Raw genomic sequence first — 60,948 nt, 5'->3', positions numbered from 1 at the left:
GTTTTTCATGAACCTGGTTAATCTATCAGCCTGTAGTTCTTTTTTAAAAAGGGAGTAAATACTAAAAGGTAGCATTAATAGCCCAGTCTTTTCTTTTCCTCCCTGAGTTTCTTCAGTCTCCTCTTCTACCCGGCAAAGCTGTCCCTTTTACAAACTTACGAAATGCAATTTTTTGAGGAACCTGCAATACTAGCTCCCCTACTATGACACCACACCACGTGTAGAAAGCTGAGAGCTGAAGTTAACCCTCAAAACACGGATGACTGCTTGTAGGCATGATCTGCGCATTTCTTTATGCAAGCCTCGTACAAAAGGTCACAGTTCAGCTGCTGCAGGACCACGAGGTACCTCCTGGGTTGGAAAGATCCGTTTTCGTGAGCCCTGGGGTGTGCAGACCCTGCTGTGAACCCACCAGGCTGTTCTGAGCAGTTTCCTCACTAGTGGTCACCAACTGTCTAAGGGCAAGTTGGAGGAGGGTCACTTCCACATGCCATTTCCACGTGGAATCAAGTGCAAGATTGCTTTTTATTTCCAAGAGAAACATTAACTACAGTACTAGGCTGAATGGTGAACTGATGGAGTACAGCTAGCAGGTACTGTTCGACATGTCTAGCCTTTACAGACCAACGTTTAAAACATTAATGGCAAACTTGAAGCTTTGACAGTGACAAAACACTTACACTGTGGCTGCGTGGCTGTGCAGTTTTTCCTGCTTTTTTTTTTTTTTTTAAACTTACTCTGATCGTAACTCGCCCTACGGGGAAGTACGAAGCGATGGCTGTTGATCTGGTGTGTTCCAGCGCCACCTTCTGTCTTGTCCTGGTATTGCTGCCCTAGGGCTCAAGAAAGGACGGCTCTTACACCGTGCTTGGGTTTCCTGGTTTGCCTCTGTGCAGAGCAGGTTTGGGGAAGAAACAACAGCGAGTGGGGAGAGCTGGGTCTCCCTCTGCTGCCAAACACTTCATGCTTTGAACCAGGGTATAGACACCTTAACACGCAGGCCACCTCATCCTCTTGCTTCAGGTGGCTGGGACTTTCTGTCATTTGACCTGTGAGAAATGGGCAGCCAGGCCCTCAGCTGTGCTGAGCTCAGCTTAGCCTGCAGCCTGGAGGGGACAAAAAGGTACTGTGAGGAGCTCCATGGATGGTGTCCAAGTTCTTGATGAAAATGTTTGCTTCCTCCCTGAGAAAGGTTATTATTGCACTTGGTGCACTCTTCAGGAGGTCCTGTGGGGAGGAGGGGAAGCAGAGCTCAAAGCATTCTCCTCTTTCAGCAGTTAAACAAAACAAGTTGGGGCTTATGTAGGTAGCCAACCCCCCCGCTCCTCCCCTTTGAGCAAGCTTGCCATTCTTCCAGGAAAACAGATGAATGGGAAAGCTTTTACTTTAGTTATTTGGTCTAGAAATACAGGGCTTTGGGATTGTTGTTCCTCTTGCAAACTTGTGGTTTAACCCAGCAGGCAGCTGAACACCACACAGCTGTTTGCTCACTCCCCCTCAGTTGGGGTGGGAGTGAGAAAAAATGGTAAAACTGGTGGGCTGAGATAAATGCAGTTTAATAGGACAGAAAAGGAAGGGGAAGTAATCAGAGAATATACAAAACAAGTGATGCACAATGCAGTTGCTCAGCAGGCTGCCACCCCCCTGGCAAACTCTCTTCAATTTTTTTTGTTCAGCATGACATCATATGGTATGCAACATCTCTTCAGCCAGTTGGGGTCAGCTGTCCCAGTTGTGTCCCCTCCCAGCTTCTTGTGCTCCCCAGCCTACTCGCTGGCAGGCAGTATGAGAAGCTGAAAAGTCCTTGACTTAGTGTAAGCACTGCTCAGCAACAACTGTGTGTTATCAACATTATTCGCATCCTAAATCCAAAACACAGCACTGTATCACTGCTACTAGGAAGAAAATTAACTCCACCCCAGCTGAAACCAGGACACAAACTCACAATAGTTGCTCGGTGGTTTTGTTCATTTAATACTAGCAGGGTGGGTGCAGCATGGCCCTGAAGACCTGGGTCCCGGCGAGGTGCTGTGCTTTGCTTTTGAGACATGGCAAGCTGAATAAGATGTAAAATGAAGGCTAAACCAGCAATTCCAGAAAAGCAGATTTGATTTGGCCTCCTACTGATACTGCTTGGAGGGCAAATTCTGGGTCTGAGGACATTAACAGTAGTAGTAATTTGAATTTTATATGCTTTAGCATACAAGCATAGGTAGCATTCTTCTACTTTATTCCCCCTGAATTTGTGATTTTTCTGCTCATGGTCAGCCTGTACAGAAGTCAATTTAACCCCTGCAGAGCACACTTGCCTTATGTTAGGAATCTGGGAAGACAATATTGATGTTCAGCTCAGCACCTCGTTTTGGTTTGGTTTGGATCTGGAACATTTCTGTCCACTGTTAGATGCTTCAGGAGAAAATACACCTTTTCTGCCCTGGGAAGGAGTGAATGGCGCTTGCTTAAAGCAGTTTCCTCAAGTGTTCCATGGATAATACCAATCTTGCTGTGGAATTCAGCATTCTGAAAATGGCCCCTATCTGTGTACTTATGCATTTCTGCTCCGTATCTGTCAGCAAATTCCTTCTGTCCTTTCCAAGGGAAGGGAAGAAGAACGGAACTCCCAACAGATCCAAACTCTACAATAGCCCAATGGCACTTTCATTGGAACTTCTTCCACTGCCAGACTCTGTTAAAGAATCTCGAGGGGCACAGAGAAGGGAGTTGAAAGCCTTGTCCTTCTCAATGGTTTGTTTAACTTCTTGCTATTTCTAGTGTAAATAAACTCTTAGCACAGACTGCAAACTGGGAGCAGTCACAGATTTTTCCAGGTGCTTGAAGGGTGAAGAAGGGATTGCCTTTTTTTTTATACCCAAGCATTCCATTGTAGACTGTGCAGTGATGTTTAAAACATATTTATATTCCTAATTGCTTATTATATGTCAAAGCTGGCCACATTTCCTATGCATGGCTTTACCAAAACCTTTTATAGCTAAGAAAAGTGTAAGATGTGTCCCACATAGCTCATATACTAGAAAGAAGGAACATCACCCCATGGTTGGTCACAACACAGAGCCTCTACAGGCAATCTAAGCTCCACTGTTTGGCCAGCCTTTGTTTCTTGTGCCAGTTAACTGGTAGGAGGCAATACCACCTGGATGAGTAGATGTTCATACTACTGGCTTTCTTTGGGTTTTTAATCTGCCATACCTGAGGTGTAGGTAGACACCAACATAACTACATATGTGAGTTTTGACATACCCCAGAAAAATGGGAGCCTGGGGATCAAACCTCCATGGAGGACCATGCTGCTGCACAGCATTAGAAACAATGTTGCTCTTGTTTTAAGCTGAGTGTCACCAAGCAACTTGAGAACGAACTTTAAACTTTTGTCTAATCAATGACTTGAAGAAAAATAAAAAATACTCAAAACATAGATTTACGTTGCATTTAAAAGAAGGAAAACAGAAAAAAAACCCAAAGGCAGTGCATGGGTGAGTGAACTTGATCACAGGGCATTAATTTCCTTTAAGCAAAGATGGAGTGATGCTCATGCAGAAGCCTGGGGAACGTTTAGGCTGACCACTGCATGAGTTCAGTGCAAGTGCCCAAACTATTAAAAGCAGGTCAAGATGTTTCAGAACAATGCCTTTGCCCGTAGAAGTATGTATGAAACTTTGCAGTGTTCAGAGATGGATTTGTGTGCAAACATTAAGATAGGACAAATCCCACTTACTTGAAGCCACAGTGGAGGATTCATGTCATCAGCCTCGCTAGGAACAGGCTTTGGCTTCAGAAGAGACTGTGGGAAGCAACTAGAGAAGCAAGCAGTGACAGAGGGAACTTGTGTATCTTGTTTCAAGGCACAGACAAATTTCTGGGGCAAGTCAGACCTGGTCAAACAGATACCGGAGGAATTTTACCAGTGTGCTTAACTGTAAATGTTGCAACTATGTATTCATGACATAGCTGAGCTGTACAACGCTGTATTATGTAGTTTAGCTACTAGTAGAATGCTGCATTATATAGTTTAGCTACTAAGTAGATAAGAACTGGTCTGAAACCAAGACATGAACCGAGAGTACTGAAACACGGCCAGAAGAAGAGATGGTCATGAAAAGGATAAGAAGAAGAAGAGGAAGATGCCAAAGAAGAGGATGATGAAAGAATGAAGATGTCCCAATGCCCACCAGAGGACCCCTGACCCATCAGGCCACACATGTGCAGTAAAAGTATAGATATGATAGTTCTTAGAACTGTAATGAATATGCTAATAGTTTCTCAGACATGTCATTAATATGTATAGATCAGCTATATAAAGATGCACAGTGATCAAAGTCAGGGTACATGCTGGGCAGAACTTATCCCCCATGCACCCAGCACTGAAAATAAAGCATGCCTGCTTTCTAACACTCCAAGCTGAGCATTAGAGAGCTTTGTCTCTGATTTTTCCGTATCAAACCCTCTACCACACAGCCACAGGCAGCATGTTGTATTTCTGGGTATTGTGGCCACCCCTGGACCCATCCTCGCCAGGGGTCTGGGCACCGGGGCTATCCTGGCAGGCTGGGGCACAGCTTTCCTCACGGAGTGACGGACCACTGTGGCCCCAAGCCAGCCTCCCGCGTCTTGTCTGGGCACAGCGAGGAACGTCCGATTTACCGTGGTCAGGCATGTTGGAAAGCAGGCTGCAGCACTCAGGGCGTGAGGTGTGCGGGAAGGCTGTGTGTCCTCGGAGTGTTATAGTTTACCTGTTCCATTAAATGACAGAGACTGGCCAATTAGAAAATGTGATTTATTAAAGCAAGCGACAAGTAAGCAAAACAGCGCTGGGCGGCCGGGGAGTCTCCTGCTCCACCAACGGTGCGCAAATTCAAGCAAGCTGAGCAGCTCTTTTTATCTTCCCCGAGGTCGCTTCTGACACCTTCAGTAGCCCCTCTGCTGCTTCTGTTATTGTGGTTTCTTGTCAGACAGGACGTTCCCATGTTTGGTGTAGCAAGATAACATTGTGGACATGTCTCTTCTTGTTAAACAGGAAGTTCTTAAGACCACCACAATGGGTTCCTTCCTCTTGCTTAACTTGGTTGATCAGCAAATTACCTTTAGTTACTTATTACAGGAGCAAACCACACCTGGCTGGTGGTGGTGTACTGTTCGCTTCACGGCCCTGCTGGCTCCTGGCTTGGCTGTGTTATAAATTGAGACCACAATGGATCATAATCCAATTAAAATTTTATTAATTATAGCAAGTAGAATATGAGCAAAGACAGTGCTGGACGGCAGGGGAGTCTGCGCTCCGCCAACTGCTGTGCTGAGCAGCTCAAACAGTCCCTTTTTATACATCTTTACTCCCGTGTTCATGAGGTAGTGGAGGTACTCTGCGCATGCTTCAGTTGTTGTTAGGGGGTCGTTTTCTGCCTCCTGGTGGTCGTTGAGGCCGAAGTAAGAAGTCTTCCTCCTTCGTCCCATAGTTGACCCCTCACTCATATGTCCTTATATGGGGTTGTTTGTCCTGTTTCTGTCGGTTCCTGGACATCTGGTGGTTATCTTATCTTGCACAAGCGGTATCTGGTGGCTGTTTTAGTTTGCATAAGCGATTTCATATCTTTTGCTGTCTGACCTTTACATTGGGCTTAACATAAATCTTAATAAACAATACCCTAGTCTATAGTTTCTCACAGCTGCACCACTGGCCCTGTGGCTCAGCCTGGCGCACATCGCTGAGCCACCCTGCCTGGGAAGCGCCTCCAGCCTGTGAGGGAAGCTGAGGCAAAGATGAGGCTGCTTGGGCCTTGCAGTTTTGTTTTTTTTTAAAGTGTCTATGTTATGAATAAACTGGTTTTTATAACCTCTTCCTAGGAGCTTCTCCCTCTGCTGCCACAGCAGCACCCCGCAAAGCTACCGAGGGCCCTGAGGGATGCCGCGTTCCCCGCCCCGCAGCTGCCCGCCCTGTACCAGCGCGGAAGGCGACGCCGCCCCGCCATATTTAGTAGGGGCACCGCGCTGGTCTCCGTCCCAACGCTGCACCTGGCACCCTTAGTCAAGATGGCCCCCATGACGCCGCCGCCCCGCCATGCTTGGTAGGGTCACGCCGCTTCCTCGCCTTCAGCACGGAGCGTGGGCGTGCCCTGAGCTAAGGTGCCGGCGGAGCCGCGCCGGGAGCGGGTGGGGCGTGCTGGCGCCGCCATCTTGCCTGCGGGCACGCCGTACGGCTGAGCTGGCCGTGCTGCCCGCGCGGGGGCTGCCGGGAGAGCGGCGGCGGGGAGCGGCGCGGCGCGGGCAGGTGGGAGCGGCGGGGGGGCCCGGGGGTTCCCGTCCCCTGTGGCTGTCCTGGGGACTGCGGTGGTGGTGTCCCCGCAGAGGGGAGGCTGGGGGGTGGTTAGTGATGTCTCCCGTGGTCGCGGGTGGGTGACGGTGGTGTCCCCTGTAGTGGAAGTCAGTGGTGTCCCTTGTGAGGGGGGCCTCGGGGGGCTGTGGTGTCCCCTACGGGAGGGGCTGGGGGGCGCAGTGGTGTCCTTTACAGGGAGTGAGTGTCAGTGGTGTCACCTACAGGAGGGGCCGGGGGGACAGTGGTGTTCTCCATGGGAGGGGCTGGGGGGGCAGTGGTGTCCCCTGAGGGGTGCTGGGGAGGGTTTCGGTGACCCCTGCGGCTGTGCCTGCGTGGCGGTAACGCAGCACGGGGCTTCCGCCGTGTCCCCTGTGGGGCCAGGCGTCGGCAGTGTCCCCGGGGCTGTGCGGAGGGGGCCCTCGGGGCAGGGCTGGGCTCAGCCGCGTCCCCTGCGCGCCGAGGGTCCGCGCTCCGCCTGCGGCAGTGCGGGGCGTTGTGCTGTACCCCGTGGCCGGGCTGGGGGTCAGCAGCGTTGGGGTCTGGGGTGGCCCCTATGGCTTTGCTGGGGATCTGCGGCGTCCTCTGTGCGCTGCCTGGCGAAGGGCTGGGGACCTGCCGTGTCCCCTGGGAGCTGTGCCCAGGACGGTGGCTGGGTGGTCTGTGGCGTTCCCCGCAGCACTGCTGGGAAGCAGCAGCAGTGTCGCTTTGCTGGAAGGAGTGGGGCTCAGCACTGTGCCCTACAGCAGATCCCATACAGAGACGGGAACACTGCCGCCCCTCCTGTGTGAGGCTTTGGAAGGTCCCTGCTCTCCTGGATGGGGGATTTGGGCCTCCCCACTGCTGGGACAGGCCCTGGACGTAGGTCGCTGCGGAACTGGGGGTGGAGAGCCCTGTGCTGGTGGCTGGCGGATGGCGCAGGCACCTAAACTGGCCCTGCGCAGCCCTCGCTGAGGGGGGCATGCCTCCCCTCCTGCCATCCTGACCCCAGAGCAGGGCCACAGCCCGTGCCAAACCCAGCCAGGCAATGGGGGCTCGGCCCAGGGCCTGGGAGTGGTGCTGAGCTGCAGCTGGAGGGACACGGAGTAAATTACACTGCGGTGGGTTGTGCTGCATACCTGAGATGTCAGGTGTTTGTCTGGCTGTTCTGATGGGTGGGATCTTTTACAGGGAGGCTCAGCTCTGACTTCTACCGTGACAGAGCCATGTGTGGTGGTGGGGGTGTGTTGCTAAATCCTCCTGCTTGGCCATCCAGAGGTGGGGGTGGAAATACACAGCAGTTCCCTGTGAGCTTGATTTACATCCTTAATAGCAAGGATGAAGAAAACATCAGTGAGTTTGGAGGTCTGTAGGAAAGTGTTACCTCACAACTTCTCTTCCTCTGGGGGAGGTGATGCTTCTGATTTCTCATAGCTATGGCCCTCCTGAATCTCCTGCTGCAGTGAGCACCAGAAGTAAGGTAAACCTGGAGCATCTCCAGCTGCAGGTGAACCTCTGTTTCCTTGGCTTGAGCAGCTCGTGGTGCTGCTGCTCTTGGCTCTGTGAGTTGCTGCCAGTGCTGTGTGGGTTTTGTGGGCTGAATTCGACAAGAGATTTCAGTAGGCTTGTCCTTTCTTTTGTCAAAGAGATCAAAGGTAATGACAATCGTGGTGCTCTTCTTCACATCTGACTCTGAAGAGTTCAGTAAGGCCATGCAGAGTGACCTCTCTGGTGTGTTGGGGATGTCGCTCCTTGAATAGTGTGTCTTCTCTGAAGTCTGCTGGACTTTCAATTCCTCCCTTACTGGGAGTGGGATATGGTGCCCTGCACAGACCTTTTTTTGACCTTTTTGTCATGTGCTTCTTCTCATCTGTGAGCAGGTCAGACTGGCAGCTGGGTGACATTCGTGACGAGTCTTTTGGTTTGAGACTTGGCCTCCTTTTCTCCCCCCAAGGTTTTAGCCGAGGGCTTCAGGATATGTTGCAAATTTGACCTGTTTTCCTTTACAGACCTGAGTCAGGCAGGATTGCCTTGAGACCAGCATGAGGCTGAGTGGGTATTGGATGTTAAATGTGGATTGCAAGGGAAAAAAAGCTTGCATTCTGGTTTTGAGTGTCGGATTTCCTTGTTTCTTCATTGGATTTAGTGGTGTTTTAATTGTCTGGAATGCTGATGGGAGCCCTGGACAGAAGAGATTAATGTAGTCACATGGTTCATTTGATAATTGGATTAACTCATTGTAACATGTTAACTTTGTCCTGCAATGTCTTGTGCCTACATGTAGTTGATCTACTGACCTCCTTTGCAGGACTGCTGTCCAAACAGGTGACCGTTGCCTGAAACGTGTTGCTTGCATCCTTTCAGAGCTTCTGCGATCCCATGGCGACGTATCTGGAGTTCATCCAGCAAAATGAGGAGCGTGATGGAGTGCGTTTCAGCTGGAATGTGTGGCCCTCCAGCAGGCTGGAGGCCACAAGGATGGTTGTCCCCCTGGCCTGTCTTCTGACCCCACTGAAGGAGCGTCTGGACTTGCCGCCCGTGCAGTATGAACCGGTGCTTTGTAGCAGGCCGACTTGTAAAGCAGTGCTCAACCCACTCTGGTAAGAATTTCTTGGCTGGGCATATTAAGAGAGGCTGGATAGTACCTAGTTTTTATTTTAACTTCACTGCTCCCTTATTCCCCTTTTTCTCTGCCCAGTGCCTGGCAGCCTCTTTAATTTAGATGTAGCGGGTTTGTTAAAATCCTTGGGTGCCTAATGCGATATGTTGAATGCCAGTCTGTTACTAGAGCTGCTGGAACCAGAGGAGAGAGGAGTGCCTTTGGGAGGCTATTAATGCAGAGACGGTATGGAAATGGCCACCAATCCTGTTACCATTCCAGAGAATTTTGTGGTGAATGATGAAAAAAAAATAAACAAAGGTGCCATTCATAACTGTCCTGTGGGCTGTGATGTTCACTGGGTTTTCTGCTTCCTACACGTCCTGCTGCTTCTAGGGCAGTTCCAGTATGAGTTCAAGGTTTTCTTTGAAGTTTTGCTGAGAATTTAAGAGGAATAATCTCAGTCCCAAAATTATGTAGTGATCATACATATTTGGAGTGTAGCACTGGGCTGAGAAAAAGCAGGGAAGGACAGTAAAGAAGTAAAATGAGATCGAGCCCATGAAATAAGAATATGGCCAGGCTTTACTGCACCAGCAGTTACAGGATGTTGTAATGGGCTGAGGAGGGTAAACCCTCTGGGGCAGGGAACAGCCTGTTTGTTCAGTGTTTGTGCAGGATCTGGGTGAGTGGCTCCTGCTGCTCTGTAACTGGAGTACTTGTGTGCTACAGCTGTACAAACAATAAAATGACCAAGATAAGCCCAAGTGTACTGAAAAACTTATTAGACCCAAGTCTTTGTCTGCCAAAGGCTAAGCTCCAGAGAGCTGTCAGTGGTCTGTCATGCTGACAAGCCTGGAAGTGGCAGGGCTGAATGAGCTAATGGACTTTCTGGCAATAGAACAAGAGTCTGAATCCCTAAAACTCTTGTCGTTCTACTTGGAGTGTCTGTTACTCTTGTTTCTTCCTCAGTGCTGTGAACCAGCCATGGATAATTATGAACCTGTGCTGTAAAACTGTTCCTGTAGTTAATACTAATGCCTCATCTTTCCCTCGCAGCCAAGTTGACTATCGGGCCAAGCTCTGGGCTTGTAACTTCTGTTTTCAGAGAAATCAGGTAAGTTGGAAAAAGCATCAGCCCTTCTATCTTTTCAGTGAACATTTTATTGATGGCCTCTGCTGACAAAGGATGTCAAGCATGAATTCCACTTTTTGAGATTCCTTCCCTTGGTCTTTTTCTCTTGCTGAACCCAGGCCAGAGCACTTGTTAATGTGTCTGTTTTACCTGACATCTCATCTATGTTCTGTTCAGTTTTGCCGGTGATTTTACCAGCATGCAGGGCATGGGAAGGCGATAAAAATGCTATTTTGTCCTGTGTGTTTCCAGTGTGGTTTTTGCACTGGATGTTTACTGTTCTTGCCAAATATGAAATTAATTAGATTTGAGTAGCCTTTTGCTATCGGAAACAGTCATGTGGCTAAATGAATTTCAGCTAATGCATAGTTGCTGCTTTAGTCCTACCTTTTATTTAAACTGAATTGAGCAGCTGTCCATACTGCTGACCACTTGTCTGTGCTTGGGAAAATAGAGTATGAGTCTCTCATCATGAATTAATCAGGTTGGTGCAGTGGCAGTAAATGAAGAGTTGAATAACCACATCACGAGCAGGGTGGCATCTGTACTGCAGAGGAGGGCCCTATATTTCTGTCCTGCGACTTCCTTGTCGTAATTTTTTGTTCTCTTTTTCAGTTCCCTCCCGCATATGCAGGCATATCTGAGGTCAATCAACCAGCAGAGCTTATGCCTCACTTTTCAACAATTGAATATATAGTGCAGGTAAATGAATCATAGGCAAGTTTGAAGCCTCCAGAATTGTCTTGTTTGTGGCAGATTATGTATGTATTAGATTTACTTAAGATAATGCAAATAAGTAACATCTCTGCAAGGTGCTTGAGGTAGGGGTCATTTTATTCCTTGGCTGGAGTTATAAAGTGTCACCCGGCATATGCACACACCTAGTAAATGAATCTCTTTCCACATCAGCGAGGTCCGCAGACACCATTGATCTTCCTCTATGTTGTTGACATGTGTCTGGAAGAGGAGGACTTGCAGGCGCTGAAGGAGTCCCTCCAGATGTCCCTAAGTCTGCTGCCTGCCGATGCTCTGGTGGGGCTCGTCACTTTTGGCAGAATGGTCCAGGTTCACGAGCTGAGCTGTGAAGGGATTTCCAAGAGCTATGTGTTCAGGGGCACAAAGGACCTGACGGCTAAGCAAATACAGGTATGTTCTGCCATCTCTTAGGCCAGTGGCTTGTTTCTCTTAGCTCTGTTGACACCACTACGGGTCTTTTGAGCGCTGGGCTCTTGGGGAGGAAGAAGGGTTCAGTGCTCTTAACCGTTAGTCTGCTTCCCTCCCAGTGTCTGCTCTGTCTTTTTTTCCCTTGTAAATTCCTTGGAACATTATCCAGGATAGAGTTTGTGTATCTTACGTAATGGACCCATAGATCCATTTCTAATGGGACTGCAAAGATTAGTAATTTCACAGATTTTAATATATTTAATGCTACAGTATTGCAGGCCTCAGGGTATACTGCTTGACAGCAAATAACATTTAGTGTTTGAATAGCACATCTCCTCTGCCTTCTCTTTACTGTTCTCTAGGATATGCTTGGGCTTTCAAGGCCGGCTGTCCCCATTCAACAGGGAAGACCTCTTCAAACTCCAGAGCAACCTGTTACTTCAAGCAGGTAAGCTGCCCCAGTACAGCCAGAGAGCAGGACAGGGGTTTTATGCCCCTTTGGGGTCACGCTTCTCAACCTCCGTTTCTATTCTAGTGGTAAATTATAACAGGATGAGAAAACCCCCTAACTTAAGTTCCCTGCTTGAGCAAGAGGTTGGGCCGGATGATCTCGAGAGGTCCTTTCCAACCTCAGCCATTCTGCGACTCTGTATGGACAGGATTTACTAGTGCTGCAGGCAATGTATTAGGCTTCTATAGTGTCTTGGTTTTGCAGCTGCAAGAACATGATTGCCATTCAGGCTGGATTTCTACGTGAAAAACATAGAGTAGCTGTCTTTGGGAAGCCTGTTGCTCAGGAGTCATTTGGAGCAAGGGCCTGTTTTTTTTGATTGACCAGCCAACAGGGTCCTGGTCTATGCATAACAATCCTACATACCACCTACTACCCCTGTCCCAGCAAGTCCAAAACCCAATTGACAGGCCAGCAGTTACCCCCGCACAGTAAAGTGGTATTTACCTCTGTAGAATACAGTTTTCTCTTTTTTCAGTGGCAGCTCTTGTGTGTGTGTTGTGGTTTAACCCCAGCCAGTAACTAAGCACCACGCAGCTGCTTGCTCACTCCCCCCTGCCTGGGGGATGGGGAGGAGAATGGGAAAGAATGTTAAACTCGAGGGTTGAGATAAGAACAACTTAATAATTGAAATAAGATAAAATAAATCCAGTAATAATAACAACAGTTATAATGAAAAGGAAAGAAAAGGAGAGAGGAATGAAATTCAAAGGGAAAAGAGAAAGGAAACAAAGTGGTGTGCAATGCAGTTGCTCAGCATCTGCTGACCAATGCCCAGCCAGTCCCCCAGCAGCGATTTGCAGGCCTCAGCAACCCCCTAGTTTAGAGTGACGTCCCGTGGTATGGAATATCGCTCTGGATAGTTTGGGTCAGCTGTCCTGGCTGTGTCCCCTCCCAGTTTCTTGTGCCCCTCCAGCCCTCTCACTGGCAAGGCCTGAGAAACTGAAAAGTCCTTGGCTTAGTATAAATGCTACGCAGCTACAACTGAAAACACCAGTGCGCTGTCGACGTTGTTCTCACACCAAATCCGAAACACAGTGCTGCACCAGCTGCTAAGAAGAAAATTAACTTTCAGCTGAAACCAGGACAATGTGTTGGTAGACTAAATCAACATTGAAGTTCTTTTCTCTGTTTTATGTGACTTTATCTTCTTGTCAGTTCCTGACATCTTGCTTTAATCAACTTTTTTGTTTTGCACAGGCCTGTTATCTTGGACAGTTTGGATGTAAGAAGGAAACGCGCCATGTGACTTTTTGTTCCTGATAACTGTCTCAGTGCAATTTATGCGTGCCAGGAACCAAGAGGCACTTTCTTCTTTAAACTTATAAGCAGGAAAACATCTTATTTGAATTTTTGCAGGTTTCTGCAGCCAGTACATAAGATTGACATGAATTTAACAGATCTGCTTGGAGAACTGCAAAGGGACCCGTGGCCAGTGACCCAGGGAAAGAGACCTTTACGTTCCACTGGAGTAGCTCTTTCGATTGCTGTTGGCTTATTGGAGGTACGGTTAGTGCTGCTGGTTGAAATGGGCTGGTCAAAGTAAGCACCTGGTGGTCTTTGCTGAAACATGCAGGTGTCAGTCCAGCTTGGTCTGTGGCCCAGGTACATTGGGCTGCTGAGGTGCAGTTTGCATTTGACACGTGTTAGCACCAGCTGGTGTAGAGTGGGATGGGCGTTTACATCTCATGTGAAATACACAGGTGTTTAAAGGTCTCTGATTCTGTGTCGCCACATGGAGGTGATGCAATGCACAGGATTTATCTGAGGGTCATCCAAGTTGTAAGTAAAAAGAACAGAAACAGCCTGCTTCTTGTTACGAAGACGTGAAGCTTGATGTTGTTGAGTCTAAACTTGAGAGTGCTGTGACTGTCAGGAAACGCGTTGCTGTTTATCAGGGTGGTCTCTAGCAGAGACAGGTCCCTAAGGACATTGCAGAAACACGTGCAGGTGCTTCTCTCAAGGAAGCATTGTTGCCATTTAATCAGTTTCTCTCCCTTTTTTCTCTCCTTATCTGCCACCTCTGCCCTCTCTGATATGTGTCTTTTATTTTTATTTTAGGGCACATTTCCAAACACAGGGGCCAGAATAATGCTGTTCACAGGTGGGCCACCAACACAAGGACCAGGCATGGTGGTAGGAGATGAACTGAAAACACCCATACGTTCTTGGCATGACATAGAGAAGGACAACGCAAGGTTCATGAAGAAGGCCACCAAAGTAAGTGCTAGTGCCTACCGGGTGTGTTTAAACCCAAAAACTGAATAGTGTCAGAACACTAAATGCGGGGAAAGGACGTAACACAAATGTACATACACTGCTGTGTTGACAGCTGTCCAAGGTCCTTCCCCAGGGAACAAACGTACTAAACGTACTCGTGTTCTCTTGATGTGGGAACAGTATGTCCAGTTATTTGCATGGTTTTCCTTGAAGTGCCTGAGCCTTTTGTGTATGCTAAATTGTAAGAATGGTCAAGGGAAGAGTAAAAAAGACTTCCTCCTAGTTACTTCTCCGGCATGGCTTTGTGCCTTCTCAGGAAAAGGAGTATTTCACTGTTGTTTCTTAGCTGACAGTGGATGCAGTTTGTTCATCAACATCATTGTATCTGCTTCTGGTGAGGAGAAAAACCTGTCTTCTAAGAATTGGTCGCTTTCAGAAAGCCTCTGTTGTCTTCTTGATATATGAAGCAACAGTTAAAATAGTAAAAATTTCAGATGTGAAATGCTTCTGTCAGCTAGGCGAAAGCGATATGACACCTGTTCTCTTAACTGCCACCAGGAAACCTTTGGGTTTCTGCTGAGTTGTCCCAGGCAAAGATCCCATGCAGTTCGTGCTCTCTGTGTTTGTGACATGCAGCTCAAACTCATCCAAGTGCAAACATCCTAGCGGGGAGAAGCATGCTCTAGCAGAGCAGTAAGAGCAAACAGCTCTTTAGTTACCACAGCACTAGTAGTTGCTTGATTTGTACCTTGTGTTTCATGTGTTGGCCTCAGCTGGAGAGCAGGAGAAAAATTGCCCATTGTGACATCCTGAACAGCGTGTATGTTTGTTTTCTCCAGCACTACGAGACTCTGGCTAATCGTGCTGCAGCCAACGGGCATTGCATCGACATCTATGCCTGCGCCCTGGATCAGACTGGACTGCTAGAGATGAAGTGTTGTACAAACCTCACAGGGTATGTTCACAGCAAGAGAGCACAAAGTTGGTACACGTTTGTTTGTTTGGGGGTGTTTTTGATGGGGACGATAGTTCAGAAAGCAGGTAAGTTTGGTGTCAGGGCAAAAGGGTGAGATAGTTATCGTTCTGTTCTAAACTGTGGTTTGAATTTGCCAGGAATTACATGGCAAACTTCACCTGATCCCAGTCCACATTTCTGAAGTCTCAAACCGGCATGTGAATTAGCACTGCTGGTAGAAAACTCACAGTCCTGCTTTGAGAAAGGTATTCTAAAGCACGGTACTACATGTCTTTTGCAAATGCCTTCTGCCTCCTTGGGAGATAGGAAGTATTCCCGGAGTTTACAGGATAGAGATGCTGTGCTTTGTGGTGTGTGCATGGCTGAAGTGCCATCAGAAGAGCAGGCTGTCAGGCATGGTGGGTAGAAGCTTTCCTTGTGTGGGCCAGATTTTCTCTGCTTAACAGCTCACTTGTGCTTTCTCCAGGGTTTCTTGACTTCCGAGGGTCTAGTTTTAAGTGACATCTCTGAGGGTTAAATGCCTGTGTTCCGTATTGCTGAAAACATTATGGTCTTGGTGAGGAACGCTGTCTGCTAAGCCCAGCCTTTTGGGGACTTGGCTTGTCTTGTTGGCCATTTGATGTCTGCTGTGTCTAGGGAGTGAAAGGAAGGTTTGAGCAAAGATGAGGTATTTGTAAATAATCACGTAATGCTCAGTAAGCAGAAGAGAGATAGTTTAACCCCTTTAGTTGCGTTACTGAGCTCCATCTGACCAGGCCTGGGTTTACCAAGGCACTTAGGGGAGGCACAGTACAAACCCTTGCACCCATAGCCTGCAGCATGGCAGGTTCCAGCCCTGTGCAGAGAAGGCAGGCTGAGCAAAGCTCTTTCCTGAGTTGAGATATTTCTAACTGGTGCAACATGAGCATTTTTAAGGCAGCTAAAGGGATGGCAAAAAATACAGTTGAGAAAGCAAGCTGGCAAAGATGGAGCATTAACATGCCTGGCTTTGGAGGAGGCATCCGTATATCTGCATTCCCTGATGTGAATTCTGCCTATGCAAAGACATGCTTTAAAACAGTTCCTGCATGTGTTTGCATGCATGAGTGTTGGAGGGATGTATCCTTTGTGCTTTACTTCTAGTTCCCAGTTACTTCAGTTCCCTTGTGTATCGTTTTCTCTTTCCCAGAGGACACATGGTGATGGGAGACTCCTTCAACACTTCTCTCTTCAAGCAGACCTTCCAGCGGGTGTTTAACAAAGGGTTCAATGGGGAATTTCGGATGGCTTTTGGTGCAAATTTGGATGTGAAGGTGAGAGATTAGTTTCACTGGATGACATTAACTGGGAAATACAAATGCTCTTCATTCAGAGGTCAATTTAAGTAGAAAATTCTACATGTTTGAGGTCAGCCATAGTGCCTGTTTTGGAAGAAGTACCATACTGGAGTGAGTGGAGGTGTTTTTGTTTGGAAGCTTATTAAGTTTGTGGGTTTTGTGGTTTTCCTTTTTCCTTTTAATTTTTGTAAAAAAAAATAAATATAGGCAGCTGAGCTCAGCCTCTCCTCACTCAGCAAGGAGCGTTTCATACTCTCTCCTGGTCACTGTAAGTATGTCTTCATTATTAAGATGTGGCTGTGTAGATTCTCTTACGTTCACTAATTGTAGCAGTAGGTGATCTGGAAAAGTGCTCAGAGTTGCTTTCCCACAGCCACATGTACGCATTATCTGATCAAAGCTGAGGAAAACTGATTTAGTCTGTGTGTATTCTATTTGAGCTGATTAAAAACCAAAAACCCAAACTTACTTTTTTCCACCTTGTTCTAGACCTCCAGGGAGCTGAAAATTGCAGGAGCTATTGGACCATGCATATCCCTGAATGCTAAAGGGCCATGTGTCTCTGAAAATGTAAGTTTCTGGCATAGAAAAGTCTTTAATGAAGAATTAAATAAACAGTGCAAAGTTTCTGCCTAGACCTACAGCTCAGCTGGAATGTCAGTTTTTAAGGAGAAGTACAATTTGGAAACATCCTTAGGAAAAGACAATCTTTACATTCTTACCCCATCAGGTTTTCTTTTAACAGTATGGCCTTCAGTAACTTCATCCATACCCAAAAGACAAGCAGTCTAGAAGGTCTGCTATTACTTGTACCTCTGATCAGAATTTAACATAAGCTTGCCATACCTGCTGCTGGGGATAAAAATGTTGCTTTCTTTTTGATTCTGTGCAGGAGCTTGGAATTGGAGGAACATCTCAATGGAAAATTTGTAGTCTGGATCCCAGCACAACTCTGGCCATTTACTTTGAAGTGGTAAATCAGGTCAGTCCTGGCTTCTCTTTTTGGTCATCTTTATTACGCACCAAACTATTTATTACAGGGCCAGAAAATGTAGTGACATCCCCTGTGTTGCAAATGGATGGTTGCAAAGCAGCCAAGTGTTTTGTGCCAAAGAAATAGTGTCGGGGGTTTTTTTTTTGTATACATAAATTGCCCAATATTTCTGTACAGAACCTGCATTCTTTCCTTGTCATCTTCCTATAGTATTTATTTAACAAAGAAGAAATTGTCTTTTTGCCAGTATGTGCTGTGGTGAATGAAAATATAAATACCTTCACATTCTTGGAGAAATGGTCCCCCAAACTGTAACAGCTTGATGGCTCACAAGCAATTTTTGGCTGGGGAAGTTTCTAAGCATGTGGCAGCTAGACGCTGGGAAAGCTACCCCAAAGGAATTCTATTCCACTTGTGACCCTCTGTCTTCTCTGCTGTGTGGGCTTGTTACTGTTGGGAATAGGATGGTGGACTCGTGGGACCTTTGCTCAGATCTTGTACTGCCATTCTTACATTAGTTGCTGTGGAGATAAGTTGCTGCCACCCTTTAAGGGACAAGCTGAGGAAATGTCACGCCCAATATTAAATGGGCCCATCATCACTTGACTCTGAAGGCTGCTGGGAAGCACAACACTAACAGATGTGTCTTTTTTCTCTGGCCCTTCTCTCACTTGTATTTGTACTGTTCGATGATTGCTGAAATGATGCCCTGGAGTTCTCTGTAGTGGACAGAGCTACGGAAAAGCCAGCCTGTTTGAAGTCTCACCTTGTTTCATTTGCAGCACAATGCACCAATACCGCAGGGAGGCAGAGGGGCAGTGCAGTTTGTCACTCAGTATCAAAGCTCCAGTACGCAGAAACGCATTCGTGTCACCACCATAGCCAGAAAGTGAGTATCTGTTGCCAGTTCTTTTGCAGAAACTTAAGCCACAGCCTGTGCTGGAATTTTACTCGCTTTTTGGTGCATGTGTTGGCTGCAGAGCATTTGGCACAGGGAGGATGAACCTTGTTTGGGTTTTGCTGAAGGTGAATGCATGTAGCACTAACCCTTTACTAACCCTATAGTTGGGCAGATGCACAGAGTCAGCTCCAGCATATAGAAGCTGCATTTGATCAGGAAGCAGCTGCTGTGCTGATGGCCCGACTGGGAGTGTACAGAGCCGAATCTGAGGAGGGACCTGATGTTCTACGATGGCTGGACAGACAGCTGATCAGACTGGTAAGGCCAGTAGAATGCAGTTGGCTGCATTCTTGACTTTAGTAAAAATGGTCTCTGGAAATGAAAACGGCATCTTTTTCCAGACTGACTTGCTTCATTTGTGCTCTGACCGTGGTCACATAGTTGTAGTACGTGATAGCTCAGAAAGCAGTGTGATCATTGAATTTGTGATGGGGTAGGTAGGCATCCCATCATGCTGAAAGTGTTAAACATGAGATTAAAAAAGTGATAGGGGAACACAGAATAATGCAGATGGGAAGGGACCTTTAGAGGTCTCTGGTTCAACCCCTCTGCTCCAAGTAGGGCCAGCTTTGAAGTTAGAGCAGGTTGCTCCAGGTCTTGATCGGCTGATTTTGAAGATCTCTAAAGATGGAGTTTGTCTTGCTTCTCTTGACAACCTGTTCCAATGTTTGATCATCTCCCCTCCCCTTCCCTCCCCTCATCAGAATTTTCAATTCTTCAGCTACCTGTGAGGTAGCTACAGACAGCAGTATGACTCCTTGATCCCGCTCTTCACCAAGCTGAATAAAAACAGCTTCTTCAGCCTCTCTACATGAGGTGTTGCAGCCTTGTTTTTGGTGGCCTCTGCTAAACTCACACCAGTATATCTGTGTCTGTCTTGTGCTGGGGAGCCCAAAACTGGACACAGCATTCAGATGCGGGCTCACCGGTGCCAAGTTCAGGGTAGTAATTGCTTCTGCAGCTTCATAATGTCTCTTGCTTTGAATTTCACAAGCCTGAATTGCCTAAATTGGTTCTGGTCTTGTCCAAACACCCATGTGCAGTTGATACCAACAGATATGGCACATCAGACCCTGAAAAAACAGGGCCAGTATCAAATAAAGATTTTGGCACAGACACACAGGCATGTTGCATGCTGAAGTGATTGTGCAGTCATGTATAGTTAAATTGCTAAAACCATTGATGCTTCGTATTTTCAGTGAGGCCGTTGGTGAAATGCCAGTCTGCTGCTGCTCTAGAAGGAAGTAGAGTTGCTGTAGAAGCGCTTCATAGCATACAACGCAGCTTAGGTATAATGTAGTATCCCTGATTTAAAAATTGAGTACTACTAGAAGCACTATTCTTTTCATTCTTAGATAATTTCAAATCTAGATTTAACATACACGAAAAAAAGGTAAGTAGATTGAATCCTCATTCTCATTCCAGTAAGATACAGAAACCACTGACTTAAAGGGAAATAGCCTGTGCATTTTATATTACTTGTTATTGTCATGCTTTTACCTTGGTTGCTGTTTGAAAACAACCAAAAGAACAACCTTCAAAAAAAAACCCCAAACAGGTGTTAATCTTAAAAAAAAAAAGAAAAAAAAAAAAGAGAGAGAGAGAGTTGAGAGGGGTAACCAAAGTAACCATTTTGCTTCCAACAGTGTCAGAAATTCGGACAATACAACAAAGATGATCCCAACTCCTTCAGATTGTCAGAATCATTTTCTTTGTATCCCCAGGTAAGAACTTCACTTCTCACAGCTATGGGAAGAGTGTGCAAGGGTGAGAGTGACGATAAAGTATCTTGTGCCATTTGTCAGATTCAAGGTGGGAGGATCAGGTGCTTTTTTAACGTGGGGGCCTGGTCCTGTAGTTCAGTGCTGCAAATGACTGCTAAGGAAAAAACCCTGAGGAGTTAATAAGAGGTAGACTTTTTTCCAAAGAATTTATTGTTCAGGAAGATTGGACTGGGGTGCAGAAGTTTTGGCAACTTGCTGACATTTCTGTTTTTGCTTCTTTCTGGTGCAGTTCATGTTCCATCTGAGGCGCTCCCCATTCCTGCAGGTCTTCAATAACAGTCCAGATGAATCTTCCTATTACCGTCACCATTTTGCTAGGCAAGATCTGACCCAGTCTCTCATTATGATCCAGCCCATCCTTTATGCCTATTCTTTCCATGGACCTCCTGAGGTGAGCCCCTGTTTTAACAGGAAGAAGTGGATCAATCCAAAATAATGAGTAGTCAGTCAAAGTAACAAACTTCTTTCAGTAAAAAGGCCTCTTTATGTATTTTTTTGAGTCAAGGTAATTATTAAAGGATGCGATGGGGCAGTGTAACATACGAATTGTGTTTTCAATAAGCTTACAGCTTTGATTAAAAAAACCCCAAACGACCAACACCCCCCCCAACAAAAACAACCTCCCCCCATCCAAGCCACAACCCCTGTCCTGCAACGCATGGTGGATCCTGCAGCTGTCAGTATCGCTTTTGCTTCTCTGCCAGAGGCTGCCATCTCTGCTGTGTAAGTCAGCAAGCCTCAGCCCTTCCAGATCATAATCTCCCACTAGCTGCCTGTTTTCAGTTGTTTCTGCAGCAGTGTTTAACTAGGTACAAGTATTCAGTGAACAGACAGGGATATCCTTATCCTGACAGCCTCCTTAAAAGGAGTGTGCGTCTGGCAGGAAAGAAACGCAGGAGCTGCTGGAGTAACACTGAAACCTTCTTGGCAGCATTTGCTGGAGTTCACATGTGATTCCTTGTTTTTCTTGAGGTACTTTTAAAGATAATATCAAATTAGACTTGGATAACCATAGAAATTGCTCTCTGGCATTCTGCGCTTCATACAATAGCTGATAACCTGCTGCTCCACTCAGGGGTGCTGCGGGAGGCTAAGCGTGCTCTGCAAGGCGTTCACGTGGGCTGAGCAGACATGTGAGCAGGGCTGGGCAAGCACTTCGGCCAGCCATGAAGGTTAATACAGTTCTGAGGGCTTAGAGGCACTTGACTTTCTTCTTTATTTTCCCCAGCCAGTGCTTTTGGACAGCAGCAGTATTCTGCCCGACAGAATCCTACTGATGGATACTTTCTTCCAGATAGTTATCTACCTTGGTGAGGTACAGTAAAATACTTTCTCTTTCTCCATTTGCACTCCCTCCCTCCTGCATGCAGGCAGACAGTGTCACTGTTGATATAAAATAAGCTGCTTGCAAAGCCCATGCTAGCATAATGACATTGTATATGTGCTGCTGGTTTTAAGACAATTTCCCCACTGTCTGAGTTAACAAAAAAATCTTACTGGAGTCACTGAGGATATTCTGCACTGAATAACAGCTGTCACGTTAGCTTGGTAATGAAGGTGGTCCCTTACCACACCTGGAAAAGGCCAGTGAAACTTGAAACTAAGCAGGGCAGAGAGATGCGGTTTGATTTTCAGGTATGTGATATACTTGGTTGCTGGGTTTTGATACTTAAATACTGCTGCTCTTAAATAAACCAGTTATGAATTTTTCCAGTTTTTGCTTTTAAATACTGGATGTTTTTGACAGCTGCTCCTATATTCTTTCCATTGTGACTGAGTTAAGTGCTTAGGTGCTGACCTTTTCTAAACATTCAATTTATACCAATATCCAAAGCCTTGGCTTTCCAGTGCCTCTTCAGTATGCAGAGCTGTAGAGCTGTGTTTCAGTCCTGTCAGGTTTTGTAAGGGCGGTATGCTACTGTAGCTGGATAATAGGGATGTCTCACATCCTAGACTAGTTATGGGGTAAGGGATGAAGAGGAAGCTTGCTTTCCGCTTCTTTGGAGATCTCCTTGTTCTTTGGTGCCATTTTTCCCCCTCACATCCTTTATAGTCCTGCTTGGGGAGTGGCCTTCATCCAGTTTCTTCTATATAAACATGGCATCAGATTGCAGTAGTTTAAATAAACCCATCTTGGCTTATGGCTAAACATTCCTATTGGTGAAAACTTTTTGGGAGGCATTTTAACTCTTCCTTTTTTTTTTGACTAAGCTACTTAGTCAAAAGATACTTAATGACTGTTATTAGAATGCTTGAAGTTTGGCATTATGGTTCAGGGCAGCTCCATTATTAGCCCCCAGCTTCACTCCGTATCGGATTTGATCCCTTTGAGAAGTGAGCAGGGACAGCCGATTGACACGAACAGGAGTTGGACACTTATATCAACAATGACAGTAAATCTTCTAAACAGTTTCTGCCTACTGTTGGAGGGCAAGACGCTGAGTAACTGGGTAAAATTCAGACAAAGGAAGAGCTAAGCGTGTGACCTGCACTGTATGGAACAGTTGCTAGGTACATATGGTTCAGTACCTTGAAAATACTGGAAGGCAATGGCTGCTTAATTTAAGTCCAAATCAGATTCAGAATGTCAGTGACTTATAAACGCTTTGTGTTTCTGTGTTGGCATGGGCTGAAAGATAAAGGCTTGAAGATCACTTTCAATGAATTGCTCTTGCACTGCACAAACTGCTGCCAGCTTTTGTGTTGAGTGGCCTGTTCTTAAAATCAGGGACAGAAAGTAAATAAAGTTATTGCCAGAGTAGTGAAAGCGTGTGTTTGCCCTGTGCTCTGTAAGCAGAAGTACGTGTAACGTTCTGCTGCCTAAAGACATGTAGGTTGAAAAGGGGCGGCTTGCAGACATTTTAATTATTTTTTCACTTCCTCCCTGTCCTGTCAACAGACTATTGCGCAGTGGCAGAAAGCTGGTTACCAAGACATGCCTGAATATGAAAACTTCAAGCACCTACTGCAAGCCCCACTGGATGATGCCCAGGAGATCTTGCAGACTAGATTCCCTATGCCGCGTTACATCCACACTGAACATGGTGGCAGTCAGGTAAGGGGCTGTTGCTGAACAGAGCAAATAGCTGTCTTTCTGCCTTGCTAAGGGATGGTTCTGTAAGTTAAATACAGTGGTAATTTAACTCTCCAAAGTACAGAGCTTGCATATCTTTCCATGACTGTTTACTACAACTTTTGTCTTTTAATAAGCCAATCACTTGCTGGATATGCTTTTGAAATCAGAAGATGGGGAAAAAACAGAAAAAGCCAACTTAAATATCTTATTTCCCAGAGAGGTGGGAAAGAAATGATTTGGCTTTGTATCTACACTTACCCAGGACAGGGAGTGCAATTAGCTTGCTAGGACAGTCGATTACACTGAATGATTGACCATCTGTTCCTTTATTCTGTAATGCTGAATGAGGATGTAAAATAGTTCCTATTTTTTGCTCTTCCTGTAATTGCAGTTGTGCTGTGCTTGTCTGTGCCTGGCCTTCTTTGTAGCAGTGAAGAGGCAGGAATTAATGCTCCAAAACAAATATTGGGTGTTAATTTTTTATGTGACCGTGTTATGCTGGTCGTCTGCTAGAGTGGGTGGGGGCATGGGAGGGACAGTGCTGGTGACGTGCCTGTGTCACATGGAACCAGAGCTGCCCTGCCAGGCGAGAGCCGCTTGCTGTAGCAGAGCGCTCTGTGCCTCTTGGAGACATGTTGTCTGTGCAGCAGGGCTGTTCCTGGACTTGAAACTTGTTTAAGTTAAATTGGTACCTTGCTTGCAAAAGCAGAGTAACATTGCTAGTCATGTATCTAAGGTGGTATGAGGTCCTGGGGGAGCCAACAGGTCTCTCATTTTACAAAACTGGTTCTCTGATGTTTTGTCTTAATAGGCCCGGTTCCTCTTGTCTAAAGTGAACCCTTCTCAGACCCACAACAACCTCTATGCATGGGGACAGGTAAGCAGTGGAAGAGCTGCTCATGTTTGGGAGTGCTGTAAAATGTACATTTACATATTTGTCTATGCAGCAGCCACATGGCCACAAACGGTGAGCAGGGTACGTTTGTCCTCTGTTTCTTACCTAAGAGCTTTTTGCAGACGTATGTGACAGGACTTGAAAACCTTACAGTGCTTTGCTGTGCAAAGAAGCAAGGTTATTTCTGTGTGCCAATGGATCTGATAATGGAATTACCAGCTGAGGCTACAGCATTATTGCAGCATTTTAAAAGACACGACTGATTAATAAATCTGATTTGTTTCTAAAGCTTAGGCAGGTTAGATTTTTATTCAACCTGCTTACCCAAGTCTGTGGTTGTTGATAAGATAAACAGTACTGGTGAGGAGTACTAGATGACAAGATGATCAGAATAGTTTGCAAGCATGGATGTCTAAACTCATATTCCTGTTCTTGTACTGAATCCTCTCAAGTTTTCAGCAACATCCAGTTGACTTTGGGGCTCTTTTTCAATGAATCCAAGGAATGGCTGTCCAGATAGGGGTGCTGCCACAATAGCTCAGTACCTCAGCAGTCTGGTGGCAGGAGATGAGTGGTCCTCACAAGGAGCATGTTTCCCCTTTGATCTCCCTTCGTGTACCCCAGCTACATGTGGCGTACAGGCAGACCAGGAGAATTTTTCTGTGGTGGCTGCTATTGAGGGAAGCAGTTAATTTGGTGTAGAATATGTTCTTACAAGTTTCAGATGAACTGATGTAGAAATAGTATCTTCACCCTTCCCTACAAATACGATTTAAAACTCTTAGGTGACAGTGTATTTAGTATTCTGGAAAAAGTAACTAGCATAGGGTTACATATAGATCTAATTTATCTGAGAATACTAGAGTTTTATATCCTCGTTCTTTACCTAATTTGTGTAGAGCTTTGGGAAGCAGAATTTCTAATGCTTTAGAAAGAAGAAACTTAGTTCAGATTGCACTAGAAGATAGCGTCAGTGCTGTTCCCAGAGTAGCATCTTTCTGCTAGGTATCCCTCCTTTGCAGGAAAAAACGTGGTTGATTTAGCAGGCAATTAGTTCAGAGTGCCGACATCTGATTTGCTTTCAGTTAGTCTCCAGTGTCAACAACACTATTTTAGGCTCATTTTTTTTTATTTTCCTGCAGGAATCAGGAGCTCCAATCTTGACAGATGATGTTAGTCTCCAGGTGTTCATGGACCATCTGAAAAAGCTGGCGGTTTCAAGTGCATCATGACTTTGATCAAACTGAGAAGCAAGTATGGAAGTTACATTGATCATGTTTGTGACAGAAGCAGAGCAATTATTTACATTTCCTTCTCTCTCTTTAAGACCAAGGCTTTTAAGTATTAAATGAAATAAATATTCAGGGAGAGATTTTTACTTGGCCCTTCTAGATATTAATTTATTTGTATTCCTTTTTGTCTGTATTCTGTATTTTTCATACATTGTAATTAGAGCCAATACGAGATTTTAACGGGTTTTAGCTTAATTTTTAATGTTGTGTGTTCTTAAAAGGTGTCTTTTAGCAACAGGAGATTGTGTAATGAATAAAACTGGGCAAGAGCACTACTATTTAGTGGTATGTGTGATGGACTTGGCCCACCTCCTTCCAATTTTTGAAAACTTAATGCTGGAGTATGCACATGCTTTTGAAAATAATTTTAAGGTGGTGCAGAACAAGTAAGGGAGATGGTCAAAACATTCTGCACAGATACAGGGAAGGGGTGACCGGTACCACCAGTGCTTTGAGAATGGCCGTGGCATGCTGAAGCGCTGCCTCTGGGTCACTGCAGGGCCTGAACATCAGCCCCTCGCAGCTCTCCTAGCACAGCACCAACAGGCCTGGGAACAGGCAGGCAGCGCGGCGATGCAGCTGCGGCCCGGTAAGCCGCTGTCGCGGTGAGCGCCCATGGCCCAGCTGGCTCGCCTCACACCGCCTCAGCCGCCAAGCGCCTGCCCAAGCTCGGTTCTCGGCCGCGGGCGGGCGCCTTGGTTTCCAGGAGCACAGCTTCCCGGCATCACCCGCCGCCATCTTCCCGGCGCTCCCGGCGCGGCGGCGGCGCGCATGCGCGCAGGGCGCTCTTCCCGTGCCGTCCTGTTGGCGGCAGGGCCCAGGCAGTGAGCGCGGCCCTTGCTGGGGAGCGATGCGGGCGGCCCTGTGGAACGCGCGGGCGGCGCTGCTGTACTCGGTGGGCGGCTGGACCATGGTGGGCGCCATGATCCACTACAGCCGCAACAGCGGCGCAGAGACCGGCGGCGCGTGCGGTACGGGCTGGCGCGGCCCTGAGGCCGAGGATGGCGCTTGAGGTCACCTCGGGGGGGTGTGGCGCGGCCGAAGGGAGGGCCTGGCCCGGGGGCGGGGCTTGGCGGAGGGAAGGAACTTGGCTGGGAGGGGCGGGGCTTGGCTGGGAGGGGCGGGGCTTGGCTGGGAGGGGCGGGGCTAGGGCGGCCTCCGGCCCGGCTGTCCCCTCGCCGAGGGCGGCAGCGCCGGGTCCCGCCCCCGCTGAAGTGCCCGGGCAGCCCGGCCGCCCCTCGGGGCTCCGGGAGCTGTGTGGGTGCCGGGTGCGAGGGCGCCGCCTGGGACAGGTGAGCTGGCAGGGCACCGGGGGGGGCTTCTGCCATCCCGGGGGGGCTCACCCTGAGGAGGGAAGATGCCGTGTTGATAGGAGAAGCCTGTGCTTCATCTCTGGTGACAGGAACAGCACCTGGACCCTTTCCAGTTCATTGCTTTCATTTGCATAGTGGGAATGGTTCAGAGCTGCGCCGGGGAGGTGCAGACTGGGTGTTAGGATGCACTTCTGTACTGAGTCAGGCGCTGGCACAGGCTTCCAGGAGGGGTGGTCAGCGCCCCAAGCCTGTCAGTATTTAAGAGGCATTCGGGCAATGCCCTTGATAATGCGCTGTAACTCTTGACCCGCTTTGAAGTGCTCAGGCAGTTGGTCTGGATGGTTGTTGTAGGTCCCTTCCAACTGGAACGGTCTGTTCTGTTCCACAGGCTCTCCCTGTCCTCCTGCTCATCCTCAGCCCCCTGCTGCTTACTAAGGTTGTTAATTGCTGCTGTAGTATTGATACTAGCCCAGCAACCTAACTTATCCTAGTAGATCCCTTTTTCTGTCTACACAGTCACCAGATCTTTGCTATCTATTCTCAGAATTTGAGAAGCAGCAAAATGACGACTGAATGCCTATGTGGCTGCTCTTTAGTGATCAAAATATTTTTACTGCTATGCTCTTTTTTTCTAATTCTTTAGAGAATGAACAAGACCCTCAGGCAAACCAAGGACCCAGGAAGGAGGTGTTCACTAAAGAAACACCTTTTGGATTTCAAGTGACAACTGTAATAACGTACAGGGATGTTCAGCCGCCTATTACTCGACTGCTCAGGCGTGTGAAATCGTTCTTTGATCCTGATGACGGCCCTCCTTCTGAAAATTGAGTGGTCCAGAAACTCAGAACTTTGTGCAGGAGCTGGCCTCTCCGAGACGGTCATCCCGGCGCGTGGCACCAGGCTGCCAGTGGAAAAATCTTCTCTTGCATTGCTGAAAGGACAGCTCCATCTCTGACACAACTTGGCAGAAGTTGCAAACCCTCTTGTTCTGCTTGGATCGCTGCTGTTCTTTGCGTGTGTATTCAAATTACTAAACACGAACTGGATACAACTAGGTGTGTTGTGAGATGTTAATGATCTGCACCCTGCCTGGTGTCCTGTGTGCAACGGTCTGACCAGGTGGCTGTTGTGGCTTTTTTGTGAAGTTGATTTTGCAGCTGATGTGCAGGATGTGCCTAGGTGATCCAGGGTGTATCTGGGATGGCTCCTCAGCTGATCAGCTCTGAAATGGATACTTTAAGAAGGATTAGTAAATGGGAGGGAACGTAGTTTGATCTTTTGGGTTTCAGAGTTGTTCATTGTCCTTCAAATAAAAGCTTACAAGACATGAATCACAAGTGCAGAAATACTACTATAAGCTAAAACTTGCCAAGGTTTTTGCTCCAGGCCCTCGTTTCTATAGGGGTTTCCCCAGTCCTTAAACATGCTACCTCCACTTGTAGGGTACTGCTCCCCAGCTGCTGTGGCTTAACTAACTTCCATTCTATAGGGTTTTCCCTAGTTCTTACGGTCCTCCTTTCACAGCAAGCTGCTGGCCACTGTTTTCTATAGGTGTTTCCCCCAGCTTCTCTCACTGCTGACCCTCATTGCTGTAGGGGCTCCCTGCAGCCACCACTTCCACTTCTAGAAGGCAGCCCCCAGCCCCTAATTTCTAGTGGGGACTTCCCCCAGTCCCTATAGGCACGGGGAAGCTGACCGGGGATTGTGTACAAGCAGACCTTCCTTTCTGTAGGGGCTTCCCTATAACCTTTTCTAGGACACGTCCTGCTCCACTCTGGCCCCTGTTTCTGTGCAGCCACCACCTTGCTGGGCACACAGCTGCGCCAGCCCCTCTGCCCACACACCCGCTTTGATGGGAGCTTGTACGCTGTGAGCTCCAGCCTGTGCACCTATAGACTCACCTTTCTATATAGGCTCCTCTGATTCTTACAGCCTCCCTTTCCAGAAGGCTTCTCCCAGACTTTAATGTCATTGGGCACCTGCAGGAGCGGGCTGGAAATTAGGACCATGCGTGGCAACCAGTTAGCTGAGCGGAATGTGCTGGAGCTTGTAGGTCACTAACCCTGGGAGGACAAGGAGCGTGAACAGACACAACAATCAACATGATGAGTCATGCTGAGAGAGCATAGGGGAGTGGGGGGGACGGGCCAAGGAGAGGTAACACCTTGCTGTTAATTGCTGGTAGTTAACCACCAGTCGGGGATTGCCTGGTATGCAAGGCTTAGCTTCAAGATCCAATCTGTTTAAAACGCGCAGCTTCTGAAAGTATATATAAACTCGTGCTTCTGTACAGTAAATCGACGTTTGCTTGCATCAAGCTGTGTCCCGTCTCTCCATCGCAGCAGGCACACACCCTCCCCCCCCCCCCCCCCGGCCCTATAGCCATTCCTATAGAGGACGCTGCTGCCCTTATGTGCATTTGCTCCTTTCTGGGGCACCGCACCCCTAAGAGCCTACAGGCGCCAACTCCCCTCAGCGGGAGGCAGCCCCTCCGCACGCAAAACATTTGCGGACACCTCACCTGCCTCCACGCACACCTCCGCTTTCTATAGAGGCTTCCGTAGGGGTGGCCCAGGCGGGCACAGGCACGCGCCCATACTGCGCTATACGCCCCCGCGGGCGCTGTCGCGGCTCGGGCGGGGAGGCTGCGGCACCTCCGGGCCGCCAGGGGGCGCTGCGAGCGGCGGCGCCCGGCGGGAAGCTGCCGCCGTTGCCTAGCGCCACCGCCTTCCCCCGGCACCCGCGGCGGGCCTGCGCTGCGCGGCCGCGCCACCATGAAGGCCATCGTCCAGCGGGTGGCCCAGGCCAGTGTCACAGGTCAGTGTGCCGCCGCCGGCAGGGCCACCGCCGCCGGGCCTCCCCTCCCCGCCTCGCCTCGCCTCGCCCGGCCGCGGCCTCCGGCGGCCCCTCGGCGCCGGCCCCGCAGCGCGTTGCCCGTGTGTGTGTGTGTGTGGGCAGCGCCGCCCCCGCGCTTCCCCCGCGGCTGGCACGCGCGGGCGGGCCCCGTGTCACCCCGCACCCCCCCCGACCCCTGCGGGGCTTTGGCTGGGCCGGCTCCGCGCCTCTCGCTGCCGGCCTGTGGGGGCACCGCTGCCCCTGCCCGCCCCCCGCTCTGCGGCGGCCTTGCGCAGGGCCTGCGCGGGTGGCGGCTGTGCGCTGCGCGGGTGGCGGCTGTGCGCTCCGGGCAGCTGGCGGGGCTGGTCCTGCCGCTGCCGCGCTGGTTGCGTGTGCCCTGATTGCTGCTGCGTTGCATCTGCTGTGATCACTGCTGCATTGGTTGCATGTGCTCTGATCACTGCTGCATTGGTTGCATGCGCCCTGATCACTGCCATGTTGCATGTGCTCTGATCACTGCTGCGTTGGTTGCATGTGCCCTGATCACTGCCGTGTTGCATGTGCTCTGATCACTGCTGCGTTGGTTGCATGTGCCCTGATCACTGCCGTGTTGCATGTGCTCTGATCACTGCTGCGTTGGTTGCATGTGCCCTGATCACTGCCGTGTTGCATGTGCTCTGATCACTGCTGCGTTGCATGCGCTCTGATCACTGCTGCGTTGGTTGCATGTGCCCTGATCACTGCTGCATTGCATGTGCCCTGATCACTGCTGCGTTGGTTGCATGTGCCCTGATCACTGCTGCATTGCATGTGCCCTGATCACTGCTTGCATTGGTTGCATGTGCCCTGATCACTGCTGCGTTGGATGCATGTGCCCTGATCACTGCTTGCATTGGTTGCATGTGCCCTGATCACTGCTGCATTGCTTGCATGTGTTGGCAATGCAGTTGCAATCACCTTCTCCTATGTCTTGCATGCGTTGGGCACTATAATGAGAGCTGCCTTCTTGCATTTCTTCTCTGTGTCAGCGGTGCCATCCCAGTTGCCAGGGATATGGATATGGTTTGTGTCTGTTGGCACTATAATCACAGTTGCTTCCTTGAGTTGCTCTAGTGTGTTGACAGTGCAGTTGCAGTCGCCTCCTTGCATTGCTTGCATGTGTTGGCACTACAGTTGCAGTCATCTCGTGTTGCTTACGTGTGGTGGCAGTGCCGTCCCAGCCGCCTTTGCCCATGGTTTGCATGTGTGGTCTCTACAAAAGGAGAGTTGCCTTCTTGCACGGCCTGCATGCGTGTGCACTATAATCACGTAATCCCCTTGTATTACTTGCTTGTATTGACAGAGCTGTCCTGATTACTGTTGTACATTGCTCGCGTGTGTCAACGGAGCCATCCCAGCTGCCGCCTTGCATGGCTGGCACGTACTGGCACTGTGGTCACAGTTGCCTCTTTGCATTGCTTGTGCGTATTGAGTTGTGATCACCTTCTCCCGTGGCTTGCCTGTGTCAGCACGATAATCAGAGGTGGCTCCATGTGTTGCTTGTGTGTGGTGGCAGTGCCGTCCCAGTTGCCTTCTCCTGTGGCTTGCATGCATCAGCACTACGGCCGCAGCTGCCTCCTTGCATTGCATGTGCGTTGGCAGTGCAGCCTGACTCCCCTTTTTGCATTGCTTGTGTGGATCAGCAAAGCCGGTGACAGCCCTGGTGCTTGCTTAGGTGCTGGTAGGAATGGTGTGTCCCGATGGTGTGTCCCTGCTGTTCCGTCGGTTGGACCTTCTGAGTTCGAGGTGCTGAAGGCCGCAAGGAGTTTGCCCGTGAGGCAGTAGGTGTGCCTGCTGCAGGGCCGGGCAGGGTGCTGGGTGGCCGGGCAGGGTGCTGGGTGGCAGGACAGCCTCTGCGTTAGTAGCTTCTGCTTCGCGGGGCGGTCGGGCAGCATGTGGAAGAGCATGCCTGTGAATGAATAAGGAGCACAACTCCTGTGCACAGCTGTGGGTACAGTGGTGGTCAGACCCCGTCAGCATTGTGGCTGATGTTGCCCCCTTTCTGGATAGAATTTAAACTGTTGTTTCTGCCTGTCAAAGAGTTTGAGATGTCCCTCCGTGAGGGAGAGCATACTGTGCTGAGCAGGAGGATAGATTTCTGGAGGGCTCATACCCAGATCGGATGGTAAGGAGGAGCTTTTGGGAGGAGTTTTCCCCCCAGTTTGCTTCTGCCCGTTGGGAATGGTCCAGATCTGGCCACTGGTGCACAGACACAAGCATTCAGCAACTCCCCTTGCATTTTACAGCTGCTTTGGGGCTTTTTTTTCTCAGTCGTAGGAGCCTGGATATAGTTTTAACAGCTAGGTTGCTGGTGCTTATCTCAGTTTTAAGACCTCATTTAAATCTTACTACAGCCATCTCAGGCCCAACCATATTAAGATAATTTAAATTAAGATAATTTAAAACATTTATTAAAGAAACACATTGGATCTGTGATGGCTTGTGTTTTATTGTGAATTCATTAGAGGTTGTGTTCCCAACTAGTAGGGTAGAATTTGCAGGTTGTTACAAGTCTTGTTTCAAAAAAATCCATGAGCACTGTATTGAGTGGAGATCACATTTTCACAACTAATGCAAAGTATGTAGGGAGTGGTGGCGTGGAGAAATTGAGTGCAGTTATTGATATCAACCAGGTGGATCATTTTTGCAAGGATTGCAGAGAGTTCTGCCACCTCTTTTGTTAGCACTGCTGATCCAAGTGTAGTAAAAAATCTTCATACAGTGCCTTTAAATGCTGGAGTAAGCATCTTGATTTAGTCCCTCACAAATATGTCACAACATTGGGAAGGCTTTTGAAAGAGGGCTTCTGCAAGATCTTTGCTCTCTAATAAACTTAAGGCAGAGAAGAAGGGTTTAGAATGTTGTTTTCTTCGGTGGTTTGTATGGTTGCCAGCTGAAATCAGTACTTACCTGTGTCATAAAGCGAGACAGTGCATTTAGCCTCACTTTTCTTTTCCCCCCCCTTTCCCAGTGGGTGGTGAACAAATAAGTTCAATAGGACGAGGCCTCTGTGTGCTGCTGGGCATTTCTTTGGAAGATACGCAAAGAGAGCTGGAGCACATGTAAGTCGCACATTTCCTTTTACCTTGTATTTGTGTGTTTCTGACACTGATACCTGTCCAGTAACTAAACAAATGTGGTGCTCCTGTTGGGAAACTCAGGCTTGCCTGTTAGTTCCTCTTCAGATTTTACCTTGAAACCTTGTTAAGTTAGAGTTTTCCTTTTATGAGAATCAACATGTTGGGTTTTTCTGATCTCCCTTTTTAAAATGTCTGTTCTTTTTACTATATGGATTTACCCAGATGGAGTCCATCCTTCAAGGGTGGGATGTATCAGAAACCTCAAGCTCTTATTTGCATATGAGAAGTTTTGCTCTTTCAAAAGGCTGGATAGTCTCATTGGTTACTTTTCTGTAAAAGTGAGTCAGTTTTGGCAGCCTGGAAGAGACTGGCGCTGGCCATCTGCTCCGTGCCCGCAAAACATTGTGATTCAGCTGGCAAAAACATGCAAGAGAGAGTTCTCCCAGGGGCGGCTTCTGTCTTCTTCAGATGGTACGTTGTTCTATGGCTGTCCTCAGTTCTTAAGAAGGCAAAGAAAAAACAGGTAATAGAGCTAACTGATGTCAAGAAGAGGAAAGGCTCAAGCACTGAAGAGAGAAGAATGTGAGCGAGCGTGAAAACAACCCTTAGCAAATGTGGAAGAGAAAGCAGAGAGGGGGGATGTGAACTAAAGGTCACTGAAGATCTGACATAAACATGTGAAAGGTGTAGAGAATTGCAGCAAAGCTGAAAGTGTTTCTGTTGTGACATGCTCTGCTGGCTTGCCTTACTTTCTGCTGCCTCGGTGTGTAACATTTGTTCTATTCTTGTTTCTGGTTCCTGCTGGGGGAATGTGAAAGATGCGTCTGAATATTGCAAGTGGGTGATCTGTAGTGACGGTGCTCTCAACACCAGGTTGTTTGGATGACTGACAGGAAAGGCAGGAAGCCAGCACCTGAAAAAAAGGAATGAAAGAAATCAGCTTAACCAGGCTCTTCAAGTCCTATTAAAGGAAACTTTATAATCCTGTAAATGAAACAACAATCATCTTTATCATGAAAACGCAGCAGTGACAATGATTTAAGCTCGTGCACTGGGGCCTTCCAAGGCTTTTAATCATCCACTTTGTTCAGGAGTTAATTCCATTTGTTGTTAACACACACAAATTGGCAAGGATTGTTTTTGTGACTGTGCCTTAGTGACGGCAAAGCCCTGAAGCTAGACCATAAGGAGGTCTCAGCTTTATTTTATGCTAACTGCCTCACCTCTGGTGCAGCGTAAAATGTCTGGCTGATGACTGCCGTTGAAATGCTTTGCACTTGATAACGCTCCCTTGTTTATAGATGCTGCAGATGTGGAGAAGCTGAAAGAAACCAAAGATGGGAGTGGCATGCATGCAGTCTTGTTATCAATCCAAGTCCAACGATAGATTGTATTGCAAGTCTGCCAGCTGCTTTTCAGATCCATTTGTGAAAGTCCCCTTGTTCTCTGAGTATTCAAGCGAGTCAGTTCTGTCCCCTGCCTCCAAAAATGTGCCCTAGTACAAATCCATACAAGTCCCAGTGGTCAGTTTGCTGCCACCTGCAGTTTCGCACTGTTCCCTGCTTTCCTCCTCATACCCTGATAAGAAAGTGCTGTCCTTGTCTGCCTTGTAGAGCCTGGTTTGGGAAGAGTGCTAGGAGGTGACAAAGCTGGAGGAGTTCATGTGAGTCGTGTTTGGAAACAACCATAGTTTAGGATGATCTCGTCTCATATTGAGTGTGATTTCCCAGTGTGGTGGGAGGATTAAAATTCCAAAAGCTATTCACATGTTAAATGATGTTGTGACAGATAAAAGCAGATAGTAAAGAGTAAGCTCACTTACTTCCTGTGCCATCTTTATATCACCCTGTAACTTGCAGTTATTCTGTCCTGATCTCATGCTCTATAAAATAATGTTAATTATTGTTCCGACAATGTTATGTATGTGTCTAAGGGCATTCTTGGTTATGGCTCTGCCTAATGTGATGAGATTCCCATGGTTTAGGAAGGAAGGGACAAAGGGATATCATCTTCGGTGGAAGCATAATGAATATGCATCTGTCTTCCCTTTTGTCTCATCCTGGGTGGTAGGCTTTAACTTGTACCTGTCATCCTGCACGGGACAATTTAGGAATTATCTTTTTCTCCTCCTAGGGTTCGAAAGATCTTGAACTTGCGAGTATTTGAAGATGAAAGTGGGAAGCACTGGTCCAAAAGCGTGATGGATAAACAGTATGAAGTGTTGTGTGTGAGCCAATTTACTCTCCAGTGCATCCTGAAAGGAAACAAGCCTGACTACCACATGGCAATGCCCACAGAGCAGGCAGAGTGTTTTTATAACAACTTCCTAGAGCAGCTAAGAAAAGCCTACAAACCAGAGCTTATTAAAGGTAAGGGCAAAAGGCTGGTAAGGTCCTTGATGTGATCAGTTGACGCTGTTTGTATGTGCTTTTCCCTGATTGTTATTTTCTTTATTCTGCGATTTTCTGTCTGTGTTGCAAAGGGGCTGTGTTTACGTGGCAGTAGGTGAGGGGAGCAGCCTGTTAGGATGATCACTCCAGTTTTCCTCTAGGCAATCCTCTGGAATAGTATGACACATAGTTGTTCTTGTGTTGTTACTGGCCGTACAACGTGAGCAATGACTGACAGTGTAACCCAGAGAGCCTGCAGCCATGAGAGTGGGCTCTGGGGTCAGGCTCCCGCAAAGGCTGGACGTTTTGTGCTGTGTAGTTAGATTAACCCAGGAGGAGTATTTTTTCCGGGACATATGTGATTAGTCAGGCCTGAAGGCATCGCCAGTGCGGGATGGACAGTGTAGTTCCAGCTGTCATTTTAGTTTCACATTCTGTTAAGTAGTAGTGATGACAATGGGAGGTGTAATGTGCTACCCGAGAACAGCATTTGATTTAGACTATCTTTTCTCAACTCTGCTATGGATGCAACAGTTTTCTCTTAGTTAGAAGATGCCTGGCTTCCCTGTGCGTTTGTGCTCTACCCACCCTTAATACCTTCTGTTTGCTTTCTGGCCATTTTCATATTCAGACTTGAATTTCTGATACACTTCCCCAGAAGACAAGTGTCTAGAAAATACTTTTTTTTTTTAAATGGGGACTACTAGTAGACAACGGTCAGCCTTACTTTCCTTATGAGGAAAAAAAAGAGGAGAGAAAGACAGAAAGCTGATAGCCGGGGAAAGATTTAGAGGCTAATCTCCATCTTGACTGTAGATGAAGGTAATTATCCCAGGTGCTTTCCAAAGAGGCACAGTGAAATGCACACATAAAATACCCATCTTGCGTCAGCTTTCTAGTAGCTTGGTATTTTCTTGCAATCAGCATTTGTTGATGATAAGGAATGCATTTCTGATACTCCTTCCCTGCATCCCTTTCAGTCCATAACATAGAAAACTTCTGTTCTAATGAATTCAGAGTATGTGCTTTTCGAATCTTTGTCTTCGTTGAGTTATCACTAAGTTAGGACCCATTCCAGTGCCTCTGAAACTGGTAAGAGAACTTTCCGGGAAGTCACCGGGAGAAAGATTTGTGCTGGTAAGATATGATTGAGTTGGACCCTTATGTCCTGGTAAACTAAAAGCAAGTATGGACTTTCTTCTTTCACTTAAATGAGGTGTGGAAAAAATGATGTATCTCTGTATACCTGCATCTTTATCCTTGGACTTTGGAAAATGCTCTGTTTCTGAAATACTTTCAATCAGTTTATATTTTGACAGCAGCTTCTTGAACTTCTCTTTTAAGTGAATAGCAGTTACACACTTGAAATGAATAGTCACTGTTGTTAAGTGCCCATATTTTGGCATGTGTTTGCCAGTGCTTCTTGCAAAAAAGCCTTTCACTTCTCCATTTTTTTTTTCATGCTGAAAACTTAGAAGCCCACAAATGACTGCCTGTGCTATTGTGTCAGGTAACACATGCATTTGAAACTACTGGCAGCACTGAAACCACCTGTTGACTTGTAATTTTGCTTTTTTTTAGTCTGTTAGACTCTTATGATTGAAGTTTATGTCGTGCCATTGCTTTGTCAGTGTTTTTTTGTAGAGGAATGAAGGCAGGGGGTTGATTAGCATTGATAATGTGCAGCTCTGGCCTTGCCTCGAAGGCAGTGGGTTGATTGACATGGACGATGTGCAGCTGTAGTGGTTAAACAGCTGAAAGGATTGTGGGAGAGGTGGCTGTACAGAGGAGGAGCAGTGTGGTTTGGCCTCTGGAGGAAGGAGAAATGAGAAACAGCATGGACAGTAGGATCTGACCGATGGTAAACCCTTGTTGCAGCCTGGTAGCTTGCTTGTGCTGCAACATTTTTTTGTTTGCTTGCTTTTTTATCTTTATTTTTGTGTGAAGTCTATCTTTATTTGTGTACGAAGTTTCTGAAGCTTGGTGGTTTCATCCATAGTAGATTTAAGTCCTGTGGTTGCCTCAGCAGAGTTTACGGTTTCCCTGAGCTGAGGTGTATTAGAGTGCAGAGCCTTTGTAGACTGGCAGGCTGTATGTGAGCTGGAGCGTAAGTATAACTTTGTGAAATTGTAATATCTGGGCTGTGATTTAGCGTGGTATGCAAACATACAGGTTTCTGCCCAGAAAAAGTCCTGAGGAAATCGGAGCCAGACTTGCTGGGGACTGTCCTGCTTGCTCACCTGTTACAAAGGGGGATGGGAGGGCCCTGGGATGGAGCTGCTGGATTATAAAAATAAGTTTTGTGTGCCAGCATGAGGCTCTGCCTTCTGTATTCAAAATCCTTAGTCATGTATTTCCTCTACAGGTATGCACACATACAGTTGTAGTTATTGGGAAGTCAGTTTGATACTCTGGTTTGCTGCAGGTGCCCTTTCCTTTGGTCTTACAAATTGCTTAATGCATTTGAGTAACTTAATGATTTCAAGTGGAATTGGTATAGCTGTCAAAGACAAATCAGTAAATGTCTTGCCATATTGGCTAAAAGCCTTGTGATTTCTAGTATATGTATTTTTTCAGTAGAGTAATTTGTCTGTTGGAACTACTGAGCTACTGCATGTGCCACTCACTGTTGTAGGTGCTGGGCAGGCAGCTCCTCGGTCTGGTATCTGGTCTGGCTGGAGCTTGCCCTAGGAGCTCAGGATGGTCAGTGTTCCCCAAAGAGAAGCGCAAACCATTCTTTCACACCCAGAGCAGAGGGACGTTTGACAAACAAAATTTTGGAGAAGGCTCAGAGCCGTGGCTTCTAGCTTAACACTAGTGTCTTAAGACTGCAAGTGGGCACCCAAGTCTAGGAAAGCCAAGGCAGCATCAGAAGTCCTTGCTTGTCTTGCTTCAGTGCTTTCTTGTCGTGAAATTAAGTCTTGAACACCCCTCTCCCATCGGAGGAGCAGAGCTGGAATGCGGGTCTGAGTGCTCTGTTATGCAAGCTGGGACCCAAGAACTAGGGCTACTAAGGGTTCTCCTTGTGCATCACGGCCTTTGCTCTCTGTCTTGAATGTGGATTTAGTCTTCTGAGGCAGTAAGGATTAGCGTGGCAAAGAGTGTGAAGTACTTCACTCCCCTGATAGCAATATCTGAGTAAATAAGAGAGGACTGTTCCACAAGGAGGAATTTAATTCTCATTAAGGTTTGGTGCAAGTTGAAAGCAAGATTCTTCTCTCTTGATTAATTCCCTTTGTGAGTGTTGTCACTTTGCAATAATGTCACTTATCTAGCACAAGAGTACCCGCATGGGGTTAATTAGGAATAACTTTTCAAGTAGACAAGCTTAGAAGTAACTTCTGAATAAAACCAGTGTGAAGTTTTTAGGTCATGAGGCTTGAGATATGTCCAAAACATATTCTGAAAGTAAATCATATGTCATTTTCAAGTCTTTACATCTCAGGTGTGGCTTCTCTTGCTTCACCTCAGATAAAGATCTTTGCCTTTGAGGAAGGCATGCATGCCAGATTCTAAGGGAAAAAGAATTCAAAGAGATGAGTGGTCCAGCAGAATAAACTTGTCACTTTAATTATACTTGTAGGATTCTAGTTTATTGCAGAGAATGTTCCAACGAGGTTACCTGATCAGTCTTAAAGTGTGGAAAGGTACTTATTACATTGAAAAGCATTGTGGTATAAAACACAGGGAAAGAAATAATATTTAAGGATAAGTTGCTGGTGTCTCCCATGGGCAGTACAGGGTCATGTGGTAAATTTACCCCAAGCCGCTGAGGTAACAAGCAGTGTCCAAGGAGGGTGGTTTCTTGCTCCTCCTTTTCTTCTGACTGAGAAATGAGTCAATGCGGACAGAATCTTGAGACGGAGAGATGGAAGAGGTGATGGCCCCAGTTCCTTTGCAGTGCTGTGCAGAAGCGGGATTTGTCTGTATCAGAGGTTCAGAAGTCGCATTCAAGGGTGGAACAATCAGCTCCTCCGCAGCCCGGCTGCCTGAGCGCCGCAGAGGTGATGCGTTCCACTGGCGTGCTCTTAGGTGAATGCGGAATGCAGTGGCTCCACAGACGTCAGTCTGCTTTAGGGGAGTCGGGCTTGCCTCTCAACTTACTACTTCAGGAAACTGTAACACAAATGAAAAATGCCACCTTTGAAAGGTTGTATTAATAGCCGTATACTGACACTGGTAGACACTGGGACAAGGGGAAGAAGGCAGGAGCATGTTTTTGAGGCATGCAGCCAACACTGGGGGAGATTCTGCTGAAGAAGCATCTCTTCCTAAGGAGGGGTTAGGCAGTGATTTAAGAAGAGATTGTGAAAGGAGGTTTTAGGTTTCCTTTCTTCCTTCAGGCAAGACCAGCCCTTGAAGCTGCAGAGAAAAAAGCTGTGTTATGAGGCCACTGCTTGAAAAGAGCTGTGGGGACCAACGGGCCACTGGAATCCTTTGGTTTTGTTGTATAAGGTTGCTGCCAGCACAAAAATCCAGAAGCATCCCATGAGGAAAGCACATACTGTGCAGGGACCATGGTCCCTGAAACTCCAGGGCACGTCAATTTGTGGTAAGGGAGGGTGGCAGATGCTTTTGACAACAGCATAACCTTTGCAGTATTTTTGAAAGCTTGAAGATAAGTGTGTGTGGCAGTCCACAAGATGTTGTGGATTAAGACCAATAAAGGGATTCTGGAATGTGTGAAGAAATTGTCCCTCAGCTGACTTTTAAAATCTTTAGAGAGGCTAATGAGGTTGCTGAGCCTGGAAGCCACACTGCCTTTCGTGCTGTGGTGGTTGCAAGGTGCTGAGACCTTCCCATCTTTGAGAGGAAGATCTGGAAGAGAGAGGCTATAGAGAAGGGCAGCACTAACAGATGTTTCTCTTTTAAATGCTGTTTCCATTAGCTCTGAATCTTAAACTTTCTAAACTGTGATTCACCTTGACCTGGAGTGACCTGGGGTCAAAGAGTGGAAGCGTAAGTATGAGGAGAATGGGAGGGAGCTGTTACGGAAAGCTGTTCCTGGACAGTAGTTCTGATGCCAAAACAAGATAGAAAGTGCTGGTGACATGGGAGTGCTTTGAGTGTTCTGGTGGAGGGTGGGGGCTTTATTTGACCGCTTTATCAGCCTTTGAAAAAAGGAGCCTGTGACGTTTACTTTTTTTTTTCCCCCTAGTTCCATACACGTATGAGAAATGCAAAAGGCAGTCCTTTTCTGTGAGTTAACTACAGCTAACCACAAGCAAGCATTCTTCAAGCTCTTATTTCTCAGCTGAGGGTCATTTATAGGCATCTCTGAAAATGTGTGTCTGCATGATTCACCAGTGAAACTGTAAGCTACAGGTTTAGGGAAGAACTACCTGGGTTTTCTCTGCAGGTTCTCATTTATCATGGGTGGCAAAGGGTTTGAAAACCGTGCGGGAAATTTATAATCGCTGTTTTTTTGATTGCTCTGACATCTCTTCTCAGTGGGACTCTTTACATGTTCCAGGCTTTTGCAAATTTATAAAATGAGAACAGCTCTTTTTTTAATTTTTTTTACTTGTTTTGTAATACTTTTGTCTCCTAAACTTTCTTTTATTTTCTGTAATTATTTAGTACCTCTCTTTTTTTTTTTCTTTTGCACCGTTAGCTAGCATTCAGAACACACCGATCCTTTCCTGAAATATGGACAGCTTCATGGTATCTCTGCTTACCTGATTTACTCAATCGAGTCAGCTGCACCTTGTTAAAACAGTAACTGTTGATGTGCCAGTAACTTCTGATGTGCCATACTTTGATGTCACCACAGCCTCAGTTGTCCTCTCCCTCCAGAGGGTACTGACCCTACAGCAGAGCTGTCAAATGGAATGACACTTTTACTCCTGTTGTAGCAGTTCTTCTTAGGTTATGTGATGCAAAACCAGTTGGCACACACACAAAGGAGCACAGGGGCAGGCAGGGGAACCCAAATTCTGGACTCAGAGGGTTGCAAACCCTGTCCAGGCCCCTCCCAGGGGTCTCCTGGGGGATCCTCAGTCCCGTGGTCCCGGCGTGATGCCCACCCTGGGGTGTCAGCAGGAATGGCTCTCTGGGGCACCTTTCAGGCTGAGGGGGGTCACTGTCTAGAGGTACAGGACACGTGCAGGAGGAGAGCATTTTAGGGTGGCTTAAGACTTACAAGACGTTTAAGTGAGGAAGCAAAGGCAGGGAAGGGGGTAGATCTAAGTAATTCCAGGAGGAACAAGAGTGGGAAAATTAAGGGATATGGGTATAAAAAGGCCCAGCCCCGTAGAAGCAGTGGCTGGTCAGTACACTTGTGGCCGTGCCCTTCACCTGATCAGCACAGTCTGCCTCGTTTTCTTATTAAAGTCCATTACAGACTGTTTTGAGGGACCCACTGTTTTGTGTGCATGCGTGTGAGTGGGGGGCTGAGCGCAGCGCTGCAGCGGGGCCGTGGGTCGGAGGTGTGCGTCTGCCAGTGAGGGTGGGTGAGCAAACACAAGCAGGATGGGCTGGCGAGGGGCTGCGTGGCCACAGCTGAGCCTGGGTGGGCATCTTTGACGGGGAGACCACAGGAGGAATTGGCTCCTGGAGGGACTAGAGGAGTCCTGGCCAGTTGCTGGAGAGATTTGGGGGTGTCTATGGATGAGACCTGTGTGCGTACACGTGTGTGTCTTAAGGGTAAGATGAAGGGGGAGGCAGCAAACTGCCAGAGAGCTGGGTGGGGGATCTGTGCCAGCAGCTGGAGCAGGGCTGGGGGCCTCAGGGACTTGTACCCCACGTGCCAGCACCTAGGGAGGCCAAGATCTGTGGGCAGACTGAGTTTCTAAGCCCAGCTGCTGGAGGGGTCTGCATTGTATATACGTACATATTTCCCACTAAAGGACCTTCAACCTGATCAGCCAGCGAGGGGCTCAAGGTGAGGCTGTCGGTGCTGTTTGTGCTCATTTGAGTGCTTGTGTGTCTGTGTTGATACCTGTGCAGCTGGCTGTATGTGTGTGTGACACACGTGTGTGCCTGTGTCTGCCTACTGGGAGTACATGCTGACCCTCGCTACTGTTTGCACCTGGGGGTGTGCAGTGGTGGCAGCCATGTCTTTGTCATGCTTCTAGATTCAACACCCATAACGTTTCCCAGCCCACATGAAACACTGAAGGTCGATTTGATCAAAGGAGCCTGTGTAGAGGCAGTGAGCTGGGACACGGGGACACTGGCATGTTTTCTCTTCTGCCACCTCACGTGTGGGGCAGAAAATGTCTGAGGAGTGCAGCTGGTGAAACTGTGCAGCTTTTTATTCAGTAAATCCCGTTCCTTTTCATAGAATTACTTCCCTGAGTCGTGTTCTTGCCCCCTCCCACTGGCATTTGTGTTGCTCTAACTCTTCGGTGATGGGTCCAGGAAGCTTTTCCTTGGCTGCTGGGCCACTGGCAGCAGAGTGTTGTGCAGTGCTGTAGCTTTTGGCTTTGCCAGAGCTTGTATCTCTAGCTCCTGCGGTGGCTTGTGGCATACAGCCTTTGAGAACGCAGTTGGGCACTAAATCTGTTGTGATATGGCCCAGACGTGTTGGACAGGCCTGAATATGCTTTTTCTTACTTTTTCTTTTAAGCAATATCAGGCTTCTGTCTGACTTACAGGATGAGATGGGGAAAGACTGAAAACTCTTGGAGAGCTCTTTGTCCCAGTAACACCTTTGTGAAAAATCAGGACAGTGTGGTGTGACCTCTGGTCACTCGGGGGCATCATACGTTGCCATGGAAAGCTGCTGTGTAGCTATACAGAGTCTCATGTAAATATTCCCAGTGGGTGGTTGCTCCACTGAAGCTTGAGCCTACTTCTTTCAGCATGTTCTTGCTGGTTGGAAGTGGTTCTGGTTGCGTTGCCTTCCCAACGAGACTCTTCCAGTCTCTGGATAACTGCTGGCTGCTTGCTGCAGTACACCTTTTTCTGTTCCGTGCATTTGTATTGATGTAGTAGTGTCTGGTCTTGTTGCTGTCCCTACAGGAAGGTCTAGAAAGGCTGCTCAGGTGTGCAGGACAAGGAGAAGAGAGAAAGTGGTAGTGAGCAGTCACGTAGGTGCAGCCAGCAGTGGGGTGAGTTTGAAGGGTAGAAAGCTGGACTAGAAAAAATGGAGCAAGGAAGTCTGCAGAAAGTAAAGTGAGATGTGAGGAGAAGACAGCATGCAAAGGGGTGGCTGCTGTAGACTAGACAGGATAAAAGTGTCATGGGTCTGTTGTGATGGAAGCTTCTCAAATGCTTACCAAAAATGTGGTCTGTGCCTCAGCTGGTGTGCTAATAAATGCCACTGATGACAAATGACATAGACATTTCTGATTTCAGGAGTGTATTCCTGTGAAGTAGGCAGGATCGAGGGAGTAGACAGTCTTTTTTTTCTGCCCTTTTTGCCAGACTGTCAAAGAATGGTCTAGGTTGCAAACAGGGATGTAGAAATTGCCGTGGCAGATTGGGACTGAGCTGTACACCAGTGTCCCCAGCTCTAGAGTATCCAATGTCAAATGATTCTGAGCAGGCTTCGGGTCTTTTTATCTTTTGCTATATATAAGATTTCTTCAAAATGGCAACTGGTTAGCTGGACTGGATCCCTAGCCTTAGCTGTTACATCCTTTAAAGTTTAGTCTCCTGCCTGTGAGAACTATCCCGCTTACCCAGAACTGTGAGCACCTTGCTTATCTGTAGCCTTGGTTTGTTTTGTGGATGTTTCTGTACTTGGCCAAGTGTTTATCGTCTCTGAATGTCAGACCACGTAGCTGCGTGCACGTACATTGTTTTTTTCTTAGTAGCTTTCTGCAGTTTGTTCGTTGGCTGTCGTTTTATCTGTTTGGTTTTTTTTTCTTTTTTAGTAGCACATTTGGTAAAGATTTTGGTATGTGTTATCTTTCCAAGAGCCCTCAGCACTTCTTGTCTCTTCCCTTTTCAGATGGCAAGTTTGGTGCCTACATGCAGGTACACATCCAGAATGACGGTCCTGTAACAATAGAATTGGAGTCCCCAGCTGCCACTGTTGACCCTAAACAGGTAAGTGACCGAGAAGGGCTGTCCGGAAAGGGTTGATGTATAGGCTGTGCTTTCTCGGTGGATTTGTAGCATTCCCGTTAGGAAGCAGAATAGCTTTCCTTAGGTATGACGACCTTGTGCTTCCTGTGCGGCCTTGGGAATGTTAAATAACTGTGGTGTTTTCTTCAGTTCCCTGACCTGTTGGTAGCTGCTTGCTGTCCTGGTAAAGGTCATGTGTGTGTAATGCAGACCAGCTTTTTACAGTTTATTCTTGCTCATCATTAAAGCTGCTGTTTAGTTATGACTCATTAACTATGTTTTTAATGTGTCTGGACACCCCCTTTTTTCTGGTGAAGTTTCTTGACATTTAGGAGGTTTTGTGTGTGGGTGGCTGGATGGAACTGGAGAGCTGCCTTTGTCAGAAATGAGAATACAAATTTAAGTCCTGAATTTAAGTCTGGAGTGGAGAGGAGAGCTAGTTCTGCTGAGGCACAGCATGAGCTATGCTGAAAATCAAATGTAGCGATGAGGTTTTCTCATCCTCTGAACAAGTGACCAACTTTTCCAGGCTGAAGGAGAAGGGAGAGGGATTGTTACTACCAGCTGTGCTTCAGCAAGGGCACGCTACCCTATTTATATAACCACTTAACCTTGTTAAAATGATTGCAGTTTGTAAGAAGGGCATGAGGGAAGAACCAAGAGACTGCAAACCTGTTAATGTAACCTCGGTACCTGGAAAAAGTACAGAGGAGATTATACTGGGTGCTATTGAAAAGCATTTAAAGGACAATGCAGTCATCAGGCAGTCAGGGTGGGTTCACAAAGGGAAAGTCCTTTCTAATTTGATGCCCTTCTACAATAAGGTCATGTGCCTAGTGGATGAAAGGAAGGTGGTGGATTTAGTTTTTGTGGATTTTAGTAAGGCTTTTGATACTGTCCCTCACAGCATCCTTCTTGACAAGTCCTCCAGCTGTGAGATGAGCAGGTGCACGGTGCACTGGGTGAAGAACTGGCTGAATGGCAGTGCTCAAAGGGTTGTGGTGAATGGGGCTACATCTGGCTGGAGGCTGGTCACAGCAGAGTTCCTCAGGGCTTAATTCTGGGGCCAGTTCTGTTCAGTATTTTTATCAGTGATCTGGATGCAGGAGTTAAGTGTACTGTTATTAAGTTTGCTGGTGATATCAAACTGGGAGGTGCTGTTGACTCCTTGAAGGACAAGTGGCCTTGCAGGGGGGTGTAGATAGATTGGAGTGTTGGACAATCATCAGTGGCATGAAATTTAACTAGACCAAATGCCAGATTCTGCACCTGGGACAGAGCAGTGCTGGACACAAGTATAGACTGGGAGAGGAGTAGCTGGAGAGCAGCCCTGTGGAAAGGGATCTGCGGGTGCTGGTTGACAGCAGGATCGATACGAGCCAGCAGTGTGCCCTGGCAGCCGAGAAGGCAAACTGCATCCTGGGGTGCATCACATACGGTGTAACCAGCTGGTCGGAAGAGGTGACTTCCCGCTTTAGTGTGGTGCAGCCTCACCTCAAGTACTGAGTGCAATTCTTGCCCGCAACTTAAGGAGGATGTTAAGGTACTTGAATGTGTCCAGAGAACAAAGCCAGTGAAAGGGCTGGAAGGAATGTCCTCTGAGGAGCGGTTAAGAAGTCTGGCTTTGTTGCAGAGGAGGCGGCTGAGGAGCACCCTCGTTACCGCTACAGCTTCGTGAGGAGGGGAGGTGGAGAGGGAGGTGCTGAGCTCTTCTGCTGGGATCCAGCGAGAGGGCACATGGCGATGGTTCAAAGCTGCGTCAGGAGAGATGCAGGCTTGGCATAAGGAAACATTTCTGTACTGAGCAGGGGGGTCAGGCTTCCAGGAGGGGTGGTCAGCGCCCCAAGCCTGTCAGTATTTAAGAGGCATTTGGACAATACCCTTGATAACGCGCTGTAACTCTTGGTGAGCCCTGAAGTGGTCAGGCAGTTGGATTAGATGATTGTTGTAGGTCCCTTCCAACTGGAACTGCACTATTCTATTCTTTTCAGTATTCCTAGCTGCAGTTTGTCCCATGTGCAGTGGTGCTACCAAATTACGTGACCAGTTGACCAGCAAGATAGAGTGACTTTGCTGGTAGGGTCTGTCCTTGAGTTGCCGTCTGACCATCACTCTTCTGGATTAAATATCAGTCATTTGGGTTTTTCAGCCACCCGTGTATACCTGCTTTTTTAATGCCTGATTGTCAGTTCTGTGATAACTGTGGTGCAACTGGTGGCTGTAATTGGTGGGAGTTATGCGTCTCCTGGGAGTTCTGTGTATCTCAAAATAACCATACTAAAGGTGTACTGGAGCCTACTGGGAAAGGAGCTTGGGAAAGCCTAAAGAAGCAGCTCTTGTTGCCTTAAATAGTTAAAGTATCTTGGTTTGGAGTTTTTCTCGTTTTACCTCCAAATTCTGTTCTGTATCCTTTTTGTGATGTTTTAGCCCCTGAAAGAACTACACCTGGTCCTGGTCTGTCTTTCTGTACCCTCACAGCTTTAGCACAAAGGTTTCTCAGCCCAAACCATGCATAATTAGCAGCAGCAGCTCTGTCTTTCAAGTGAGAGCTGTTTGCAGATGTGAGCACTGACATCCCGGCTTGGAGGAATTGAGCTGCTGCCTGATCAGCCTGCAGAATAGTCTGCTGGGTGGCAGAGGGACAAGGGCTCTGATGTCCCCTTTGAGCTGTTCACCAGCCCTCAGGAGGGTTATGGCCCGCTGTTTTCAGGTGCCGTGTTTATGGTATAGACTTGTTAAGCCTGAGGTTTAGCTGTGGTACTTGTGGCCATACTGACCCTCTGCTTTTGCCACTCCAGCTCTTTGTGGAATAGGAGAGGAGATGTTCCCTCCGTGCCACCAAGCAGTGTTTGCTGCACAGATTCTCCGTGCTCTCACATGGCTGTCTCGGGTGCGGGTGGCCAGATCCTTTGTGTAGCAGCGTTTGTTGTAGCCCACAGTTGAGGGCATTACTGGCAAGGTGGAGGGCAGCTCTGTGGCTTGTTGCCTGTGACAATGTCTTGGGCAAAACTGGTGATCAGTCTTTTTTGTTCAAGCAGGCAGTGGGAGCAAGGGGTTGGTGATTCACTGAAGGATGGCATGGGCCGGATTCTGACTGGAATTGAGAGCACTGAGAGAGCTTTTACCTGTGCTGTCCTGTGTGTAGGTGTAAAATAACCCGAGAGGAATCACCGGGGCATGCAGGATTCTGCAAGGTTCTGTCTCTTTCCTGGGGAATGTTGGCTTGTTTAAGGATTTTGTCCTTACAGTTCGAGGCTGCCTACTTTTCCCATCTGACTGTGCCTTCCTAGGGGCCACAACATGGGCTGAAGACTGGGAAGGATGCTGGTTTTTAAACTTTCTCTGGCATGAGATCTTTGTTTAATGTGAATGTCTCATTCTGCTTTAGTCTGGCCTGCTAATTGCCTTCCTTTCCTCCTTAAACCATCAGCAAAGATGAGGCTTCTCATGCAGGATGTGCTTAGAGCACTGTCATTTATCCTAAGGTAAGGTTACACCAAGAATCTTCTCACTGGGTTGGTGCCTGGACCCTAGGAAAAGGACAGAGTCCTTGCATGGGCTATCTGAGTGGGCACCAGACAGTCTGTGTATAAGAATAAGAGTAACGTTAGGTTTACTTGCCTCCCTGCTGCGATGTGTTGTCCACACACATTTCCTGAGCCACCCAGAGTTCCAGCTCATTGCAAGTCCTGTTGTGGCAGATTCTTGTTTGTCACAGAAATGGATGAGCTCTTAGAGTGACACAGACACTGATAAAGCAATCCAGCCATTGCGCTTTGGATGCACAAAGAATTTAATCTATGCCATGTTTCAAAGAACCCCATTTACTTGAAAACTAGCACTTTTTTAACTGTTACTGGATAGCTTTTCTAGCTCACATTGAGACCTTAACACACACAGTCAGAGGCACTGGCTGTTTCTGACGCTGTTAAGCATCCTTTCCTGATACTGTTTGACATGTGTGCTGTCATCTCTGACCCATCATACAAGACGTGGTGGGGAAGAACCAATTTAAATTTGTCATTCTCTTTCCTCTTCCCTGCCTGTTGCATTTTTTTTTCTTGCTGTCATACAGTCTGTCGATTTGCTCGTAGCTTGGAAACTAAGGTTGTGTTTCTGCTTCAGCAAGAAGAGATATGTAAAACATGCTGCAGTGTTTAGTGTGTTGTTATCAGAAAGAGATTAGACAAATAATTGCTGATGAATAGTTGTTCTGTATCGTTGGATGTGACAGTGAAGTATCTCTTTTTTTTTTTTAAAGTGGTTGTCTGTGGTTGTAATTGGTAATCTGATCTTTATAATTCCTTAGCAATGTAGTGAGTAAAAATACATTAATCCAAATGTATTTTTATATCCCTTGTGCTGGAAAGGTATAAATGAATCAATTACAGAATTAATTAAAAAATTTAAAAACTGTCTTCCTCATACAACAGATACGTGTGTGTGTGTGTATATATAAAAACCATGTATGGGTGTATATATGTATATCTTAAGAGAATATTGCAGCTGTTTGTGAAACCCTATTAAACAGGGGAAGCTCCTACAGTTCAGTTTGTTGTGAACTGTTCGGTTCCATTGTGGTCTGATTAAGTAATAAGCAAGTGATTTGAAAGTATGAAGTAAATCAGAAGATTCTTTCACCAGCAATATTTAGTGATTGCTGGGCCTTTTCTGAAGATGAGATGTTTTTTTGAATTTTAGGCATGTGAGTGGAATAATAGAAACATTAAAAATAGTTGGCATTTTGGCATTTAATTGAGCTCTTGAAGCACCTTTTTGGTAAATCTGATGTACAAGAAATTTTGCTTGAAAGGCAAAATAAAGCCACAGATTTAGAAACCTGGTAAGAAATGTGAAGGAAAAAAAAAAAAAAAGGCATAAAATGGGAGAAGATCAATATACGCATGCAGTGATTCTGATCTGAGTTCAATAATATTATAGTATTGATATTAACTATGCTTCCTAAATAGTCTTTGAGAGTGGGGGTTGATCAGGGGATTTCTCTTCGCTCTTGGCTATGATGCAAAAAACAAAAGGATTTTTCCTAATGTTCTAGTACAAAACACAAGCATTGTAGTTTCCAGCCTTAACTGGTGAGGTGATTTTGGGTATTTCCTTTGAACTTACATGCATCTCTTTGGAAGTACAGAGGCCATTGATAAGAGTGTAGCAAATTTCTGTGCTGTTTTGATGAAGTTTGTTGTAATCATCGCGGAGATTAGGTTAGCTATGCCCAGAATGCTTTGTATGTCTGCCTGGGGAAGACTAGGGAGAGGTACTTTGTATTTTTTTATAGGAATTTGTAGCTGGAAGAAGCAGCCAGATGGAAATGGAGCAGGAAGAGGTTTTAGAGTGTGCCTGAGGAGGTGACATGGTGACAACTCAAAAAGAGTCCACTGAACTTTGAAAACATTATGAATAATTGTGGAATTCAGATTGGAAACACTCTGCATTTTTATGTCTTCTGCTAGGGCAGGGGCATAGCTGTTTCACTGTTTAATTCACATGTTCTAATCAGGTGCTGGACTGATCTCTGTGGACCAGTTTGTTCCATTACTGTTCAGAAGGAAATAAACTACATTGTATTTTAAACCGTATTTTGGAACTGGATATTGTAGTGGAAGGAATAAGAGGAGTGAAAGCGTTGAAGTAGCTCTTTGTTACTGACCCTGCCTGTAGCAGTACAGTAAAGCAGCATGTGCGCGCTTGGTTGAGACGAGGAATAAATAGTAATGTGGTGCCCCTTGGAAATGTCAGTTTTAAATGACAGAGACATCTCATAACATTTAAGTAACATACATTTTTAAGTGGCAGGAGGATCTTCATAGAAAATCCATTAAATGAATTCCACCTAAATATTCTATTATTTATGCCTTAAAGTATTTCTCATAAGTGTAGCCAAAAGTGATTTCTCTGCTGAGTGCAGAGAACCCTGCAATCTAGTATTTTAACTTTTCTATCATTTTTCAGTTAGAACATTATAATATAATGTAGCTGAAGGCATTTTCAGTTCCTCAAGTACAGTGTTGCTTCAGCTTGCATTTTCATTTTAGGGAGGGATGGGTACTATCTTGGAATTAGGTGATCAGTAGCACAGTCTTGACATGGCTGGTGATAAATATTTTATTTTAATCTATGGTAAATGACAGTACGGTGAAGGGCCCCCATCTGCAGAGTGGCTTTTTTCCCCATTGTCTTTGAATTTTTTTTTTTTTGTCACCCGGTTTTTCTTCCTTCCCATGCAAATGTATGCACTGCTGTGAGAAATAAACTGCGCTCCTCGACACCATTACCTGACATTTTTTCTAGGTGCTGTGTTGCCAGCTTTGATGTTTCTCTCCTTCCAGTTGCACTGGTTTTGTGCTTTGAAGAAACAAATCCATAACCTGTGAGTTTCTTTTCTTATACTGAAAGTTTTGGGGAGGAAAATAAACCAAAGGGGGCTCAGCTGGTTATCTGCATCACTGGTGATGAAGAGTCCTTGGGGAAGATGAGGAGGGAAGCCATGCAGCTGATGCTGCTCAGCTAGGGAATTCTTCCAAGACCCTGGGCGGCCAGTTAGGCAAGGCTAACTGGTGGAAGGCTGGTAGCACTTCTCTTGCCTCAGGCTTTGGGCCCATGTAGTGTAACTTCATTGTGTGCTGCTGACATATCTTCTAGGACAGAATAAAGTATGTAATTCCCTGCATGAGCTGCCTGTTGGCCAAAAAGGATTGTGCCCTCTTCTCAAAGAGAAAAAAGCTCCTGATAACACTGCGATCGTAACTCTAAGGTATGGATATGTGGAAAGGAAAAGGAAAAAGTCAGATGATCTGCCATCTCCTTAACGGGTTGTGAAGACTATGCTTCTGTCACGACCTTGCCATTGATTTATTTTTGCAGTAAACCTCTGATAATCATTTTAGCTCAGTGCTGTCATTAGCTTAGCTGCTGTATTTGTGACACCCTATGGCAATTCGAAGGATTGGTCCCTTCCTGAAATGTAACCTGGCCTTAAAGGTGCTGTGATTTTTTTTCTTTTTTTCTCTTAGATTTGAAGTCGTAGTAGCTTGCCAAACCCACTAGTGAAATTTAAAAGATACATCTGCAGACCTTGTCATTATTTGAGGTTCCAGAAACATGAACACTGCTGCTGATTTTGCAGCAGACTGCAAACAAAATAATTCTTTTGCTGGTGTCATTTGCTTCTTGCTGGTGTTATTCATGGCTATTCTAAAAGGAAAAGCTGTCTCTAGAGGAGCAAACAACCTCTGTGTACACATTGATCACAGGGAAGGAGGAAAACACTCGCTATGTTTCTGTTATTCAAGAAGGAAGAACTTCAAGGAAGGCTGACACTAAGGCATTTCTGGATGTGGGAAATTAACTCCAGCAAAACAAATGACCTGCAGAATTATAAACGTTTTCAAGTGAAGGACTTGGTGTGCCAGTTGGTTTGCATATTTTTGCTACAGCAAATTGATTGCAAAAGTGTTGTGTTGTAGTATCACAGCTGATGTAACAGCAGACATTTCTGCTTTGGTGAAAGCTTTTCACAGTGCAGCCTAGCTTGCCACTGTAATTATTCAGATTTTAGAATTTCACGTCTGTGGTACACTATGAAATTGCACCAGGCTAGAATTTGTCAGAGAAGTTGTCAAACCAAATGTAAATGTTGACCTTTTTCAAAACTCTGACTGTGTTGGTCAGTCTGTTGGGGATGAAGCAGTGTCCATGTCGTTGGAGATTATTAATTTATCGGTAGTGTCTCAGCAATGTAAAATATCTGCATTACAGTAGGAGAAAAGAATAGTTACCTTCTGTGGAGTGAGGACTCTTGCCTGTTTGTGCGTGGTCACAAGGGAGATGGCCTTAAACACTTGAGATGTTTCAAGACTTTTCTGGCTTATTTCATGCTTCAGGAATTCAGCAGTTGGGTCAGACCTGGTATTGATCCTCAAAGTGCTGGTTTTGACGGCTGGCAAGGGACCATAAAGGATGACTTCTGAATAGCCGATCAGTCTGTGGGCTTTGGTCTTACACAAAGTGATTCCAGGGTGCTGTGGTTTGAGATAAAAGGATTGGCATGTACAGGTTTGTTATTTTCCATGTGAGTTTTCAGCCTCAGTTACTCCTGTTGTGTCTATAGTTAATAGTGTCTTAATGATTTGGTGGGCACTGATTCGAGTCCCGTGCACAGATTTTTGCCTAGGCGCAGCATGTCGTAGCTTAACACGTAGGATGCCTGGTCTTGTGTTAATTAATGTGATTATTTCGGTGCTTGCGCAGCTGTAACAGCTCCATGCTGCTTACCAGCCCAGCGTTACATCTTAGGCGTACACTGTGCATCTGCTGTGAGACACTGCTGCTTCTGCTGTAAGGTGCCCGCACTGTGAATCCTTAGGAGCCATCCAAGGTGTCTCAGAAAAGCAGGAATTTTGGTTTATGGATATGAAGCTGAGTCAGGCATCTTCCACACAGGTGCACCATCTCCACAGCTAGCCAGCAAACGCCTTAAGGCAGCAGTCACAAACAGCTCATGGCATTTGTGCAGGTGAGACAGTGACTATGGAACACACTCTGTGCTTGTATGGAAAGCATTAGAGGTATGTTTCATTGAACCAGACTTGGGTGTCTGAAGTTTTAATCACTGTAATACCATAAAGTTAACTGTTGTTACTTTTTCAACTCACTGGCAGGTCTTTTGTGGTGGAGCGTATACCTGTAACGCGTCCATTTGTATTACTCAACACCTTAGAAGCACAGAAATGGAAAAATTCAGAGATGTGTAATTCTTTTGTTGCCTGAGTGATAACCATGAGACTGTGTATTCTGAGTACAAAGAAATATATTTTAATCTTTGTATTTGACCTTTGGTTTATAGGCTGATCATGGTGTATGAACAGATTGGAGAGCGTGTATGTCTGTGTTTATGTCCACAGGTACACACACAGACTTATCTGTTTCAGTATTGTTTGAGTTTTAGGTGGATGAAACAGTTCATAAATGAACATTACCTTTTATTTGTTATATGAACAGGATTTACTTTCTTTTTAAATTATGAGATATGGATTAACACAGTTTATGAAATTACCTACTCACCTCATCTAAATGAACTTGTGCCATTTTTGAGCTGGGTGAATGCTGCTGTCAGATCGTGCCAACCAGGGAGTTGGTCTAAATATTCCAAGGTTATTCCTGCTCCTGTTTTTTCTCCATCTGTTAGAGGTGTCAGCCTCTGAGGAAGAGACGTAGTTGAGTAGTCATGAGTAGAGCTTTGGGTCTGCTACAGAGCTAGGTGTGATGATGGATTTGCATTTACCTCTGTGTATCTGCTGTTTTGTTTGCCCTCTGTACTGTGTTGTTCGCAAACTAATTAGTTGCAGAATTAGGTTACTTATGAGGTCCTTTGTGATAAGTATATATGTTATAACTTTGGAGACCATCAGTTGCATGCTGTTTATTCTAGGATATGAATGCTACTCCTATTTCATAGAGAATATGGCCCCTTGTACATCAGACTATATGTACATTTATAGATATATTTATAAAACTGTGTACATAAATATATATACTTCAGAAGTCTTAGTGAGAATGCTGTTTGCCCCCAAGACCCATGTTGGAGAAGGGCCAGTGTAGGCATGTTTGAAATGGTGATGTGACGTGCTATTATGTATTGAGCCATTTCTGCCTCTATATGTAAATTACGTATGAACAAATATACATTATGGATGTGGATTCTGTACTGCATAACACAAGGTTCACAGCAGGACTACACTACTGTTTTTCATGTTTTGAAAACCCAGAGTTAGCTTTATTTGGTTAGCTTACAGCCTTCTCAAAGGCAAAGGTAACTCCATTTAAACCGTTGGTGTTATGTGTCTTGGGCTTTTTCTTCTTTCAAGTAGTAAGAAACACTAGTGAGAGAAGAGAGGGTATCGTGTCGCTCAGTAATCGCATTATTTACAGAAACAATGAAGTTTCATGGTATTAAAAGTTACAGAATTATGGGGTAACGGAGACTTTTTTTTGGCATCGTTATTGTCGAAAAGGGTCGCTGCTAGGAGCTGCGGTGCTGCGGCAAAGCGAGGGGTATGGGCTGGAACATGTGACTTCAGCTTGGTGTTGCGGGTGCTTGGCTGGGGGTTACTTTGCAGTTACTGACTGCTGGGTTGAGGGCTGGTGAGGAATGATGAGTACGTGCTACCTGCTCACATGGTTATTGAGGTGTGTACAAATCTGTATCTTGAAACTTTGAACTGCAGGTCTCTGCAGCCCGCAGCTAATGCGGTGTGCCTTCCCTCTTTGGTACAGTTTTGGACCGTGAAGATCATTGAAGCCCCAGTTCTGCTTTCGGTGGCTGGATGATCCCAATGCCATTTGCAAAAATAAAACCCAACTAGATATAGACCATGGGAGTACCATTAACGAAGGCTGAGTACCTTTAATACTGAGGGCTTACAAACTTTTGTTTCCCTTCCTGCAGATGCACTCACTTTCTTGATCACCTTTAACATTCTGTGTGTACAGACTTGTTGGCAGAAGAGGAGTGTGCATGATAGCAGATACATGAGTTAAAATACTGCCTGTATCATTCCCAACATGTTTGTTGCATCTGTGTGTGTGGCTTGAGGACTGGATCACGCTAGACATGTCATACTCTGTCATTTCACACAGTAAAAATATTTTTTTTTTTTTTAAATAGCCAGCTAGGAATGTTCTGTGTTGGGCTAGAAGTCCGTGTGTGCAGGTGTTCAAAGAGGGTGGGTGTATGTGGGATAAGGTACAAGGGGATGCTGTGCATCCTCCCAAGGCTCTGCAGTCTGCACTCCCAGCTTTTCTTGACGTGGAGCTCAGGTTTACATCTTTGTATACATCTTCCGTGAGCCTATCTAATTCATAATCAACACACGTAATCTAGCTTATTTTATTCTATGAAGATTTCACCTCAGAAGAGATCTTCTGGCCATGAAATTATGATTTATGACTAGTATGCTTTATCTCCTGGAAATTGTGGAAGCAGTAGAGAAAATCAGTAGATTATCCAAATGGATAAACCGCACAGAGTGTAGTGATTTAAGTAGCTATCAATATGTAATGTCCCCAAAACTAACTGCAACCTGCTTCTCTGAAAAATGGGAAAGAGATGTAGAAGTGACAGCTGTGTGCAACTCCATCTGACTCCTGGTAGCATTGAAAGCATTTCTGCTGAGAGGTGGCAAGGCAGTGTTAGCTGAGGGGTTTTTCCAAGCTGACTTGAAATGATTATTCTGTCTCCTCAGTGGTGCTAAGGCTTATATATATATATATATATAATATATATATATTTTTCTGGATAAAGAATGAAATAAATTTATTGTTGTGTGCTGTATGGCTGAACTGGGGATACACCTGTTGTCAGCACCTTCGAAACTACAAAACTGTCACTTAAGACCCAAAACAGGAGTTTGGTGGAATCCAGCTCCCCCTTTTGGTCCTTGTGTTTTATTCTTTTCCACATTTGCAGGTCACACTGGGTGGAGAAGGAACCCTGGAAAGCTGAGGGTAGTCCTTTGAACAAGTGTGCTTTTATACTTGGGGTGATTGTATTTCCAAATTTCTGAAAATCTAAGCCTTGGGCTTTCTTTTTTCTTTTCTGTTTTCTTGATATGTGTATTGACGTTGTGAATCTGAGTTGCAATTTTTGTACAAATACTCACATTTGTTTTTTAAGAAATAGTGTTCTAAAATAACTTCATTCCATGAAGTGTTCTCTCGCTCTTGAAGTATTTCTTACTTTGTGAATAGCTGACAAAACTGGAAAAACAGCAACAAAGAAAAGAGAAGACCAGAACCAAGGTGCCCTCTGAGTCAAGTAGAGAAAGAAATGCCCCCCGTAACAAGGATGACCCCAGCGCAAGCAGTGGAGCCGAAGGAGATGTGTCTTCGGAAAGAGAGCCGTAGCTCATCCAAAGCAGGCTTCAGGTTTGGCTTCTCCACTCCTCTGTACAGCTGTGTGTCCCCCTGCTTGGCAGCCTCTAACCCCGGGTGCTTTGCTGGAGCAGCACATGCAGAGGGTTGCATTAGAAGTGCCGAAAGGTGAAATTCTGATAATGTTGGTGGTGGGTGACGTCTGCTCCTGTCTGCAGGCGGCACATCAGAACGCAGAAGTGGGTGAAAACCTCATCCCAGCGGTGTGCTTGGCTGGCGGGGTGCGTCTGTCAGCCTGGCCCAGCCACCGATGTTTGCAGGCTAACTCAGGAAATCTAAAAATTTGGTCTGGTAGCACAGCACAGCAGTGACTTAACTCGGAGTCCTGCTTTGCGTTCTTCAGAGCAGAGCTACGTGGTTGTCTTTCCCTCTCTGTTGTTACCTAGCAGGCAGGTCACTCGGAGCAGCCCCCACCATCTGTGATACCCAATAACACACAGGCCCCAGCGGTGGAAGTGGAAAACATTTCGGAACTTGGGGACTTCCTGTCGTGGTTCCTGCCCCCTCCCTCCTCAGTTGGTTCTGCCCCAGGATGGCTTGATAACAGGCCATTTTATGTACCTTCACCATCTGATGAGAACGTTAGGCCAGGCACTGAGAGCCAGACTTGCTGCTTGAATTCCGTATGAGAACTGGGATTTTCTCTCCCTTCAGGCATTTGACTTGCAGGATATGCCTGGACGCGAGTGAATGGCATTAGACTGAACATAGACCTTAATCCTTTGTCATATCTACGTATGTAGATATGTATTTATCATACTCTTCCCATCAGTTTTAAGTCTTCAGAACAGAGCTTTCATTGCCCACCCTGCCCCCAAAAGCTACATTGCTGATTTTGAACTTTCAAACATGTCAGGCTCTCAGGAAAGTATTATTTCCCTCATCTGCACACCGAAGCCCTGAGCTGGCTATGTAGTTCAATTATTAACAGCTTTGCAAAGTTAAGGTCTAACCTTTATTTTCCCATCCCTAAAATTCAGTCTGGCTTGTGATTTATACAATTCAATATCATGCATTGCTCAGAAAATTAGGTGTTCTTTTTTTTTTTTTTAATAAGTTGATGGATTTCCCTGGTGGTCAGACACTGGGGGATGATTTCTGTTTTATAGAAGTTTGTATTATATAAACGAATTTGTATAAGGCATCAAATAGATTTCTGGAAATGTGCTGGGTTTTTTTTTAATTGACCTGGAAAAGGTATCAAAGAAACTTTCAAGTTCAGAGGCTTTTTTCCCCTGGCCTCATGAAGAGCAGCTTCAAGACTGTGGTTCCGCTCATTAACTGAGTTGCAGTCAAAAGTGGATTGTCATATCATACAGCAGCTGGAATCACATGAGTTCTGCTCTCTTTGGCATTATGTTTGGTGCATCATCCTGATCTTAATTCTGGAGATGAGCAGGTGCATTGGGAAGAACATGCTCTTAGAAAATAAAGTGAGGATGTACTGTGTCTCAGCAACTGTTGGCTTTGCTGCTATGCTGTGGGGATACAAGGTTCCCCCTGCTGTTTCTGGGCTGTGTGTTGAAATAAGAACATTTTAGGGGGCAGGAGTTTGCAGGCCTTCTAGAGTGCTTTGGTCAATGTGACCTTTCTAATAGCATTTGAAATTCTAGGGAACATTTCTAAAATGTGATATACTGATAACCTAGCATTGATTTTCATGCTGTGAAAATAAGTAAAGATACTTTTCTCTATGGGATTTGAAGGAATTCTGTATTTCTACTCTACCTGTAGTAATTTCCTATTTGTTACCCTTCCACAGTTTCTCATGCAAAAGCTACACTGGATTCTTGAAGAGAGACCCAACATTCACCTCCGCACCACTCTTCAACAGCTTTGGAAAAGAATGGAAAATGGGAAAATGGAGCTAAGACATTAGAAACCTTATATCATTCTGTATTGAAACAACCAAAGCAATGTTATCAGATTCAGTTGTTAATGTGTAGTACCAGTAGTAAAAAGGACTTGTAATATTTTTGTGTATGTGTTTTCACATGACTGCTGAATAAAGGGTGACTGTAGGCAGGTTGTAGCGGAACATCCACTCTCAGTACATGGACTCCATTTCAAAAATAAATCAGGGTTTTTCCTTAAACTTACACTTGAATTCTGAAAATTGTCCAGGCAGGCTTGTATATTGATTCTCACTCTGTGGTGTCATGTGCTACCTGTTTCCATGGCAGCGTGTAGATCTGTGTATATTTTGGTATATTGTTCAGCTGCTACGTAACACCGAGTTAGGCAGTCCATCTTTCTGCATGGGTTAAGTTATTAAAAGGAAAGATCAGCCGCTAGTCATTTATCGTGTGGAACACATCTGTCTTGTAAACTTTTTTAAAAACAGAAAAGACTTTATTAAACAAATGATGCTAGCTGAGTGCCTGTTGGTGTTTGTGTATTGCATTCCCTGAGGTACAGCCACGTGTGTAACAATGTGGGTGACACGGAGCAAAAGCTACATGCCAAGGAACGCCTACTAATGTTAACTCACCCACCTCTCGTTTGGAAGTCAGGTTGCTGGCCTGGAATCTTTGCTCTTTTCAACACATTAAAGTCCTGTCGTTACTTTATGGTGGCCATCAAAATGCCACAGCAGCTGCCCCACACAGTGTGTCTCGTGCCTGCTGACGTTCTGTCAGATTTGTCAGAGGCAGAACAGCCTTTGGAAGGTGCTGGCAAACAATAAGAGCTGAGAAGCAGCTGCAGAACTGCTGTCCTGTGGGTGCTGAAGCCAAGGAAGTTTTGGGGGAAATGGCAGACTGCAGATAGTTACGCCTTTGACTTCTTTCAGAGGTGGTGATGGTACCATTCATACTGGATGTTCTCCAGGCCTGCCTTGCCCTGTGGTCCTCACTAGCCATCTGCTGTGGCCACCATCGGAGCTGGGATGCTTGCTGCCCAGCTCTGTGTAACTGGGTTCAGGGCTAGCTTGGTGATGGTATGGTGTGATATCCAAACGTATCATATTTACAGTGCTGCGGACTGTGCAACCACTCTGGTTTTTTCTTTGTAGGCTGCTTGCTTAGTAAAGTATCGGTCAAACCAAGTCAGGGGAGTTTCAGAACTGCACTCTGATACAGCTTTTTAAAATGCATGAAGCTTAAATGGAGATTTGGCAAGCTACACACACAGCATTTAAACAAGAATGGTGCGTAGTCTGGGTAAGTTCAAGTGTTACAGTTAGTCTCGCCTTTAATAATGACATAATTTTTTCATCTGGCTGTTAGATGCAATTTAGTTTGCTTGAAGTGGCAGCCTTTGTACAGGCGTAGCTCTGTCACCCCCAGGAACACGTGTTGTGTCTTGTCCTTTCTGAGTCTGTCTCACCTGGGACTACATCCTGATAGGCTGTTGTCAGATTGGTGCTTAATTGGCTGCAGAGGGCTAATTCAGTCGGGAAGACAGTGAGTGCCTACCTCTCCGGTGTTGATGGCGCTGTTGTTGATCAGCCAACCCTCAGGCCTATCTCATGTAGCTTAAGTGTCCTGCTTTCGTCAATACCTTTAACATCTCGTCTTCTGCTTTGCAGCTTGCTCTTAAGAAGGGGCTGGGTGTGCCCTCAGCAGCTTTGCTGATGGTGCGGAGCTGGGACCGGTGGCTGGTACCCCCCGGGGCTGCGCTGCCCTGCAGCGAGACCTGGGCAGGGGCAGCGCTGGGCGCAGAGGGACCCCATGAAGGGCCATAAGGGCAAGTGCAGGGTCCTGCCCCGGGGGAGGGACACCCCCCCGCACCAGCACAGGCTGGGGCTGACCTGCTGGGGGGCGGCTCTGCGGGGAAGGGCCTGGGAGCTCTGGTGGGCAGCCAGTTGCCCATGGGCCAGCGGCGTGCCCTGGTGGCCAAGGGGCCAGCGGTACCCTGGGGTGCGCTGGGAGGAGGGTGGGGGTTATCTCCCCCTCTGCTCTGCCCTGGGGAGGCCGCATCTGCACATGAGGCTCAGGCTGCAGCACGGGAACCTCCGCCTGAAGACGGGGAAGAGCTTCTCTGCCGTGAGGGTGTCGGAGCCGTGGGACAGGCTGCCCCGCGGGGCTGTGGGGTCTCCTTCTCTGGAGCCATCCCAACGCGCCTGGAGGCGGCTCTGTGCAGCCCGCTCTGGGAGAGCTGCTGCAGCAGGGCTGGGCTGGGGGCTCTGGGGGACACTGCCCACCCCCACCCTGCTGGGATAAGGGCGTGAAGAAAGTCCCGCGGCCTCTTTCCACCTGAAAGGTAAGTCTGTACAAGCTAAACTACAAAGAATCATAAAAATTGAAAAGAAGTATCATACACACGTTTCGGGGGAGGCACGAGGCAATATTCCAGCTGTGTTTAAGCAGAGAAATGGCAAAGTGGTGGCTGTTGGCCAACGATGGGGCTCCCTGTGCTTGGCTCCCTGCTCAGCCAGGCTTTCGCTGAGTGACCGGACTATGTGGTCTTTCCAAGTCTCCTCTCATCGATATCATTCTCCTGCCTTACGTGGGAGATGTGAGGATGAGCTCACCAGAAACTGGGATGTGGCGGTGGTCTGCAGTGCTGGGAATGCCCAGGAAAGCTGTGTGGCTCAGAGAGATGCTTCCTGGTGTCCTGTGCCCAGAGTGTTTTCATGCGCCGTGATTTGTTTCGGGACTCAAGAAAAAGCCAACGAGCCAAACCCACTTCGCTAAAAATGCAGTTTGCTAACAAAAGTTATTGCCCTGTTCTACTGGCAGCAAAACTTGGGAAAGGCTTTTCCAAGTGCAGTTACATGGCTTAGAACCTCCGTATCTGTCCTGTGGCTTTTCCTGCTTCTAAGTCAAACCCAGGAGACTTGAATTCCCATCTCTGTTCTTCTGTCTGGCATTTCTTAGGCTTGGTTAGCTTCTAGCACCTCAGCGAGCTTTTGTGGTCTATTTGTGAAACAGAAAAGATTTTTGGTTAGATGGAATGTTACTTATTTTTTCCTAAATGCTGAAAATTACCTTATTTAACAAAAAAGCCTGTTTGTTTCATATGTCTATAAAATATTCAGGGACAATATTAAAGAACGGTGAGTTGCTGCACATGATTCCCTTTTCTACAGATTTAGACTTACAGGCTTTTCTCCATTTCCCCGCCCCAGCTCACGGAGTGTTTTGCCAGAGTTTGCTTATA

At 46.5% G+C, this 60,948-nt stretch overlaps 3 protein-coding genes across 5 annotated transcripts; all 3 read left to right on the top strand.

Annotated features, from left to right (window-relative positions):
- Positions 1 to 6,138: 6,138 nt before the first annotated feature.
- Positions 6,139 to 25,310, top strand: SEC23B (SEC23 homolog B, COPII coat complex component). 3 transcript variants are annotated; one of them, XM_055815973.1, is made up of 20 exons: positions 6,139 to 6,280; positions 8,666 to 8,901; positions 9,960 to 10,017; positions 10,651 to 10,737; positions 10,945 to 11,181; positions 11,562 to 11,647; positions 13,070 to 13,214; positions 13,772 to 13,930; positions 14,770 to 14,885; positions 16,075 to 16,198; positions 16,712 to 16,792; positions 17,115 to 17,204; positions 17,999 to 18,105; positions 18,282 to 18,435; positions 19,824 to 19,901; positions 20,191 to 20,352; positions 21,190 to 21,276; positions 22,861 to 23,016; positions 23,849 to 23,914; positions 25,075 to 25,310. In XM_055815973.1, the coding sequence occupies exons 2-20, from the start codon at positions 8,681 to 8,683 to the stop codon at positions 25,162 to 25,164; spliced, it is 2,304 nt and encodes a 767-aa protein (XP_055671948.1). In that variant the 5' UTR covers positions 6,139 to 6,280; positions 8,666 to 8,680; the 3' UTR covers positions 25,165 to 25,310. The 3 variants fall into 3 exon arrangements, with proteins under 3 accessions (XP_055671948.1, XP_055671947.1, XP_027637038.2); XM_055815972.1 differs by having other exon boundaries at positions 6,147 to 6,280; positions 8,610 to 8,901; XM_027781237.2 differs by lacking the exon at positions 6,139 to 6,280 and adding an exon at positions 7,988 to 8,005.
- Positions 25,311 to 26,002: 692 nt separating this feature from the next.
- Positions 26,003 to 27,868, top strand: SMIM26 (small integral membrane protein 26). The gene is made up of 2 exons (XM_055815975.1): positions 26,003 to 26,195; positions 27,181 to 27,868. Exons 1-2 carry the CDS (start codon positions 26,075 to 26,077, stop codon positions 27,363 to 27,365), a joined length of 306 nt encoding a protein of 101 aa, XP_055671950.1. The 5' UTR covers positions 26,003 to 26,074; the 3' UTR covers positions 27,366 to 27,868.
- Positions 27,869 to 29,220: 1,352 nt separating this feature from the next.
- DTD1 (D-aminoacyl-tRNA deacylase 1) lies at positions 29,221 to 58,222 on the top strand. Its single transcript, XM_055815974.1, has 6 exons — positions 29,221 to 29,354; positions 32,383 to 32,473; positions 34,625 to 34,860; positions 43,781 to 43,878; positions 55,663 to 55,839; positions 57,608 to 58,222. Exons 1-5 carry the CDS (start codon positions 29,312 to 29,314, stop codon positions 55,816 to 55,818), a joined length of 624 nt encoding a protein of 207 aa, XP_055671949.1. The 5' UTR covers positions 29,221 to 29,311; the 3' UTR covers positions 55,819 to 55,839; positions 57,608 to 58,222.
- The last annotated feature ends 2,726 nt before the right edge of the window (positions 58,223 to 60,948 follow it).

This window comes from Falco peregrinus, chromosome 11 (genome assembly GCF_023634155.1).
Source record: "Falco peregrinus isolate bFalPer1 chromosome 11, bFalPer1.pri, whole genome shotgun sequence".
Lineage (NCBI taxonomy): Eukaryota > Metazoa > Chordata > Aves > Falconiformes > Falconidae > Falco > Falco peregrinus.
Note: the sequence above shows the minus strand (reverse complement) of the source record. Positions and strands in the feature narration are given on the sequence as shown.

What these genes read in the sequence shown, in the direction of transcription:
- DTD1 (XM_055815974.1), top strand. Translation starts at nt 29,312, where the DNA reads ATGAAGGCCATCGTCCAGCGGGTGGCCCAGGCCAGTGTCACAG. An exon ending in GGCCCAGGCCAGTGTCACAG is followed by an intron (nt 29,355 to 32,382) that starts GTCAGTGTGCCG and finishes CCCCTTTCCCAG; the next exon opens with TGGGTGGTGAACAAATAAGT. An exon ending in CAAAGAGAGCTGGAGCACAT is followed by an intron (nt 32,474 to 34,624) that starts GTAAGTCGCACA and finishes TTCTCCTCCTAG; the next exon opens with GGTTCGAAAGATCTTGAACT.
- SEC23B (XM_055815973.1), top strand. Translation starts at nt 8,681, where the DNA reads ATGGCGACGTATCTGGAGTTCATCCAGCAAAATGAGGAGCGTGATGGA. An exon ending in GCAGTGCTCAACCCACTCTG is followed by an intron (nt 8,902 to 9,959) that starts GTAAGAATTTCT and finishes TTTCCCTCGCAG; the next exon opens with CCAAGTTGACTATCGGGCCA. An exon ending in GTGCAAATTTGGATGTGAAG is followed by an intron (nt 16,199 to 16,711) that starts GTGAGAGATTAG and finishes ACCTTGTTCTAG; the next exon opens with ACCTCCAGGGAGCTGAAAAT.
- SMIM26 (XM_055815975.1), top strand. Translation starts at nt 26,075, where the DNA reads ATGCGGGCGGCCCTGTGGAACGCGCGGGCGGCGCTGCTGTACTCGGTG. An exon ending in AGAGACCGGCGGCGCGTGCG is followed by an intron (nt 26,196 to 27,180) that starts GTACGGGCTGGC and finishes CTAATTCTTTAG; the next exon opens with AGAATGAACAAGACCCTCAG.